Genomic DNA, 72089 nt, shown 5'->3' on the forward strand with positions numbered 1-72089 from the left:
AGAATCTTAAAGAGTCCCTGGCTGAGGAAAATGTTAGGGATGTCACTTACTATTGAAATCATCCATTAACCTTCTCTGTGCAAGAAAAGAATATGTCTGTGTTAAATATAGAAGGTAAATGACTTCTGATGTATTGTGCAAGATGGAAAGAGAACCTAAAAATTCATTTTGTCTATCTTTACCTAAGAAACTAATAGTGTTATACTTAAATTCATTATGAAGACAAAGAATGACATACTCTGGGCATTATGGTATATTATATCACTTCTCTATGAACAAAGTTTCATCCCCATTGCTTGTGTCCAAAACCTGTAATGCCTTTAGCAAGGCAAAATATTTCATTCAACTGACACTTCTGTAGGCAAACTGGAACATTTCCTTCGTAGTAATTCATTGATGTGGGCTTTCATATATACCCTGCAAACAAAAATGTTAAATTTCTTGTTCTCAATGAACAGATCAAATGTCAACAAGACAAACAGATGCTTAGAAAGGTTTACTAGGTACTGGCAAGAGAGGAAGTAATTAGGAAATGAATAGTTACTCATGCTCATGAATGTGCTTGAACAAAAATCAGTTATACTCACTATTCTTTCACGAGAGCATTTTTAGAACATTTATTCTTAGCAGATCAACAGTATTTAGAAAGAAATGCATTGTATTTGTTCGTTTTTCTCCCAGGCTTTCACTTAACAATGGTTGACATGAATGTTTTCCTGAGATCAACATTTGCTTTCCAGATTTGTGGGATTCAGATAGCTTGGAGCCATGATGTAATCTTAGCCATTTCCCCCTATTCTCCATCAAGCCGTTTCAGAGCTGGAGGAGTATTGTGCTGTATTGATAACTCCCTTGAGAAGGCTTCAGTGTAAGTCCAGGGGGTGTGGTGATCTGAAATGTGAAGAGATGCAGAGATCCCCTTCATGAGCACATCATTAAGGGGAACAGCACTGCGTGGGCCTGACACGGAAATGCTGCAAGATCTGATATCCTCGTAGACCATTGCAAGTACATCGATCTTGTTATCTCTATCAAGAAAAATAAATAATAATTTAAAAAAGATAAGGCAAATTCTCTTTTTATTAGATGGATGAAGAGTGTTTTATGTTTACCACATCCGCACACAAATTATTAAAAAAAATACATGCGGGTGATTCTAGGATTTGTGCTCATTTACCAACCTCAACCATTTGTCAGTAAAAGTTTGGCTGTGAAACAGCAGCATGAATGAGTTACCCTTCTTTGGGGTGCTGAAGGGTGGCCCAAGTCTGAGCTACATCTGCTTCAAGCTCTTGGCTTCTCCTCAGTTCCACTTTTATTCTGATATGGTTCAATTTTAGACTACTTTTCATTGGTCAGCCATTTTGGCAGGCCATTTCAGCAGCACTGTTCAATGCTCCATACTGAGATGGCACACAATTGTAGCTCAGTTTGCCTTTGTTCTTGGACATACCTAGTGGAATTAATTTGCAATGATGTTATTATCTTGATGGAAATTGTTAAGTATAATCTCTCTGCCTAATAGAGAAAAATAGACAGTATTAAAGGACTGCTGATCTCACTTGCAAATGTAAGGTTGATGGGATTCTTCTCTATTTCCTATAGAGGGAGCCTCAGGGACCTTGTTGGACTCACACTGAGGAAATTTCTGTACCTGCAGTTAGATTAAATACATTCCCACCTTTAATGATATTTTGAACCACCCTCCCAAATCCCAACTGGGGCATGAAGCTGCTTATTAAAGGCTCGTTAAAACAGCCTATCTTCTTTGCTGATGAAACAAAACAAGAAAGGTCATCTGATAGTTACTTTGGATAGGTCAAGGGTCACAAGATAGGATAAAGTATAATCAACTTATATCAGCATTCTCATGCCTAGCCTGCTATTTCCAAGTGTATTGCAAAAGACTGGAGTTTTCATAATCAGGTCATAGATGACTAAAATCAGCTACAAAGGTTAATGCTCACAGCAGCTCTTGTTCACAGTGCATACGGATTCACAGATTATTTTCTCTGCTGTTACTGTAACAAAATGTTATTGTGATGTACACCATGTTACCTTGGGTCATCTATCACTGCTAGATCTCTTATCTCACCTGTGATACTGATGGACTTAGGAACCCAGACTCTTTTTTTGTAATGAAGATATGATACTTCTAAGCTTACATCACTCTTCCTGCAATAAAACTTTGCCTGATTTTAACACTATTTTGTAAAGTAGCCGTGACATATAATTGTCATAATGATTGTTTTGTTTCAGAAGGCACCTCCTCTTGCTGTCAGCCTTTTGGAGACACATCCATCCACCCTTTGACTCATGTAGTGATGAAGAAACTTGTCTCAAGTGCAATTCTCTGAGGATTTGTTAGCTAATGGAGCAAAGGAAGAGGAGGAGAAGCACAACACAGCTGAAACTATTTTACAGAAGCCTTGTTTGTTGGCTTACAAGAGAAAGTTTCTCCTGGACAATAGTTACGTATCAAGGCTATAGCTACTCTGATTACATGCTCCCTATAACATTCATAATGATAGGCAAATTAACTTCTTTAATGGTTCTACCACAAACTGCATGCATGACAACTTGATAAGGAAAGTAAAAGTCTCATAATTGCATCTCCATTGAACTGAGATTTTGATTTACAACTAATTGCACCAAATTATCGTGCATGAGTGCTGCTACATACAGCACATACCTGTAACAACTTCACACCAGACAGCTGGTTACCTTCTGCTGTTCCATCAGGATTGATGGGACAATTTCCCATCCTGCTTCATACCCCTTAGCCACATAGACAGAACCAGACCTCAGCACTGCAGTCAGCATACCTGTGTGACAAATGTTATGTGGACATGGTAGATAAGGCTTTAGGAAAAATGAGCAAGGGAATATGTCAATATGAAGGAAGCTGTAGGGATGGCATGGGCAAATGGGAAGGGGCAGTACTATTTCAGAACTTTCTAGAAGTAAAATAGAATCTGGGATGAGAATAAGGTCCTTTCTCTTACTTTCCTAGGTCTTTCCAAGCTCTAGGGTCACCTCCTCCATCCTCTCTCCATGGGCACTTATGCCTCCTACCACTGACACATTTAATGTCCCAATCCATTAGCCATTAAACCCACCATCTCTCCATGGGAGAAATCTCTGTTCTCCCTGCTAACCCCAACATATCCTCCTCTGTTGATGCCACCAAGAGAAATGGAAACTGGGAGGAAGGCAGTCAGACCATGACCTGGGGTGCATCTTATTGCAAGACCAGGAAGTTGAAGTAACAACAAGGACAAAGGGGAACGGTAAGCAGGAATTTCTGCTTCTGCTCCCATCACAGGTAAGGATTAGGTTACTGCTTCCCTGTCCTGGAGTAGTTATCCCCTACCCACTTAACATAGGGTATTATTTTGCAACAGAAGCACAAGAGATATTTGAAATACTTCAGTACAAGAGGTAAGAAGTGGAGATAATAGAAAACACTGCAAAACACTGAAGGACTTGCAAAGTTACATAGCTTAGTGGGCTCTGCAGATGTCAGCCAAGCCTTTCACTCTTCAAAGACACACTTTTGTTTCTGGTAGACAATCACAGCAGCCTGTAATCTTCAGAATAATCCATATGAGCAGCCATGAAGCTCCAAGGGCCTGTTTTTATCTCCCAAGTCATTTAAAGGCACTTGGTGTCACAGTCTCCTGAAAGGGTCAAACATATTGGTCACTGAAGAGGAATCTCTAAAAGCAAAAGCAAAAATTACACACAACTAAATTTGTTTAACTTAATTCTTTTTAATTTAAAGTATTTTTAATTAAAAAAAATAATCATAGAACCGTGGAATGGCTCGGGTTGGAAGGGACCTCAAGGATCATCAAGCTCCAACCCCACTGCCGCATGCATGGCCACCAGCCTCCATATCTGATATTAGACCATACTTTCACTCTGAGTTGGATCCACATTGTGACATTGTTCTTTTCACCATAAAGATTTTCCTTTGTTCTTTTGTTACTTGTGACCACATCGTTTGTATATATTGAAAATATACATAACTATAGGAGACGACTGGAGTGGCAGGGCTGGCTTGTTAGCAGACAGAGGAAACAGTCTGCCACCCCCTGCTTTTTCTTTGCCTTGGTGCCATGCAGTTCTGGTCACAAGGCTGTAGAAGTGTTCCTTCCTGCAGGATGTTTGAAAGGATATCTCCATTTGAATTCACTGTAGCACTCCAAAGGCAAGCTCAGCAGCTAATAACATTATAGTAAATGTTCCCATATTCATTTCCATTCTTGAGACAAACACAAGTTTTTGTGTTTCTTTAGAAAAAAAGTAAATGGCAAATCTCCTCAGCTACAGTTCTTGCTTATAATTCTATTTCTCATTGTGAGTAAGATTATTTTAATTCCTAGTGACATTCTTTCTTCCTGAAATGGAGACAGTTTACACTCCTCCCTCTCCAAATGTTCCCTCAGGAACTCTTTGTACTTTCCCTTAACTGTTCACTACATTCACTGGAGTCTAGTTGCAAAAAAATGGCTCAATTTTGCATCTGGATTTCCAATCAGTCACAAATTCATGGCTGCTTTCCCAGACAGAGAGCAATTATATGAAACCTGTAAAACCCATTACCAAGATTTCTGGAAACATCAGTTTGATCAAACAAGATTCTGTTCTTAGAATTTCTCAGCTTTCAGAATTCAACTTGTATTTTGTTGGTATTTAAGGAGAAATCACTTCCAAGCTCACCTGCTACTTCTTTCCCTCTCCTCATTAATATTACAGTTCGTTTTATTTTATTGCTCTTTGCTTATGTCTCATTTCCACTTGATCTGTGAACACGCTGATCTGACTCAAGGTGTCAGGCAACCCAGCAGGGACAATCGTTAGCCTCCAGCCTTCACAGACCCATAAAACTCACAGAGCTGCTGCTTTGCATTAGCTGCTTCACTGGAAATGACAAAGTGCCTTTTGTCCCTTCATGCTTGTTAATGAGATCAGCACAAAACTGCATAGTTTGGTTAACACCATTCTGTAATGTGGGCAAAAATAATAGTTTTTAGACTTACATCTCCCTGTTAAGCTGACCTGTTCTTAAATAACTTTTAGAAAAAAACCCGAAACATTTCATGTTCTTCGTGTTGTTCATGTTAATCCACATTCTTTTCTGAATAGATTTGTGCTTCCCTGATTCACTTTCAAGTTTTTTTTACTTGGGATGCAGTATAGTTGAGACAAGAAAGTGTACTAAAGGATTTGGCACTCCTGTAAGTGCAGAGCTAAGATAACAGTTAAATTCTGAATAACCTAACTGCCTTCATTGTTTTTCGATGTGTTCTGTTCTGTTTTTAGAAGAATGCAATAATGCTTTCCCTTTCTATTCACAGGTCTACTTCTGTTAAATAATCTTCAGGGAAAGCTTCAGTCAAGTGACATTCTTCTGAGTGCATTATAGAAAACAGAAGAAACTGACTCCTCTTTAAATATATCCCAAATAGAAGGCGGTGGTGTCTGTGCAATGCCATATTCTGGTTCTCTCTATTAAACCATCTCCAGGGTCTATTGGTAAGGTTTGAAAATCCTAAGTAGCCTCAAAAGCCATGTCAATCAACCTGCTGTAAAACAAAATTGTTTACCAAGTGTTACCAAGACTTTCTTCTCTGTCTTGACAGTCTAAAGCATGGCATCATACTGTCTGTTTTTGCATTCATTTTTTTCCACCTTACAGACTAGCAGTTTGCCTAGATAAGTAGAAATAGGCATAGTGACATCTTCTTGAGCATCATCAGTTTTGTCAGAGGAGGCAATAATCGTCTTTTTCTCAAGTTCTCTCCAGACAATACTTTTTTGTAGGGCTTGCGATAGCAATTTTTAGCATGCCTAGATTTCCCAAGCTAAAATCTAGCTAATTTCTGATCTCACTTGCACAACACCTGTTACATATCAGCAATCCAGTATTTTCAACATCAGGCCTATAATTGTGTTGTAATTTCTGTGGTAGTACTTATCCGTAAAAAAATACAAAAATATGTTTTCTATTTGTAGCACTGCAACCAACTCTCTGGGAATGAGTCTAAGCAAACCACTTTAAATAATACTCTCAGTATTATTATTATTATCCCACTTCTGCCTATAAAAGAGTGACTGTGATGAAGATCTCTTGCCAAGTTAACACAAGCAAAGGAAGAAGTGCAAAGAGCAGTGAGGTATTTTTACAGTGATAAAGAAAACATGAAGAAAGATATCTAGGTTTCCAGCTGTGTAGTATGGCCTGAATTTTTTCTTTCATCCATGGAGTTATAAAAAATGGGAATATTTTTATTGGGATTGATTGTGATAAGGATCACAAAGGCAGCATAAGGATAGGGCTGAATATTTTGGTGCTAGTAATTTAACATAAACTCAAAAATATGCATCAGTTAAGCACAAGCATATCATGAAACATCTCTGCCTATAGTGTTTCTAAGACCATTTAGCCCCTAAATATGGCCTAAAGGTGATATAATACTAATTTACTTAGTAAAGAAGTGCCAAATCTCAAACCAACAAAGTAGATCTGGCTTGACAAACTGGCTAATCTGGTTCAGCTCTGCCTGCTTTCTTTGCCAAAGCTCCCACAGCAATAGGAGGGGACTGCACAGCAGTGCCAGACAATCTGGTATGGTAGATGCAGCCAGTTTTGGCCACCAGCCTCACTCCATCAAGATCACTGCTCTCTTCCCATCAAAGTATGACAGCTGGGAGTGGGGTCAGAGAAATCATAGCCTTCTCCTGGCTTTTTTCCTAGGAGCTTCTGGGAGGCAGTCAAAGGGCCAACAAAACCAAGAAATATTCAAATGTTTTCAGAGCTGCATTAATATAAATTCAAATCTCAAGGGCACTGCAATGCCAAGAGGAGATGAGGTGAATGACCGTGCTGTGTTTGTGCACTCTGCTCTATGAAGGCTAGGTACTAATGACTTAGTATATCTACTTTATTATCATGGTTTGCCTTACATTTCAGTCTTTAATTACATTACAGTTTAGACCTGAGAAGTAATAAGACAAAATTTCAGCATTCTGTGCAGAAATGCTACAAATTGTGCTGCAAAGATGCAAACTTACACCAGAAAATGTTCAAGTTTCTAAATGCAAAGAGGAGAGAAATGCATCAAAGTACATAAAAATGGGGTGAACGTAACCCTTGAAGCACGTCCTGATCATTCAAGCAGTTTAAAAAAAAAAAGTTATTGCTATAAGAATTTCTACTTTAAATGGTATTTGTTTGCCTTCCTATGTATTTTCCACTGATGTGGGAGAAATATGCAGAAAATGAACAGTTGCCGACTTTGTGGTTTTAAGAAATCATTTGAGGCTGTAATGTTCAGCGTGATGACATCTCCCTATGTAGGCAGTGTTGAGATATATATAGCTAGAGTCAGCTTTTGTGCTCATCCAGTCCTTGTTCAGCTTTTCTACTGGCTCACAAAGCATCTTTCATGCCACTATTAAACAGTGCACTCTGTAGGTTAGTGACATTGTGCCTGGACTCCTCCATTCACAGTCTGGCACTGTCATCACCCCATTTTGCTATCTCACATACTCAGGGGCTTCCAGTAAAACCAGCAAGAGGCTGAAAAAAAAAAAAGAGAGAGAAGTTTTCATTATTCATTATTTCATACATCTTTTCTTAAATGGCAGCGTTCAGAGTCCTTTGGTGCCTTTTGAAATGCTGAGATCCCCAGATGCAGTCTTCTTTCATAGATTACATTTCCCTTGGAGCAATGAGCATACAGCAGCTGTCCTCTTTCCATCAGCAAGTATTGTACCAGACTTGCTGGATGGAGACTTTTCTCACTGACGCAGTGCTGTGAGAAAATAAACCATGGCACTGTGGATACTCCCATCCTGGGTACTAAAGAGCAAGCAGCTGAGGATTACAGCTTTGTTCACACTACTGTAAGAACAGCTGGTTTTGATCCCTTGTGGTCTCATGAGTAAAAATTATGGTTGCTTCTCCCTTCCCTACTTATCCTATAATCCACCAAGCAGATGTGTTAAGCAACTCAGAGGAAACTGCTTTGTAAAATGTGAAATGTTGATCATGCAACAGTGCAATAGGAAAGTAGCATTAGTACAGTTTCCAGCACTTTAATTTCTAAGATCTTTAGTCTTTCTAGTACATAGATTTGTTACATTAGGTGCCATAATGCACCTGATATCCATTCTGATATCCACTGATATCCATTTTTCCCTTGTCTTCACAAATTCATTTTGCATGATCCCCACAAATCCTAGACAAAAACACATGCATATCATTCGAGGCAGAGTAGGGAGGGTTCCCCCAAAGGGAGACAGCTGCATCCTCTGAGGAGATATGGAAACAGAGGGAGTAGGTGTCAAGAGCAATTTCTCAGCCAAAATGCTTCTTAAGGCTCCTGTTGAGGCAGGGAAGCTGTGCACCACTTCCAGCACAGCAGGTACCACACCATGCTCTGCTGACTCAGGGCTGAGGATCATCTCCAGCAGCTTCTCACTTGGCTGATGCAATCACACTGTACTTCCAAATCAGATCGCCTTTCATTTTGGAGGTATTTGCAACTTGGTGTATGCTACAGGATCCTTTAGTAATTTTACTGCAGATTGTGAAATGATGTATATTGGGCAACAATAAATATACCTGAAACCTCACTGTCTTACTGTTTTCAGAACTGAAGTGTGTCTGCAAGCATATCTGAATCACACTTGAAAACAGGTTTTTCAACAAGCTGTTTTAGATAGGGTTAATTTACATCTCTGGAAAATCACCTCTTTAAGTATTTTCTTCTCTGCTGACTCATTCTTAAGTGTGCTTATAGTCCCATGTCATCTACATTTATACAAGCAAAGAGACTTTGGCAGCAGCTCCTTTATCATAACGTGATCGTCATAAATATGGCCATTTTCAGTCACTGTGTTCTCAAAAAACATCATTCTTTCAGAAAACTGATAGGAAAGGAATAGAATCATAGAATCACTCAGGTTGGAAAAGACACTAAGGATCATCAAGTCCAACCACGACTATCCATACTACCCCAACTCTAACAACCCTCCACTAAATCATGTCCCTGAGCACCACATCCAAATGTTTTTTTGGAAGTGGCATACAGATGCATCTGTGTCATCGAAATGTCTTGAGAAGTTACATTTGTTCTCCACCTGGGCCCTCTGATCTCATTTCCTTCTTTCTCTCTTCTATCTTCCCCTGCTTCTGGTTTCTTTTCCACTTACACAGATTAGTCAAAGAATACAGACAGGCCTTGAGTTTTTCTTTTAAGGAACACTTAAAGATACGGAAAACTACAGTGTTTAAACAGGAAGGTGGAAACTAAGTCACCCTCCTGGTTGAAGAGATGAAATGCTAGACGTGTGAAGTGAAGGATCAGGCTGTCTTTTAGGGTCCTACTCTGTTTTCTTTCATTGTAATACACTCTCCACTCATGGTGTCTGCTGGATTCCTGGCACCAGCATATGTTTATTCTGTGGGACAGCCTCTGAGTCCTTTTGTTCTACCTGAGAGCTTCAGTTGTGCTTGGCTCTTGGTGCTGTAATAACACTTCTCCAACGATATCCTTATTTTAGGTGTCATTTCAGTGTGTCACATTTCTAGATTCCAATCTCAGTTATTCTTCACATAGATAATTTAAAAGAATAGGAAAACTTTGTAAAGTAGACAGAGCCAGAATTATCGCCACCATATTGCCAGTACAGGCTACTAAGCAAACATGCATTCTGTACAGTCAGTCCGAAACATAATAAAGAAAAATTCTTGCCTCAAACTTACTATTGATCCAAACACACAACATTAGCCTTAATTATGTAACTACTGTAATTTCTATATAGGATATTTTCTAGATCTATAGGTTAGCTAGACATTCAGATGCCACACTTTGGTTACATCCTAAAATTGCTAAGTTTAATCCCATCAGAAGAAGCAGGGGGGGAAAAAAAATGGGAGAAGGCATCTGCCACAAAATGATAGGAGTAAGTTTAACAAGGGAAAAAATGAAGGGAGGCAACAGAGAGTGCTAGTGCTGATAGGTGTCAGTTCTTTATTCTAATCAGAGATTTGGCCTTTGGCCTTTGTAAGTTCAATTGGTCAATCTGAGAACACCTTCTTTAAAAAGGAAGTTTTTGGCACCAAATTTTGTTACCAACTACCTCTGCAGCGGGGGAGCATCACCAATGACCTGGTGATCCATGTACTGAGGGACTGGTACCACCCCTGCCCACTCATCTTGCACTTGGCTGCATACCTGTTTTCAGAAGGTCTATAGGTAATTTAATCAACACCAATTTTCCCTGTGTATCATAACATATTTCTCTTCAGTGAGGACTGTTTGTGTCTCACTCCATGCTTCTTGATTTTCTTGGTGCCAGATTTACTAAAAAAACTGTCAGTGAGCCCATCATGGGGAAGTTGTGTTAAAGCAAGGTAGATTTGTCTGTGCCCACATATAAAATAAAGCTGCTCGCTATAAATGAGTGTGAATTCATTTAAAAATCATTTTAGTGATAAATTCTATGGCAACCTCAGTAACATATTATTACCCAAGGAAAAAATGATTAGAGAATAAATAAATATACAGTAGATTTCTTTTTCATCTACAGCAAGCATGCTCCATGCTCATGCACAGGCACATGCCCTGTTTTCCTGCTTCCAAAAATTTGATGTTCTTGAGAAAAAAAGTTATTTTATCCACAAGATATCCACTGGCATGATACATGCTTGGTATGTTCGTTGATCTTCCTACTGGATGACACCCAGTTCTCCAAACTGTCTGTTCATACATCAGTTCTGACATTCTTTCCAAATATAATTTCTCCATATGCATGCAAGCCATCCACTGACAAGGCTAGTTTGGAAATAAGCTATCTCAGATAGCATGCCTCAGAGCTATGCCTCTAGTTCATTTGGATATGAATGAAGAGGCTGAGGAAAAGTGGAAAAATTTCTATCAGTGGAGGTAGAAATATACCATTTTTTCACATAAAATAAACATCTGAGTTGCCCTTAATAATGCATTTATAACCATTAAAATTAAAATTAAATTCATCCAATTCATTTGCTTAGAAAATAGAATAAACGAAAAATATTTACCCTTAATTTTGTCAAACAGCATCACTGCAATTTTTTTTCATGTGGAAATGACATTTTTACATTTAACTAAGACACCTGATTCTGTAATGGGCATCTACTCATGCTCTAGCTGATTAATTTCCTTCAAATTCAGGAGATGTCTAGTTAGTATTGTTGGTGGAGCTGGAGAGCTGTTGAGCTGACTGTAGGGTGAGCTGGACCACCAAGTTCCACCACATGAGATGACTTAGGTCTCAGTTCATCTGGCTAAATGTAGGCACCCAGTGCCAACACCTATGGTGGTGCAAAAAGCAAAATAATCTCATTAATGCCTGTATGGGAACTGCTGAGTCACGGCCTGAACCTCTGATTGATCACCTGAGGCGAGCCATGAGTCAGCCAGAGGAGCAGAGGTGAAGGCAATTCACTAGTTCCTAGTGAAATTCACAATTCCTAGACCTATTTAAGAGCTGGCTACCAGAGGGAAAGGATCTCTTCTGGAGGTCACCTCTCTTGGTGTTTTCTGGTGAGCTCAGCCAAAGGGTAAGCTCTTCCACTTATTCTCTTTTGTGATCGTTGTTTACTTTGCCTAATTCTCTTGATTATATTGTGATTATAACATCTTGATATCTATTGATTATACAATTATATTGTGATTATAACATCTTGATTATACAATGCCCCAGGTAATGTTTCCTTTGAGAACATCTAAATACTCCAACAGTATAAAAGCAACGTTAAGTGAGTCAAGCAATTTCCCTTAAAATCTGCCATAAGGTTTTGAATGCATTTGAAATGCATTTGTAAGATCTGTCTTAGCTTGCTAAAAGTTGGTACCTCCTCAGCCTTTCCTCAAAGCTACCACAAAGTAGACATTTTTAAGGATACTACCTATACTATCATGCTCCTGCTGTGATGAGATGCTGTCTTCATTTGGTAGCTTGAAATCCAGTAGTTTAGTACAGGTGTTTTTAGAACATCCCAAAAAGCACCTGGCTCAGTTCACAGTGAAATCCATTTAAAACTGTAAATTATTTTATAGGCACCAAACAGCTTTCAGTCTGGGAAAAAAAAAAGATAACTTTGTCAAATGAAAGTGTAATCAAAGCAAAATCGCAGTTGCTTCAAGCTCATAGAAGAAAGCACTGTCTTACTGGAGGAAAGAAGGCTATGTTGGCCTCCCCAGAACTCTGGACTGGTAAGGAAGACCGGATATGCAACAGTCCTGAAGCCAGGGGCTGATTTCTTTGCAGAAAGCAGCGTGTACACAAGCCTTGATTAAATGTAGGTGTCTGGAGCTAGTGCCTCAGGTGCTGCCAAGCCCCCTGCACCTGCAACCCATTGTGCCACATTTCCTCAGGCACAACAAGGCCTGAGCTGATTCAAAAATAGGTGCTGAGGCCTGTAATCTTTTCAAAACAAAGGCAAAAATAACAAAAGTATTTCCTAGGGTTGCCAGAGTAACAAAAAAACAGTTATCTAACAACCCCACATGAGGCCTCAATGGCCAGCACTCGAACTTGTACAGCAGCAAGACTTGCTGCAGGCCTGGAGGATTTCCAGCAGCAGGCAAAGGGCTCAGGACCAATCGGCTGCCGTTTCTTTCCAGATCAGCTCTCCATCACAAGAACAACAGACCCTGAAAATGCCTAAGCAGTATTTTTGGATGGTCTGTATCAATGCACTCTCTCTGAGCTGGCATTGGCCCAGGCTCTGCTGCTTTCCCACAGGCTCCTCACAGGCTGAAGTCCAATGGCCGCATCCATCCCTGCTTATATTTGCTTTAGGATCAGCTATCTCCATCTGCAGGACTGGCAGTTCCTCCTCACAGAGCAGCATCCCCAAGTGCAGGGGAAAAGCCAGTTTCCAAGTTAGTGTTTGTGTAGGCTTTGTGCCTTTCCTTCCCAGTCGTGTAATGGCTTTGCAGCAAGGAGAGAAGTAATGATGGAAGCTGAACCTCCATGTCTTCTGTCACACATGGGCTTTGGCATCAGTGTGTGACCCTGGGGCCAAATTATTTCACAGCAGCATCTCAGAGCTTGGTCCACACAAGGTCACATCTCCTAAATGTAGCACAGGGGCAAGAAGAAACTTGCTTTCCTCTGGCTGCCTCAGGTGGTAGGCCCACAAACACATAACTAGGCATGAAGCGCTTCAGTTCTTCATGTTTAAATTGAGTTTAGTTTGAATTGTGGGAGGACAACATTGAAATATCTGAGTAAATGAAAAAAAAGAAGAAAAAAACCCACCTTGTATAGCCAGGAAAGAAAGAACTAAGTTTAAACTTTTTCAAGGACAACTGTTAGTTTGAAAGGATATTGAAAAGTGTGTCTCCAGAGAGACAAAATGTTCCTTTCTAGACAGTAGTTGCTTTTCTTTTTAAATAAAGACTGAGGTTCTGGTATTACCATAAATTCTAACTTTTAAAAAGGGAACAGATAAGCCTGACTGGCTTGAGTTTTGTTTTGATTGCAGAGAATACTCCGTAAATATGCTGTAGAAAGTAAGTGCAAATTTAATGCTACTTGTATTGCTCGGTGGCAGAAATCTGTCTGGAATCACAGACTCACTGAAGTTTTAGCTGCCTGTGCTTCAAAATGCAGTATCAATGGAAAATGTAAGAGATTAATATGTGAGGTTTAAAATTATTTTTGTGAAGAAGGTAAACCTTATTTTCATGTCTTAAGGTTCCTCCTTTTTCTAATATTGACAGGCCAACTAAAAATGAATTGTTTCTTGGAATCAAGAGATTACATTCCAAGAAACTATTTATAACTGTGTGTATCATTGCAGATTAGGGTCCACTCTACTGGAAAGAAGCTCTGCAAAAAAAGACCTGGGTGTCCTGTAGACAACAGGTTGGCATGAGCCAGCAGTGTGCCCTTGTGGCCATGAAGGCCAATGGTATCCTGGGGTGCATTAAAAAAAAGCATGATCAGGCAATCATCCCCTTCTGCCCTGCCCTGCTGAGTCCTCACATGGAGTATTGTGTCCAGTTATGGGCTCTTCAGTTCAAGAAAGACAGGGAACTTCTAGAGAGCATCCAGTGGAGAGCCACAAAAATGATTAGGAACCTGGAACATCTCCTTTATGAGGAAAAGCTGAGATATGAGACCATTCAGCGAAGAGAAGACTGAGGAATGATCTTATCAGTGCTTATGAAATATGTAACAGGTAAGAGCCAAGTGGATGGAGCGTGGGAGTGCCCAGTGACAGAGCAAGGGGCAGTGGGCACCGACAGGAACACAGGAAGTTCCATCTGAATATGAGGAAAAAGTTTACTTTGAGGGAGATGGAGCACTGTAACAGGCTGCCCAGAGAGGTTGTAGAATTTCCTTCTCTGGAGATACTCAGAACCTGCCTGGATGCTTTCCTATGCAACCTACTCTGCTTTAGCTGGGGAGTTAGACTAGATTCGGAAGTTCCTTCCAACCTCTACGATTCTGTGAAATGAATAATAAACAGAGCAACTGGTTGTCAAGAGGAAAAAAAGTCAGTATTACAAGTTTTGCTAGTGCAGTGAGACCTGGGAACAGGTGAAGTCATTCTGAAAACTCAGTGAAAACTCAGAAATAACAGAGACCAGTTAAGTTAATTCACACACTAGAAACTGCTTATAGCCCTACAGCCTGGGTTTAGTGCTATGAATCAAGCACAGATCTGTTGTGGGGAAAGGTTACTGACATGTTATAGCAGCTCTTCTTTCATCCCTAAGCTGCCTGTCTTAGTTTTGCTCGCATTTTACACCAGAAATGAGATTACAAAAAATTACAACTGCATTTTGTACGGATTCAGAAAACCAGTGACAGCTGGAGGGCTTCATGTATGAAGAATGAGATTGAGAAGTTGCCTTTGTAGCTCTCAAACCACAGTGTCTGGAAAAGCAGTACAGACAGATTCACCTGCTCACTGCAAATGTTTTGGTTTTTTTCTTATGGCAGCACCTTAAAGATGTAATTTCTCCTTGACAGGTCATGCACTAAATAAAATGCAGCTTTCAGATTAGAAGAATCTGCCCTGCCCAACTTTTGTGGAATTTATGAGGGAAGATGAAAGCTATTAGGAACAAAAGAAATATTCAAAGAAGCAAAGATTGGACTTTGAAGAAACCTTCTGGAAGTTTCACACGTGACAAACCTACATTGTAAATGACATTTTTCTTTCACAGTGGAACACACAATTCAGTAATTCAGCCCCCTCCATCCTAGCGCATTAGAAGCTAGCACTGCTTGTTCCATTCATCCAAAAGTGCACACTGTCAGAAACTGGGAACAGTGAATTTCCTAGTGGGCCACATAGTAATCTGTTTCCTTCTGAGTCTACTTAAAAGCCATTAATGCACCTTCAGAGATGGTGATATTCATAAATTGATAGTGTTCTCTGATGGGAAAAGGAGTCTTTACCAGTATTTACCAGAAAGCAGTTGCTGGATTGTGCAGATCATCTGAGAAAAACTGTGCCTCTTGTGCAGACCCTGAGCAGGAAATGCTATTGAGTTTTGTAATGCCTAGGTAGCATTGAGCAAGTTGCACCTGATATAAGCTCTCATGACTTATCACTTACATTATGATTGTTCCTAGCTACAAAACCTCCACTCCCTCTGGGTAAATTATTCTGTATGAAGAAGAGTTAAAAGCAATTGCTTCTGGGTTTAGCCAGAGCCTAGCCAGCACTATGGAAGACAATTCTTACAGAGGGTCCTACCTGCTGCCAGAATAACAATACATCAAATCTAAATGTATGCAAATGGAGTCACCATCTTGGACTTTTCAAGACCCAGCCAGAAACAAAGCTGCAGCTGACCTGATGTAGTACTGGTGATAATCCTGCTTCGAGCAGTGGTTTTGACTACACGACCTCCTGAGGTACATTCCAGCCAACAGTTCTGTGAAGCTACGAAACATTTTTAAAAGCTTTGAATATTTAGAATGTAAGTTGGCTTGCATTTTAGTAGAATTGAGCTTTTAACTGATCCAAGAATGCTGTATTTGATGACGTTGGTGCTATTCCACCCTTGTGTGCAGGATTTGGACATTTGCACATTGTGCTTCTATAGCTCGCCTATCCATTCCATGGATTGCTGAGGGCTTTTGATTTCAAAATAGGAAAATGGAACATCAACAAGTCAATATGATCCCTCCCATGCAAAGAGCATGCAATTAGCTTTAGTTGCTCACATGACCTGAAAACAGAGGACTGTGGTATCACAGAAGCTGGTGACAGAGGTTAAATCCTGGAGGAGAAGCTTCCAGCATTCTGCAAACAGAACAAACCATTCAAAGGACAGCAAAATAATTACTTACTTCAGATTAAATAGCCTCCTTTGCTTCATTGGATGAAAAATATTTTAAAGTGGGAAAAATTGTAAAAACTTCATGTTTTGATTATTTTCAGATAAGAGTGTTTGATATGGGATCTTAACAGAGGCCACATCTATATCAGAACTGAAAGGAAAAAAATGTATTAAAAAAAGAAAGGGAATATTTTCATGTTTAGCACTTTCAGAGCAGTTTGAAGGTTCAAAGGGCCTCATCAGTGAGAGAGCTGGTGCAAGATGTCTCCTGAAAGACAATAGAGAGTCATGAAATCATAGAATCATCATAGAATCATAGAATGTTTTTAGTTTGAAGGGACAATTAAAGGTCATTTAGACTAGCTCCCCTTCAGTGAACAGGGACATCTGCACTGGACTACCTACAAGGACTACCTCTTTGTGCAACCTGTTCCAGTGCCTCACCAACCTTATTGTAAAACACTTCTTCCTTATTTCCAATATAAATCCCCTTTGTTTTAGTTTGAAGCCATTTCCCCTTGTCCTATCTATCTCATAGTGTAAAAGAATATCCCAACTTGGGAGGGACATTCAGGAATCATGGTGCCCAACTCCTGGCTCTGCACAAGACCACCCCAAATTCAAATCATATTTCTGAGCTCACTGTCCAAATGTTTCTTGAGCTATGGTATCTTCAGGCTGTTCCCACTGCCCTGGACGGCCTGTTCTGTGTCCACCACCCTCAGGTGAAGAACCTTTTCCTCGCACCCAACCTGACGCTCCTCTAATACAGTTCCATGCCATTCCCTCAGATTCTTTCTCTGCCACAGAGAGCAGAGCTCAGTGTTGCCCCTCCACTCTCCTCATGAGGAGATGTAGACCACCATGAGACCTCCTCTCAGCTTCCTCTTCTCAGGGCTGAACAAACCCAGGGGTCTCAGCCTACCTTCATACCTTCCTTCTAGATCCTTCACTTTCATGAACTGCTCATGGCAGTGTGCACTTGCAGCCCAGAAGGCCAACTGTGTTCTGGGCTGCATTAAAAAAGGGGTGGCCAGCAGGGAGAGGGAGGTGATTGTCCCCCTCTACTCAGCTCTTGTGAGGTCCCATCTGCAGTAATGAGTCTAGGTCTGGGGCCCCCAGTACCGGAAGGATGTGGAGCTCTTGGAGAGGGTCCAGAGGAGGGTCACTAAGATGATCAGAGGGCTGGAGCACCTCTACTATGAGGAAAGGTTGAGGGAACTGGGCTTGTTTAGCTTGGAGAAGAGAAGGCTCTGGGGAGACCTCATTGTGGACTTCCAGTACTTGAGTAGAGTGTATAGGCAGGAGGGGGAACAGCTCTTTACAAGGGTGGATAGTGATAGGACAAGGGGAAATTATCTTAAACTAAGACAGGGGAGATTTAGGTTAGATATTAGGAGGAAGTTTTTCACACAGAGTGTGTTGACGCACTGGAACAGGTTGCCCAAGAAGGTTGTGGATGCCCCATCCCTGAAGGCATTCAAGGCCAGGATGGATGTGGCTCTGGGCACCTGATCTGGTGGTTGGTGACTCTGCACACAGCAGGGGGTTGAAACTGGATGATCATTGTAGTCCTTTTCAACCCAGGCCATTCTGTGATTCTGTGATTCTGTGATTCTGTGATTCTATCTTTGTAGCCTTCCTTTGGATGCCCTTTCCTAGTTTTATGCCGTTATATTATCACACCCAGAACTGCAGACAGGGCTAGGCAGAGGCTAGACGACATAGAGTAGAGTGGGACAATCCCTTCCCTTGCCCAGCTAGCAGTGCTGGGCCTGATGCACCCCATGGTACATTTGGCCCTTTTGTCAGCTAGGGCACAGAGCTGATTCAAATTCAACTCACCATCAATCAGAACCTCCAGCTCTCTTTTCATAGAGCTGATCTTCAGCCATTCATCCCCAGTGTCTAAATATATTCAGAGTAGCCCTGTCCCAGGAACAGAATTTGACACTTGCTCTTGTTAAACTTCATGTGCTTGTTGATTGCCCAAACCTCTAATTTGTCAAGATCTCCCTGGAAGTTCTTTCTACCCCTGAGGGGATCAACAACTCCTCCCAGTTTAGTGTTCTCCACGAACTTACTTAGTAGTCCTTCAAGTCATTTATCTTAGTAATTGATGAAAACATTAAAGAGACCTAACTCTAAAATCGAGCGCTGCAGAACCCCACCTGGTCAGCAACTGGATGTAACTCCATTTACTATAATCCTTTAAGACCAATCCATCATCCTTTTGTTCATCCCTCACATTATATTTTTGTCTAGCGATATGCTGGGCATTTTGTCCAGAAGGAAGCTTTAAGAAATAGTATTAAAAACTTCATTGAAATCCAACAAGATTACATCATCTGGCTTCCTAGTTGGATAACCTTGTTATAAAAGTAGATCAAGTTTGTTAAACAGGACTTTCCCCTTGTGAACCCATGTTGTCTGTAACCAATAACTGCATTGTTTTTCAGGTGTTTTTCAATAACTCCTAGAATAATCATCTCTATAATTTTGCCAGGCACCAAAATGAGACTGATGGGCTTGTAATTACTGATATTTTCTTTCATATCCTTCTTAAAAATTGAGACAAGTGCTTGCCAGCCTCCAGTTAACTGGACTTCTCCAGATTCCCAAGACAACAGAAAAATAATTCAGAGGTCTTGTAATTATATCAGTCAGCTCTTCGAGTATACTGGGATGAATCCCATTGGGCCCTATATCCAGCTGGAGTAGCAAATCCCAGACAAGTTTAGGGTTGGCTGCGAGTTTATTGTTACTGCAGCTATAGTCCTCAAACACAAGGCTCCAAGGGACACAGAACCCATCACTAGTGTTGAAGACAGAGGCAAGGAAGGCATTAAACAACCAGTAAAGCTGAAGGGAAAAGCTAAAAAGATGAAAACTCACTTGGTTTTTAGGATTTGGATCTCAGGGACAAACAAGCAGAGTATGTTCGTTACCGTTAAAGTTTTAGTAAGCTTACGGACAGTAAATGTCATTTAAGGCAGGAATGAAGAAGGTATGAGTTTATTTAATTTTAATCCAGATTAGTGGGAGGAAGAGATGAGCATAGTTTTTAAAACACATTATAAAACACATGACTTTCTTCCCTTCTCACAGCCTCTTTCCTCCTCCTATGATCCCATCCATTTAGTATGTTAAGTATTCCAATCATCACCTGTGAGGAAGAGAAATATTATCATGGCATCTTTCAGCTGACAAGGAAAAGCACCGAGTTTACAACCAAATGTTAAAAGACACATTAGCACATGGCTTTAAGGATCTATGCATAACTAAATGTATTTGCTCAAAGCAATACAGAACATGGATGCCTGTCTTGTCTTGCTCACTCTCATATCATTTTTCTCTATTATTTATTGCTCAGCAGATGGATGGAATTAAGTCTCACTCAGTAATTGAAAGCATTTGCTCATTTGTCTGTTAAGATATTAATAATAATAATTTAGCCCTGTCACAGCCATGTACTGTAGTCCTCTTTGATTTATTTGGAGATTAATATTGTAATGAATATAATATTACAGGAATACTTTCTTCATGAATGTTTCCCATATTTATAGACTAAACTTGTATCAAGTTTTATGAAAATATCATTTCAGTTTTCCATCAGTACAACCAAACATAAATCTATCTGAAATACAACTGACTTCTAAATGAAAGAGGGAGAAGAATGAACCTGAAGAATAAATATAGCATTATCATGTGTTGTTCATATTGATTTTTTTTTCTATTATCCAGTAGAGAGAGAAAATGTGTTGAGAGAAATGTGTTGCTTAATAGGAAAGTAACTTCCTCTTTACAGTACTTAGTTGAAAACATAAGAATCACTGGCAGTGGAATGTAGAATTGTTATTGCACACTGGATTGTTCTATTTGAGGTCATTTTTTATTTTTGTGCAATTTATTTGCTGTAGGAAATATGCTAGCAATGCGTTGAGAAATCCGTATCTGACGTTATATTGGCTCTTTTTCAGTGCATGCTTCTTCTCTAAAAGCAAATCAGAAACCTATGCACAAACTTTACGCTGTATCATTCCCCAAGGCAAGAGGGTTCCGTCAAGAGGGTTCAAAACTGAAACTCCCTTCTGGGCACAGACTAAATATTTTTCTTCTTATTGCACAGAATTTCAGTGACTTATCAATTAAATTTTTTACATACCAGTATACATCACCTATTTACAACAAGCTCAAGGATTTCTCTATCTGACAGTACACTGACTGCCCTTTGTTACTCAAATCTCCTTTAGTTTTCTACTAAATCACAATTTGATTTTCATTCTACAAGATAGATATAGATTGACTTTTTTTCCCAAATCAAGTGCTTTCAAAGAAAAAAATAATCTCATGCAACAATTATCATAAGAGCAAGTGTGAAATTTTGAAGCTAAGAAAATGCACTCTGTCTTTTCAATCCTTCTATTCATCAGGCAGCCAATCTTTCTAAGCCTCCTTTATGTGTATCTCCTTGTACTTTTCCACACCATCTTTTTTCCTGTGCTTCTTTCTTTTTTTCACTTTCATTCATTTTCTGAAATGCATGTTACTTGTTATTTTTTTTTTTTAATTTACTATTATATATTATTATTATTTTCAGGGCACCAAAGCAAAAGACACCTTGTGTGACAAGTTCTTAAAAAAGCAGACATGCCTCTGGAAAACTCTATTACTGGAGATGCCAGCTAAACCCAAATTTGACCCCTGATGCCTTATTAACATCTGGTGCCATCCTCAGTGTCAAACCTTTTCTGGTTCCTGCAGTAATGTCTAGATCAACACTGCTTTCACTCAATGTTGTTAATGTGTGGCTATGACATAGAATAATAGAATCATAGGACATCCCATGTGTGATAGGCATCCCACGTGTGTTATCTCAGCATGAAAAATAATATGAAATAACAGGTTATTTAGACCTGGAGAGACTTAGGGAAGCTGCAGCCCAACCCTGGACTCAAAGCAGAAGCAGATCTCTGTTGAGACCAGGCAACTTAAAGCTTCACCCAGCCAAGCCAACAAAAATCTTGAGGTTTGGAGACCTCATGGTTCTCTGTGCAATCTCTTACATCTTGTGGCTATCCTCAGAGAAAATATTTTTCCAATAAGGCACCCTCTTGTTTCAGTTTATGACCACTGAGCCTCATCCCACTCTGCAGATCACTATGGCGTCTGGTTCCCTTTTTTCCAATAATCTGTTGGGTATCGTAAGGCTGCACCTGAAGCTTCCTTTCTCCCATTTGAACAGGGTTGAGTGTGTTGGGAAGTGCACTAGGTGTTGGATTCAGCTCACTTAAATGTCGTCTTCGAAAACTTGAGTATCTCAGAAGCGTGTTGCCCAAGGCAACCTCATCAGTGGAGGTAAAGAGAGGCATGTTCTTAGCAAAATTTCTCTTATAAATTAGGTGCTCAAGGGAGGTAGAATAACCAGCCTGTGCAAATGTCAAAAATTTCCTACTAACAAAAGAAGGAACGCATATACTCAGCTTAAAGAAGGCTAGCTTTGAAATGGCAGACTTCAGGCACAGTGAGCCTTGCTAGTAGAGACATAGACTGTCCCCTTTTGTCTTTGGCTGCTATGTTTGTGTGACACTGTCCAAGAAACAGCATCTCTTCATTCTACTTTTTCTATCTTTTAGAAGAGAGAGCAATGACTGATCAGAGCATTTTGCCAAGGGTTTTGATTCTCATGTGTGAAAAGTACCATATGAACAGAAAGGCATTGCTCATGCCATAGGAGAATGAATTGCTGGGCAGAAATCATAATCCTTTTAAGTGGCACACCCCAGTGGTAACAGAATGCAACATTATTTTTTTCCTTTCTTGCCTGGGAAATGTGTGTTCTGTCTGTTCTGCACAGACTACAAAAATCTTTCTGTGTTGCAAAGACACTCTGAAAACATATATAAAGGCAGAAGAAAGCTGGCACCTCCTTAATCTTATCTCTCTAATTGCATCTATTATGGTTTAGGACACACCTTCATCTAAATACAGGTGAAGTTTGAAATCTTTCTGAATCAATCTGATTTTTTATTTAAATGTTGTTGTTAGAAAATGATTCAATGCTGTAATTACCTCTAGCCATAATTGATTGTTTCTGTTTACACAGCAGGTTATTAAAAAAACATTATTTGAAATTGGACTCTACCTTTAAACGCAGTTTAGATTATTGCAACAATACACAAAATATAATGTTGTAAATGTGAAACAGGTGGCTACTTAATAGCAGTTAGGAACATTCAGCATCCATGCTGAACAGTCCATTGGGAACCAAGTTATCAGTCTTACAAGAATGATTAATTTGACTGGTGGTGCAGCGTGCAGTATGATTAATGAGCATTATGCTGTTTTATTAAGCAATAACGCTCGGTGGTGACGTCCATCTTTATCTTTGAAACACTGTTTTACAAAAGGAGTGAGTGGTCTTTATTTCCTCCAGCATTATGTACCCTGTGACGGGAGGGGAGGCCTGATGGCGGCTGCAGCTCCGCACAGGGAGCAGGAGGGGCAGCGCTGAGCTCTGCTCTGTGTGACAGCGACAGGGCCCGAGGAAAGATAAACCATGGTCATTATTCAGCACAGCGTATGGCGGTGCAGCAAAAGAGCAGACAGTACATGTGTGTGTGGATGCACTGTGTGGTGGTGGAGTGCTGGGATGGATTTTTTCAGGAGGAAAGAATATTTAGAAGTGGAAAGGTGCACCTGGAATTAAAAAAAAAAAAAAAAAAAAAAGATTTCACAGAGTGAAGGACAAGAAAGCATTTTGTAACATTTGAAAATGTGAAATTTAGTTTTCAAGAGAGGTCAGTGTCTCAGGCTCCCAGAGTCAGCCAGGCGTGTGTTCTGTCTCACTGGGAAGCTGATTACATCCTCTCAGCTGGTGTAGAGCTCATACTGCTAGACAGGAATGACTGATTAGTTTATAGACAGACAGATGGGAATGAGGGTGCAGAAAAGAGGAAGAGGAAGATATGTCTCATCAGTGACACAGATCACTCCATTTGAGTTTGTACTTTGTTGATCCTTCATATCACATCCAATGTATTAGTTTTCAATTTTTAGCTGAATTAAGGCATTTCAGTGAGAGACATAATTTCCTTGTACACCAAAAGTTTCGACATGAAGCTCTATGGAGCTGTTCAAGAAGTATCAGCATGATACAGCCAATTTTTTTTTATTATCATCGTTAGATACAGGAGCACCCATGTCTGTGTCCCACTTCTTGCCCCTCTCCATAAGAATAAGGAAAATATCAAGATCTCCAGGATGATATTTGAGAGTATTTTACAGTTTAGATGTGAGTACTTGTGACACCTAGTGGTCCTGGAAAAAAATGCAAATATTTTAGAGGAAAAGGAAATGGTGGGTGGATAGGGCAGAGGAAGGAGGGATCCAGTATCACCTGCTGGAAGATAGTTAATATGATATCCGGGCAAAAGATGCTGGTGAGCAAATTTCTTCCCTGGGGATGTTGCACATTTGTCTGAGGCAGAAGCTCTTTGTACCAAATAACATAAGCAATGGAAAAGTTCAGCTCTATGAAAACTTCTGAGAGGGGTAAGACTGGATGGTTGTGGGTGGTTGGGTAAGACGCTTAGGCCCAAATCCTGTTTGTGACAAAGGAGGTGAGCACAGAAGCTGTGGGTGATGGCATCAACTTCACATTACAGGGACAACTTAAGGACACACCTGGTATAGATCAATTCCAATGATTCATGCAATCTCACGTCATGGAAGGAGGATGTTGGGGGTGCTGGGAGGAATATAGTTTAATGTGGGCTCTATACAAAATCATCCATTAAATGAAACACTTCAGCAATGTACCACCACCCAAGATTTTCCCTATATTCAACCAAAAAACGTGGATGATTCCCAGGCTATAGATTCAGACCTTAGGTGCTCTAAACTGCTGTGTGAAGAAGCCTGTTTTAACATCCTTAACAAGATCCCTTGTATTATGTGAACTTTGTAAGAAGAAGATCAAGACAAGACACCTGTCTGATGCACATCAAGTCATGAAAAGATGCCATAACTAGGCAGCATAAAATGTGCTAGCTGATTACTTGAGAGCCTGAACCTAGAAACCCACAGCCTGCTTACTTCTGCAAAGCATGGCTTTTCACCATTCACTCAGACTAGTGACTCAAGCATGCAAAATGTCTTGTTCCTCCTGTATTGAAGGTTCCTGGAAGAAAAGTGATTTTGATGATGGAGATAACCACGTGATATCTTTGGGCAATTTCTAGCAGAAATCAAAACAGTCGAATGCATAATTTGCAAAACTTTCTCAGAGACAAGTAAAATAATAATAGTAGCCTGATAATTCCTATGCAGTTGTCTCTTAACTCAAAATAGCCATCTGAAGGTGTTTAAATAGGGATAACATAAAACAAAGCCAGTTTATTTCATAGCTAAGCAAGTTTGCACAGCTAGATAACAGAGCTATTAAAACACCGCTTGTACATATTCATTTATATATGCATGGCTTGTATACACTTAGTGTGATTCATGAGTTGGAGTACGTGGTGTGATTCACACAGCTTCTGTGAGATTTGTCGGGTAATGAGTATGTGTGCACCTCCTACTGAAGCATGGCTTCAAGCGTTGCACTGCATGAATGTATGTCTCTGGAAGACAACAAAATACATTTGCAGTAGGCTTTGCAGCTGACTGCTTACTGCACAAACTCTGCCATCTGGTATTTCCAGGTCATGTCTGCCCCTCGTCCCTGCCTCTGTAGGAGCAGAGCAACTCAGCTGAGTGCTTCAGGTTAGCTTAGGTGAGATGTATCTGACCCCAGTGTAACACAGATGTTGTAACTCCCATCAGATGCTATGGCTACATTTCCCAATTAAAGGATAAAGCTTAAATACAAGTAACTGCAAGATTTAAGTCTCCAGAAAAAGTATTAGAGCAAGACATCCTATGCCACTCCCAAAGCTACTCTCAGACTTTGCAAACAGTAATTTTCCTTGGACTGCTTAGCTTCAGTTTCTTGTCTGAGGAAGCATTGTTAGGTGTTCTTTGTAGAAAGCTGTAAGAGAAATAATAGAGAGAAATGTATTTTGTGAGACTGCTGCTACAACAATGGCAGGAAGAAAACAAATCTCCCATGGTAACCAAGGTGTAGGCTGTATGCCATCAGTTATAGAAGTAAATACTCGTCATATGGGAAAGTAATACATCTGGTGGTGGGAGTAAAACTATTCAGGATTCAGTTAAAAATGGGAAATGGATTGATTCTGTTCACTCAGTACCAAACTCTCATTTTCCCATGTGAATGAACCCTCAGGCTTGCAGGGAAGCCAAGAAATTATGACCTGTTGGCTCAGCAGAGAATCACAGACACTTTGCAGAGAGGGCACAGCACCAGCAGTGACAAGGGCAGCCTTATCATGTGCTGTTGTGATATAACTCAAGTCCAACTACACTCTGCCTTACATAAGTGTAGACTAAACAGAACCTGCAGAAGTAATCAGTTTGATAGTAAGATCTTAACAGTCCATGATTCTTGTCTGCAATGCAGATAGCAAATGACCAGATGGAGTTGTCTTGTATGCAAAGGCATAGCCTGTAGGGAAGGGGAAATATAAAATGTGGAATGAGAAACTCAAGAGGTGGATTTGCCACCAAATGTTCACTTGTTAATAACAGTAAGGAAATCTTAATGTGAATGTCAGCACCCATTTCAACTTATATGATGGAGAGCAGGGCTTGCTGAACATTTATCTCAATAAAGACCAAGCAGTGGATGTTAGCACAGTGAGGCAGTGGCTGGTGAGTTTCAGCAGTGGTAGCAGAGATGTGAAAGAAAAGCCACATTCCAGACAGCGATGCAGATTTTTATGGGTGCAGCATGGAGCTGAGAATTTGCTCTGTTAAACAGTGTTATTGTGCTCTTTGTATTTGTTGTAGTTTCTATGGAAATAAATAGGAGGTATTATTTTCAGACCAACCAATGTACTTGGTACAAATACATTGACTGCTTTCACTGTATAGGGTAGTCAAACATTAATTACAGCTTTCTATTCATCAATATGAAGTAACTATATAGGCATGATCAATAATATTGCATAATGCTTTATTGGTGTTTTCTTCAGAAAATGCTCCAATAAACATTAAACTAAAAAAAAGAGAGGCGTTAGATCTTAAATTATTTTTCTAAATTTATATGTAATCATAACATTACTCAGTGAAATGTTATTGTAAGATGCAACTGAATATCCTCCCCAGTAATGTCTGTTGACACTACTCAAGGCCAATAAACAAAGTAAGGGAAATATTTTCTCCATGATACTGTGATTGAATAACACTCAGACATTAACATATATTTTGGTCTCTAGTGCATTTCCACACATTAGTTATAGGTTTTATTTCAAGAATAATACAATGACAGTGTAATAAAAACATACAGGTAATGGTGATTCTCATTTTTGATGTAAATATTAGCCCAATTGACCTAACAGAATAAATGAGTAAATATACAAAACTAGCAACATTTTCTTTCTGATCAAATTGTATTCCCAGTGAGCTCTATTGTTAACATAAGTATTACAAAAAGTCAAGAAGGACGTTATAAAGAGTCAATAACATGTCTTAAAATTAATCATTTATTCTTGATCTCTCATTTTAGCTTTCAGTTACTAAAGCCCAATCTAAACTTACTGAAGCAGTACAAAGACTTCTGTTGGCATATAAGGCAGTCACTTCATAAGATAGCATCAGTGCCTCATTGATAAACATTCTTAGCCCTTGATCTTAGCAGGAATCCAGCTCAGAAATCCATCTCAGTATGTGTCAGCCTGAAAGCAACGATTTACTCCTTGGTAAAATCTGTAGAATACATTATGAGACAGTGCTAATGTTCTCTTGAAATGTAAAGCAAATTGGAACAGGAGCAGAGAAATCTCTCTGCAAAATCTTGGTTTATGAAGATCATGGAAGTGGAACAAAAACTCAAGTGACAAATAAAGTTATAAGCTAGGACAAAGGGAAATTCCAGTAGACTTCTAGACAACCTCTCACACAAAGTGTGCTTTTAATCACAACAGAGAATGTCCAACTAATCCAAAGAAGTCAGTTATCTACAAGAATGGAAGCAAAGGCTGAGAGCTTTAGTATACAGAGCTTTATCTGAGACTTTTTTAAACATTCCAAAGGGCTTTGTACACTTTCTTTTCCAAGGATAGGTTTATGGTTCAGATTTGTGTTTGAGAAACACAAACAAGAGAAAAACCTCCAGGGAAATCTTTCTTCCCAGACTTACTATTTTACACTTGATATATCAAAACATCTTTAACTTGTTTGTTTTTTTTTTCCATGTGTTCTTCTCCTCCACAAAGCGAGTGAGGACAAATGAGTTTAAAAATCTCTATGGAATATGTCTTGAACACTGACCACAGGAGAAGGACATCACTCAATCAAACTTAATGAGGATCACACATGTCCGCCACTGAAACCCACCAAAGTCCCTGTGTATGGCATCCCTTCTTTCCAATGTGTTGACTGCACCACACAGCTTGGTGTCATCAGCAAACCTGATCAGGGCACACTCAACCCAACTGTCTGTGTCACTGGCAAAGATTATGTATAGTTCTGGTCTCAGTACCAACCGCTTGTCACTAGCCTCCACCTAGACATTGGCCCATTGACTGCAACTCAACAATTCCTTTATCCACAAAGTCTGCCATCTTTCAAATCTATATCTCTTAAATTTTTAGATTGTTTACTTCATTTGGTTATCATAAACCTCTATCAAATCATAGCATCACTGTGACTATTAAAAATTAGTTCAGTAGAGAATCACTTTTTGGGAAAGCACATTTACCTTCTTTCTTGGGTCAGAGCTAAATATTGGAGAAAACTGTGCTTAATAAAATTTCAGCACAAGAGTTAGAGCAAACTACATGTGGTCTATCTGCTGTGGCAGCACATAATTACCTTTCCATATGTAGGTCTGCATATTTCTCCCAGGATTCAGCTGAGAACAGCAGAAGAGTTAAACCTTTTAGTTATCTAAATCTGAGGTTGATGTTGCTCAACCATATAGTGCTTGAAAATCCAACTATCAGAATGACTACCACTGGATACCATTGCTGTACACTCAGTGTTCTTCATTCTCTCAGTGGTGAAAAACAGAAAGAGAAAGCCCATCAACACCATGGGAAAAAAAATAAGGGGGAATAGAGAGAGAGAAAGAGAGGCTAGACAAGATGCAGCTGTATTTATTACTGTCTTTCTTAATTCCTATTCTAACATCATGCCATCTGGACATTCAGAATCAAAATCAAAAGAGACTTGATAATCCTAATAGGAAAAAAGAAGAATCTTCATGAAGAAAGCAAACATCCAGAGGGATAATGTGTAGGCTCAGATAAACATGAACTGTGCTATGGAAATACGTGACAAAGGGAAAGGACTGAGGCATCTGTGGTTTCTGTTTATAATCAATTAGCTTCCTCTCTCCTGCCACAGTTTCAGAAAAGCAGCCGTTGGTTTAGCTGCTTAAACAGGGGGACTGTATGCCATGAATTATGCAAAAAGAAAATGACTATTCAAATAATGCCACCACTAAAAATATGAAGTTTGTATTTTTATCCTGAATCTCACCAAGAGAAAAAAAATAAATGTAAGAGAATAGAAACACCCCATTTTCTGAACATTATTAGTCACAATTAAACGTTGGTTGATGAAAAATTCAACATGAGCTGGCAGTGTGTCCTTGCAGCCCAGAAGGCCAACTGTATCCTGGGTTGCATCAAGAGAAGTGTGACCAGCAGGGCGAGGGAGGTGATTGTGCCCCTCTACTCTGCTCTTATGAGACCTAGCGTGGAGTATTGTGTTCAGTTCTGGAGCCCCCAAGAAGGACATGAAGTTATTGGAGCAAGTCTATTTATTATGATTTCAAATCTGCTGTTCACCATGTATGATCATATAGCATGTCCTCAGAAGGCACCAAACCACAGCATGACATGCCCATGAGCTGTGCTGCAGCAAGCTCTCTCCCCACATCACCGTGCACCGTGAGCCCAGACTGAAATCTGTGCTTAGTCCCTTAATTTTCTGTTTGGCACTTCACTGCACAACAAAATGAACTGCACCCTTAGAGACACAAGCACTTTTTTGAAGGTAGACTAATTAATTTTGAACAAGAACTGCCAAGAGGATCAAGTTCTGTGCATGTGGGAGCAAATGACCAGTTCTAGATACATAGTAAACATGATCCTCAGAGTAGAACATTTATCTTCTGGTGATTAATTTGAGAATGTACATCTGTGATTAATGATTAACATTTTATTTTTAACTCGTAATCATAATATTTGGGAATCAGTCAATTTTTGCAGGACATTATTTAGCTTGCACGTATTACAGTTATTACTGAAGCTTTATGTTTATTCTGAAACTACAATGGACTTCACCTGCAAATATGTCAGAGTGTAACTAAGAACATCTGATAGAGATAATTATTTTTGAAATAGTTTCACTGGAAAGGAAATTAAATTCACTCTTGGGAGTGTGGTCTCTAATAGTGTTTCCTTTTCCTCTGAAATAATAGCATAAAATAAAACCATTCTGGGAAGTGTCAACAAAATCTTAATTTGATGTATAAGGGCTGAAAAGCCAAAGCCAGAGAAGGAGAATCATGGGACAAAAATTGTTTACACAGATGCTGGACTGTCTCCAAAACAGTTCTAAATCCTACCAGGGCTGAACAATGGGACTGAAACAAGGCATCAAAGAAGAAATAATATATGTTAACTTGCTCCCATCTGCTATCACACCATGTGGGATTTTTTCCCCTACAAGTACAAGTAGCCAATATTGTGTAGAGTTTTTCTGCTAATTGTGTAATCATGTAATCAGGGAAAGAGTCAAAAACAAAGTTTTTATCAGAGTTCGCCTGCGTTCCTGCTTTTATTTTTGTACAACAGTTTCAGGTAGAATACAAGCAGTTGCTTCATAAAAGAGTAAAGATGATTTTTTTTAATGTAAAATCTGCAGGTATTTCAGCTGGAGACTAACTCCTCCACAGTCAGCACCAGCACCAGGCTGACACCCTGAGCTAACCTGAAATGGAGAACTTTACTTTCATCTTCTGACTTGAAGAAGACCTGCTTTGAATGAATCATAGAATCACAGAATCACAGAATGGCCTGAGTTGAAAAGGACCGCAATGATCATCTAGTTTGCTAGACCTGCTGTGTGCAGGGTCGCCAACCACCAGACCAGGCTGCCCAGAGCCACATCCAGCCTGGCCTTGAATGCCTCCAGGGATGGGGCATCCACAACCTCCTTAGGCAACCTGTTCCAGTGTGTCACCACCCTCTGTGTGAAAAACTTCCTCCTAATATCCAGTGTAAACCTCCCCTGTCTCAGTTTAAGGCCCCTTGTCCTATCACTAGCCACCCTCACAAACAGTCATTCCCTCTCCTGCTTATACGCTCCCTTCAAGTACTGGAAGGCCACAATGAGATCTCCCCAGAGCTTTCTCTTCTCCAGGCAATGAACAACTTTATGATCAGTAAAATATATTGAACATAATACTATAAAGAAACAAGTAAGAGTTTATTGTTTATACTCACTAGAATATGCTAGACTTTTGGTTATAACCTGAAAGAAATTGAGTACCTATTCAATGACTAATTTTCTTTTTGGATGTTTGTTTCACAGATAATACTGTTGAAGTAGTCACTGGCAAAGCAAAACTGTCTTCCTACACTTGACCTCCACACTTGAAAAAATAATCATTGCCTTTTTTTAGGAGATCTGACAGCTAACAGTGGGACCATAACCTCAGAAAACTTAGATTTCCCATCCCTTACTTTGTTTTGTTAAAAAAACTTTGATCTGGAGTACATACATATGGTAGGGAAGGGAGAGGAAAAGGGAAAGGCTAGTATTAATCATAGACAGTGCAGGCAGAGTAGGATGCCATTTTGAAATAAATCTCATAAACAAGCCGTAACAGGGAAATCTTTAATTGTCTGAGAATCGTATAGAGCCAGTACCCTCAACTCAAAGCACTGGACTGCTCATTACTTTAAGTGTTCTCTTTGAGCCATTTTACTTGCAGCTTCAGTTTGCAGATTTTTTTTTTTTGTACCTCCAAAATATTTTCAAAATCACTCACTAATATGTCGTGCCAAAACTCATCTCATTTCATAACTCTGTAGCATTATAATGCAGTTCTGGATGTATAATGCACAATTTATTGTTTGTTTCTTCTCAGAAGTCTTCTTTTTAGCTATCTTATGTGATGTAGTGAACTACATAGAGTTGTGCACATCTCAGGACAACTGGTTATTTTACATTCATGAGAATATCGTATTTACAAACTTTATAAAGAGTACAACTACTGGGTTGTACTATAACAAATAGAATTTGGAAATAAATCATATTTTTAAGTCTTGAGAAGCATAAATCTGGGATGGTAGTATGATAAAATTGTTGTAACTACGTAATCTAGTCTAATGCAGATGGGTTGAATATATATATGGTAGTTCCGGGTCATTGTATGTTTACGTTGAAGTCACCAGCAATAGAGGCTGAAGCTAACTTCAGAATAAAGCAAACAAATATTTGAGCTTAAGTAGGGAAATTAGTTCTGAAGAATTCTAGTTTCCTGTTGATCTATGTCTTCCAGCTGCTCAGCTTTCATATCTGAAGTAACTTATGCGTGCTGAAAGAGTTTATAAATGTTTTTCTTCCATTTAATGTTAAACTGCGACTTCCGTGTGAAGACTTTCCATCATCGAGGCACTTTGATGGCCTATCCCCTTTATCAGGCCTCTTATTTTCATGACATTTGTAGATTTATTATTCTTGGGACCTCTAGCCTCTACTTCACATGTGGCCGAAATCAGAGGCAGGGAAACTCACACACATACACATACACAAGCCCTGTTTCCATAGGAAATCACTCTAAAAAGATAGTCTTCTGCCTTTTGTTTTACAAGAAATGATCTCACTGTAGTCAGAACGGATGTCCTATAAAAGACATTGCATGCTTTTCCCATTCAAATGAAAGATAAACAGTTAACAGCACTGAGTATGAGAAGAGTAAACAAGGAGCAGTAAGCGACAGACCAGTGACCACTGGGAAGTTTAATGGCCCACTCAAAGCAGCAGTATTCTGCTTCGTTTGGAAGGGAGGAATGGTTTTCAGATAGACTCGTAGAATCAAAGAATATCCCAAGTTGGAAGAGATCCATAACGATCATCAAGTCCAACTCCTGACTCCACACAGGACCACCCAAAAATCAGACCATATGTCTGAGAGCAATGTCCAGATGCTTCTCGAAGCAAGCTCAGAGTTCATGGCCACTTCCCTGAGGTCATATCATACCACACCACAGTATGACAGAATCAGAGGGATGGAAGGGACGTCTGGAGACCAAGTCCAACCCCCCTGCCAAAGCAGGTTCCCTACAGTAGTTGGCACAGCAAGGAGCCCACGAGTCCTGAACATCTCCAAGGAAAAAGACTCCACCACCTCCCGGGCAGCCTATTCCAATGCCCTGTCATATCATGCCATGGATTGTTGCATCTGTTTTCCTATCCCTATTTAGTCTATTTCTGATCATAAACTTAGTAAGTTTCTCTTCATTTTTTTTTTCTGTTTCTATGGCAAAATTTCCTTCCCTAGTAACAAATAGCCTTATTATATATAACAAATAAATTCTTATTGAAAATAATAAATATTCCAATGCTATGTTAAGAGTCATCTTCCCTCTTTGATAGGATGAACATAGAGATTAGAACTTTCTTTTGTTAGGGTGAATTCAGTAATACAGTAGATACAGTGAGCAGCTAAAATGCTTAATAGACTTGAAGTTGGATTCTGCAATGGATTCTACAGTGACTGATGCTGCAAACTGGAAGCATACAATTACAGGATCCTCCAGACTTGAGAATTTGATAGAAATTTCCTCATTACTTGTCACTAAACAGTTTCAGACTTACAATATGCTTGTCTGGTATGACCAAACGTTATCTAAACCTTATAATTTAGTTCAATCTGACAACTCCTTGGAAGAAATGTAGTATGTAGTCTCCATTTCCCAAGCAGAATAAAATTAATATTCAAGACATTGATATTTTTGAGTATTTATTGTAGTACTTTAAAGCATATGAACTCCACTTATAGATGTTTCAAGTCAGTTCAAAAAATAAAATGAGGCTTTAAGTTTTAGGCAGTATTTCAGCAGGTTTTGGTTAAGAGTTTTTAGAAAGTTACTGGACAGGAAATACGAATTTTGCTAGGAAAACAAAGAGCACACTCAAATTAAGGCCTCCTTGAAGCAAAGTACTTATGTGTTTACTTATGTTATCATGTCTATTAGCTCACTAGTGTATATATTTTTTCAGATAAGAAATCTGTGGGTTTCAAACATGAAAAAAAAAAAAACAATCCCTGAAAATACATTCCTCTATCTAAAGGCCAACAAGGTTTATCTCTTATTTATACCAGTGCATTCAATTTACTTTGTAACGCGTAAGATAGAAACAACTGCAGTGCCTGAACTTTGAACGTTTTTTTTCTATTTCGGATTTTATTACCTTAGCCATTAAAGATGAAAAGGCTGGTTAAAATTTAGTCTGCTATTAACTGTTCATTACCATTATTTGCATTATCTTGAAGGGAAGGCAATTTGCAGTAGAGCCTAAAACCAAACTGAGTTTTTATAAAACCTCACTTTAAAATTTTACTACAGCAACAACATTTGCACTTAATATATTTGAAAATTTTATTTAATAGCCTCATATGTTCAGAATAGTTACATAATAGTTACATCACGGCTTTTAAAAAGGATTGCACTCAGCTACTCAGTCCATTGAAATACTAGAAAACAGGGAAAAGGAAATCATGGAGTGTAGAGGAGCTCCGTCCACTGGACTGAGTTGTTTGTAGCAAGTTCCTACTGAATCTGAAGATGTTCTCATGCCTTCTGGTAGACTCTAACGCACTTGACACCATTCATGTCACATTCCTAGAAGATAAAGAAATGAATTCATTCATTTGCCTTGCCTCAGTACAGAACGTAAGAAAAAAAAGGCTGCAGCTCAGGATTTTTTGGGTTTTGTTTCAGGCTACTGACTGGCAGCACTCAAACCAGGCAGCAGGGCTCAACTCACCACCACCAACTGTCCATCCACAAGTTTCCGTGTGATTATGGTCTTCTTGCCATCCCATTCCTGCTCCTGGATCAATGACCCATCATCTTTTAAGCTGACAAGTGTCTGAAAAACAGAATCTAAGTGTTAATATTTTACCAACAGCATTTATTGAAGGCTGATGCTGCCCAACCTACTTTCTTCCAAAGGAAAAAATCCCACTCCATCTCACTCAGTAATAATTTTGCCATTGAAATCTACAAAGCCAGGATATTCTCTTAATTTTTTATTGATCCTCTTCTTACATTAGCTGACTGTTCACTTCCTGCCCTGACACATTCCTGCATACAACAAACCTTTGACAGCATGCACAACTTCAATAACAAGAGCGGATGACATTCTCTGTTCATGTCTTTGTGAAAGGGCTTTGAGCTTTTGTGTAGCATTTATTCGATCTTGCAAAAATAGATGAATTGCCAGCGTGTGATTGAAGAGATGGGGAACAGTACATAGAGAGCACTCACACCAGCAGATAAAAGAGACATATTTGAGGGTTTCTTTGTGTTTAACTTCCTTTTGGGTTAATATTCTCCCTACTCAGTGCAAAGAGATGCTTTTGTTGCCTTATGAAACTGGAGTCTAGGGACTGACGTTCACTTTTATGCCTGGTGTATAGTCCCTGCACACTGAGCTAATCTCTTGTTATGCAAATAGGAGAGGTTGAACAGTCAGGTCAGCTGCAGGGCTGCACTGCCACTGATTAAACATCAATGGGATTTTTTCCATAGGCTTCCAATAAAATGGCATTTGGTTTTAAAATGGATTTAAAGGTCTGTTAGTTTTACTAACACAATGCTTGTTTAACAAATTGAAGGCAACAGTACACAAGACAAGATTAGTTTCAGCATTTTCCCTCTTTGGAAATTGCTTGATCCAGAAAAAATCAATTGATTTCAATGATACTTATAGTGACAGCTGTTCATCAAATAAAAGCACTGTTAGCAAGGATGCCAAAGCTGACTTCTAAATACTGCCTTCATCCACAAAACACCCAAAGAACTGTGTTTATTCATCAGAAAGTCCAGAATACTGACCTGAGTTTTTCTGCCATCTAATGTGTTTTCCTCAAACTTCTCGCCGATCTTGAAACTGAACTGTGAAGTTTTGAAGGTGCTTTCTGTTTTCACAGTGATTGTATCCCCCTCCTTAATGATGTAAACATCTGGTTTCGCCATGCTTCCCATTTTTCTCATGGCCATACCCACACCTGCAAGGCAAGAGGCACAGTGTCACAAAGTCAGTTAAACCCTAAGGCTTATGGCCACACAGGAATTCAAATACTTAATTCCCATTTAATTAGGAGCTCAAGTATGCTTGAGAATCAAAGCTCAAGAGTCCCAAAGAAATAGGATGTTTTAAATTATCCATTGATGGGGAAGGAAAAAAGCTTGTTTGCAAGGTTATCCCTTTGCTTCCTCAAAGAGCTACAGCTAAATCTGTGTTGAGCTTTAGAGGACTCACAAATGTCCTGAAACTCTGCACTGATTTTTTTCCAAAAAGAAATAAGTATTAAACGGGAAAAGAAACACAGAAGCATCAACAAATATATAAAAAAGGTAATGTTCTGAATGCTTGGAACATTCTAAAGCATGAGTGTCCAACCTTTTGGCGTGCCTAGATTACACTGAGTGAAAAGAAATCGTCTTGGACAGCATATAAAACATATAGTTAATGTATATAAGTAACAAAACATTTTTTCTATTTTTTATTAAAACATAAAAAGGAGGGAAACAAGACCATAAAACAAGCGGATTGAGCATGTATGGTCCATAGAATTAATTGACAGGTGAATCCACTTGCACATCTATTTCAACGTAAAAGGCAGTCTTCAATCATGCTGTGCACAATTGCAAATGTGCAGTTTTTAATAAAATGTCAGCTCTTATTTCCTGTCTCCAAAATACTGGCTTCTGAATGAGAATGCTCCTGTTACATGAAATACTGCTCACAGGCAACTTGCAGGCAAGACTTTTGGAAATGACTGGAAATTCAACACATTATGGGTATCAACTGGAGACTTGTAGTCCTCAAAGTGCTCCAGCACCTAAAAGATTCCCCGTCTCAGCCTGTGTGTGTGCTTTGCTTGAGTCTTTTTGATCTGAAGGATGAAGATAGAAATAAGAGGATATTCAAGCAACAAACTGGACTCCATTGAATGGGAAAGTACACATCTGCACCAAGTGCTGATAAGCAACCTAATGGATCAAGAAGTGCCACCAAGTGGGTGCGTAGTTAAAACTGCTGTTGTGTCCAGCTCAGCCCCATGCTGCAGTGCACAGGATGCTTGGGTCAGGGCTGAGTCCATGAAACAAAGATTACGGTTTCCTTAGGAGGTGCAAATTTAAGAAAGAAACTTCCAGCCATTGCTTCTCCAAAATCAGACAAGATTCCAGCAGTGAGCCATGAGCACGAGCCTGCAGAGCACAAGCTGGTCCTCTTGCGTTCAGGTGTTCTGGTGAAACTGCAAGGTACTGTCAAGATGACCCCCCCCATCCCTTTGCTGTTGTCCAGTCCATGGTGAGTTACTGATCAGCTACATCTTGAAATCCAGCTACAGAGGTGGGCAGAGTTATTCTTTCCATGCAGCAAGCAGTGAAATGCAAACGTTCTTATCCTTATAGAATTGTCTTCTACACTGACTGAGCAGAATCTGCAGAATCACAGCGCATCTCAGCTGGATCACGGGCAGAGCTTGCTAAGCAGTCAGCAATCTGCCCGAATTGCAGTTGTAACAAAGAAAAGCGACCGGCTTAAGATTGCGATCTAGAAGCAAGCTGACTGCTCGCTGCCTACACACAGGAGCTCTGTGAGTCACCCCACTTCATTTCTACTGTGAAGCTGCAGCTCCTGCTTAGCACCCCGGCATCCTTAAACACAGCTGAGTGGATCCCAGCTCAAATGTCTGAATCTCCTCCATCACAGTCTTCCGAGAGGCTCAGCCCAAAAGGTTTTCTCAGCTCACACCTACCACACACCGACAGGCATCACAAATGTGATCACAGCCGCCATCTCTTGCACACCGTAACTGTAGCGCTGCCTTTTGTATTTTACAAGAAGAACGCCTGACCTAAATTCCTTCCTCTCCTCCTCCAAAGAGGCTCAAAGCAAAACTTCCCCCTTCTTGAAAAAGCATCCCAGCCTTCAGCACTGAATAAACGCAGAGAACAACAGCTTCTAAGTACACAGCCACTGCAACGTGTATCACCTGTCAGCTGGGATGCTCACAGGGATGCAAGAAACTGCTCTCGATTCAGCACCGGCGTGCTGCAGAACGTACAGCAGCCCGGGGTTGCGGACAGCGCGCCGTGCACTGTGCGCGTAGAGGAGCCCCGCGGAGCGCAGCCAGCCCCGGGCACCACGTGCAGCTGATCCGCTTTGGGTCGCACCCGCCCGGCTAGAGGCGGCCCGGTTCCGCGCTCTGCCCGGCTCCGGGCGGCGCCACCTCGGCCCGCGGCCCCGCATCCCCCGCGCCGAGCCGGCCCCGCTCCGTCCGCGGCACCGCGCCAGGCGGTAATCCGGGCTCGGCAGCCGGCGGGAGGGGGAGCGGCGGGGATGTGCCTGCGGGCACCGGCACCTGCCAGCGGTGCGAAAGAAATAAGGAAAAGAATAATTTTAAGACGAGATTTCCCACACTGTCCGACGAGGAGGAGGTGGCCGTGCCGGGATCGGAACGCGGCGCCCGCGATGCCGCACCCCGGAGCCGCCGCGGATTCCCCCCGCGGACCTTGGACAGAGCCTCGGCGGCGGCTCCAGGCCGAACCGCGGGGTGCCTGGCTCCCTGCCCGAGGCGGACAGCCCCCGTCTCCTTACCCAGCTCCTTCATGTACTCCTCAAAGCCCTCGCTGGAGACCAGGCACCATTTGCCTAAAAACGCGTCGATGGCCATGGCGATGGCGGCGGCTGTAGCGGCGTACCCGGGGACGCTGGGAGGCAGAAGGACGGACAGCAGTGGGGCCGCAGCCTCCTTTATAGCGGGGCCGGGGACATGTGCCGCCGGGGAGAGCCAATGGGGCTCCCGCCGCGCCCCGGCCCCTTCCCCGCCGAGCCCCCGCCCGCTGAGTCCCGCCCGCGGCGGCGGCGGCAAGAGCGGGCACGTAGTGCTGCCCTTCTTCCTCCTCCTCCTGCAGCCACGCGCACGCACATACACACACACACGCACACACACACACGCACACGCACACACGCACACGCACGCACCTCCCTGCCCTCACACCCGCAGTCCCACAGCCCGGGTACCAGCAACCCCCGGGCACGGGGGAGGGTGGGCACTGCTGGGGATGTCTCAGCCTTCACGCTTCTTCGGATGAAGAAGAAAAATCCACCCGGCGCCTCCTGCTGCAAATGGATCCAAAAGTGGCTGCTGGGATTTGGGCTGCAAGGAGGCTTTGGAATTCTGGAGCGCTGGATCCTAAACTGCACCATTTGTTACAAATCATAGTAATGGTGGTGCTATTTTTATGGATATTTCAGGTAGGACAGAACATGGGGCACGGAGACAGAGCAATAAATCATAGACTCAGGATGTCCCAAGTTGGAAGAGCTCCATTACAGACATCAAATCCAATTCCTGGCTCCAAACAAGGCCACCCAAAAATCAGACCATAAATACTCAGCATTCCAAAACTGCTTATTGGCCCTTCCCATCAAGCCCCCATATCACTTGCCACGTCACATCATACCACACTGCAGCAGTGTGGGGCTCACTGCAGATCCAGCATACCTGTTACCCACACACATCAATGGGCAGCAAACACAATTTACCTAAGCACAGAATTTACACATATGCTTAGCACAGAATCGTAGAATCGCAGAATACCCTGAGTTGGAAGGGACCTGTAAAGACCATTGAGTTCAACTCCTGGCTCCACACAGGACCACCCAAAATTCAAACCATGATTGCTGTAGATAGGAAGAAAACAAAGCATTCGTGCAACCTCATGCTTTAGCGCAGGGAAAATGTGGATTTGATCTTAATGCATCTGCTGTACCCTAATTCCTACTTCTGACAGGAAAGCACTGCAGTTGCCATTGCTGCAAACTGGCACCATCATGTAACATCCATGAAGTTACTTGCTCTGTGAGGCCAATCTTCTGTCAGATTCTGTCAGTGCACTGGGAGACCTACTGTCGTATTTTGTGAGAACGCTGCTATTTCTGAGTCACAACAGAAATCCTGACTCCAATGTATCCCAAAGTGAGATTTCCAGCAGCAGGACTATGCCAGTCATTGTCCCTTTAACCTTGCACCCAAATGGATGAAACTCAGAACCACCACCTCTTGACCAGCAAACTAAAATCTGAATCTGTGCCTGGTACCCATGAGGGTTTGGTGGACTAGTGGTGGCTCCATGTTAGTACCTTTGTGGAAGAGTTAGAGTCTGAGGTGTCAAAAGTGGGTAAGACAGTGAAGTCTCTGTGCTGGTTCCAGAGACGGTGCTGTGAATTCGGGTGTTTGGTGCTTCCATTTGCACATAGCAGTGATGCAGTGCAGCAGAGCTAAACGAATCAGTTTAAAGGTTTAATACATTCTAGAAAAGGTCAGATTTATCACACACTACACCATCAGCCTCCTTTTTCAGCTGGGAAATTTTAAGCCCTTCTATTTAACTAACCTTCCCTAGTGAGCTGCCTTTAATTACCTTCAGCCTCTCTGGCAAGATGTTTTCTTTTAATATGCAAACAATGCTGTAGCGTCTGTCATAAGGCAGCATCCCACATTGCTTTTTCATCATTAAGCAGCTACACTGAAACACAAGACTTTCAGCTTCCTTCCACTTTTGTCTTTGTGGGGTTTTTTGGTTGGTTGGCTGTGTGGTTGGTTGCTTTCTGTCTTGTGCAAGAGTCATCAGAGTAAATTTTAAATTAGGCTGATGTTCACTAATTCATGTTAGCAGAAGCAAAATTCTGTCTGTTGTGCAGTTCCTTTCAGAAAGGATGAATTAATCATCTTTCACTTAGGTCTTAGGAAATATTTAGTCTTGTAAAACAGGGATGATTTCTAGAAATAGAAATCTTGGCTTTCGTTCACCTCTGCTAGCAAAGAATTTCTGATCCACATTTCTGCAGCGCTGCCTGCAGATGGTTTATGATATGCAAACACACAGGTGTAAGTGCTGCTAATGCAACAGAAGATGTAAAATCCACTATTTCCATCTAGTGGTGAGACAGTATTCCTGGATCTGAAGTATATGGAGATCACTCATCTACCTGTATGGAAGGCACCTGTATTTTTAATCCTCCCACAAGTCATTTGTTTTGATTTACTCTCCTTAGAAAATGCTCAGGTCTAGGCATGTAAGTTCATATGCAGCATCAACAAGATGAGAGAGTCTTATCTCTCTTTTCTGAAAAGTAGACTGCTAGGATTCAGTGGCAACTCTTTCAGTTCTTACCAAAATCGAGTGTTCTGCAAGTTAATCCAGTGATTTAGATTACTGACTGTGATACTGTCAGTGCCACATCTCAAAAATTCTTTGAAACAGGAGAGTGCTGAAATTTGTGGTATCTCAAGTAGATAAATTAACTAGAAGGACCAGATATGTGTCCTTTTGGGTGGGGTACAAGTGGACCAGACTACCAAGTATACTTTATTATTTTTTTTACTATTTACAATATTTACAATATTATATGTATGTTGACCAAACATTTCAAAGGTGATGGAAAGCAGCTCCTTATTTTGAGAGCCAAAATGAAATGGTTGAATATTCAGAGATACTTGGGTCTCGGCCATCTGTCTCTGTAAATCCCAAAGCTCTATAAATCCTGCCTGATTTAATGCTAAGATCAAGATCAGGTGCGTTTTGATGTAATATTCTCTTCTCTCTGCATATACTCAAACAGAAGCAGCAAATGTATACATTCACAACCAAAAGTGTTCAATTCCTATGCCAGATATTACTATTTCAGTGCTTGCAGCTTTCTCTGAAAGCAGTTGTGCTCTTCTTCTATGTTAGATTATATACATCATCCGAGAGAATCAAATTAACACTGAGAAGTGTAAAATTTTCCATGAATACTAGTGGCACGGAAGGCACGTAGCCAGAGTCAGAAGCAACCACAGTTTGGGCAGTTTGGGCCTGCCAGAGAGGATGTTTTTCCAAGGTAGTCAAGCCCTTACATCTTATAGGAGGGGAGGATATTACAGTTCTTATTACCAATTGTGAAGGAAAGGGCCAAGGGAAGAGTGCAGAGACCTTCGTCCTACTCCTTTGGGCATCACGCAGCAATGCTTCATCTGACATGAAGGCAGGAAGCTGTGGCTGGCACGGCCTGAGGTTTCTCTTCACGTAGCCATTACTTTGGCTATTGCATATATGCCAAGCCATAGTATGACTCTGAAAGTCATAATACCTGCTGCTTGGGCAGGGCAGAGCACCACCTCTCTCATCTGCAACACATCACTGGTGAGCTTGCATAGGAGGTGCAACTTTTTCCTTAGACTTTTCTTCATTAAAATGCCCTTATGTTTAACCTGGAAGGAACCCAATCTGATCACACTGAGCTTTGCCAAACTGTTTAGAAGGGATCTTGCTTCCCTTCCAGTGTACAGACATTTCACATATATAAGCACCTTCCTATAGGCATCTTCTTCTAGACAAGTCTACCCCTTAAGAAAGTCTTAAAAAGATTGCCAGCACAGTCCAAATTTTACTCTTCATCCTACAGCTAGCCGTGAAAAAAAAAAATTAAACCACTGCATGAATAATAGTTACTCACCCCCAAGGCATGGATGAGAGAAATTGCATAGGTGGCACAGCTTTATTTCTGCTTCCTTGTTGTACAAGCGTGGTTTTCCCTTCCCAGCCATGTCATCAGGGGTAGACATGATGAAACGCATGCTGCAGTTGCATAGCTGGCATAGGTGAGCTTTACTCCAGCTCAGAAGCTTGGGCAACACTCGGCCAGGGATTATGAAGCAACGCATGAACCTACATGTTTTCATCTATATGTCAATACAATCAAGATCTTCTAGTATAGGGGCATTGCATCACCTTTAAGCTAAATGAGCCGGACATAGCCTGTGTTTTATCAATGGGCTTTGTGCAATCCATCCACCTCCACGTCAAAACAAAACAAAGCCATTTACTTGCCAACACAGCTTCATCCAAGGGGTGCGGGCCTGCAGATTCCTTGCCTTGGATGTGGCCGTGCATCTCAGTGGCCACTGTTGGGGGTGGGCTGTCTCACACATATTCTGTCTTCTGTGCCAAGCCAATGGGAGCTCCGATGGCTGCTGATGCTGCAAGGTATTACTGTAATGCAATTAGCACGCTGTCAGCATCTGTGGTCTGCAGATCGTCATCAGCATGCTCAAAGCAAACTTAAAGAGAAATGCTTACAACAGTGGTAAAGTTCGGTGCTCTGACGGCTCATCACTGGTACCCTGCTTAAGTGACAAAAGAGAGAGCACCAGGACCTGAAGTGACCAAAAAGATCAACTTCTGGTTTCGTTCTCCTCATTTCAGATAAAAATGACCTGATGCAGTTCCAGTTCATCTCATGGTGACTTCAGAATCAGAGCCTGCATCTGACTGGGAAAGCTTTGAAAAATCCTCTTTGTTCAGTAGCAGGATGTACCCTGAAGGGCATCCGCACATTCATATAAATAGTTCTCTTCAGAATTTCATAATTAGCGTAGTCATTACAATACTGAAAAAGATTAGGATGGTTACAAATGGCTGTCCATTGTCCATAGTTTGAGCACTGGAAGAAGCATGGGTGTGAGATGCCCAGGGCACCAATTGTGAGGGCTTATATTTGCCAGAAGCAAGTCTCCTCATAGCTGTGTCCAGGATGGGCTCCTGGGGGGTAATTCCAGCATCAGGTTCAGGAAGGATTTTCTCTTTCACTGACTGCAGAAGGAACTTAGGAAAAACACTTGGAAGCAAACACTATTTTTTACTACTATCCTGCTCCAACTGCCAACACGCTAAGTTTGCCAAGTGTGTTAACTACGTGCCTTGTATCTAACAGATGTAAGAAAATCCTTCCCTCTCAAGCAACTGTGCAGAATAGGCAGGTGTTTTCCAGTTTGCTCTTCTAGGCCTGAAAAGCCTCATTGTATTTGAGTTTACATCCTCAATTCCTTCTCAAGACATAATCTTACATATCTAGACCAGAGAAAAATCTGTAAGGAGGTGAGAAATGTAATTGCCTCTTCCTGATTTTCTTTCCTATGCTTCTGCCATTAGATAGCTTCTGGTACTGTTTCTATACTTTTTCTTGTATGCACATACGGAGAAGTCTCACTTGGGGCTGAGCTGTATGAAGGAAGAAGTAACCATACAATTCATAAATCTGCCATTTCCAGAAGGTACCTTGGGATACATTCAAGAAGAGGATTTTGAAGAGAAGTTCTCTTAAGTCCCATATACAAAAATAGACTTTAAAAGAAACAACCCCACAGATGTACTGGTAATGAGAAGGCAGTTTAAGGAAGAATTGTGTCTGAGATGACAAATAATTCGCTGGCTTTGCATGCTGACCACACTATTTTTACGGACAAGCTGTTTCACTCCCTGCTGGAAAGGAGCATAGGGGTCAGAAGAAACAGAGAAGTAGTAACGGGATGAGGAAGGAACACGCTGCTTTGCCTCCTGCCTGCCCTCTGATCGTTCTGTAGGGATTGTCAGTCTGAGGCATGAAAGCATCTCCACCAAGGACTCGGCCTTTCCCAGGCTTTGCTCCTACTGACCGAGCATTCCCTTCACGAACAAGACTGCCTGCCCGCTTTTCTAGCTGTTTTGCTTTAAAAGAAAACTCTTTTCATATGTAAGTATGTCCAGCTTCCCTCTCCCAGGGAAGCCCAATGCAGCCACTTTCACTGAAATGCCAGCTTGCAAGGCTGCCAGTAAATAACAGTGTTTAAAGCTGCACAGAGTCTCTGAGTTCATGTTAACTCTGTTTTCAAATACCACTGAAACTTAAAACAAGAAAACATGATCAAAACACATAACATGGGAACCCTTTTGTCTTCACATTCCCTACTCTGAACACAGCCTTAATTTTGTAAATTCTTAGATTATCAGCTCAGTGTGACACTCTTAGACAGAGAACAGAGAATAAAATGGCCTAGTCAAGTCTCCACGTCTCAGCATACTCAGCATCTCTGAGAGTGAAGCCGAGGGAGAAAAAAGAGAACAAGCAGCAGTCTACCAGGAGCAAAGCTTCTCTGAGAGAGTGGTCAGGTGCTGGAATGGGCTGCCCAGGGAGACGGTGGAGTCACCATTCCTGGAGGTGTGCAAGGAATGCTCAGATGTTGTACTGAGGGACGTGGTTTAGTGGGAAATACTGCTGATAGGTGGACGGTTGGACTTAAGAGGTCTTTTCCAACTTTGGTGATTCTATGAAGCTACTGCAGGTTCCTAGCAGACAGTAAGGAAGGCTCAGAGACGACTGACTCAGGCCTCCCAGAGGGAAAAGACAAGAGCAGATGAAATCAAATAGTACAGGAAGGAGACTCTTAAGTCAGAAGGAGAAGCTGTTGTTATCTAAACAGCACATTCATGTGTTTTAGTACTATTTTCTCTATACGCTGACAAGAAGGTATTTGTATGACAAACAGGTCTGAGATTATTCTAATAATTGTTTTAAATCTCCAGGTATTAAAGGTCTAGACATTTTGATGTCATCTCCTGCTACCAGACACCCTGCTCATCCTACACGGTGTGGTGTTTCTATTTAGTTAATCCGAGCATCTTAAGGACCTGCTCAAATTCTTTTTATGTTTAGGCAAGTGGCTACATTTTTGCTGAGGAATTACGATCAAGATTCGTGGGTCAGGGAATAACAACCTGCTAAGTTGCTCATCCAACCCTTCTTTGTTTGATATGATCAATCTTAATACCCTCTGTATCCACAACGCCTAGAGCACACCTGCCAATGAAACATCAGAACAGCAGGCCACTGGATCAGGATTCAGCTGCACAGGAGCAGAATCTGATACTGTATGAAGAGCTTATGGTAAAATTATCTAAATGCTTAAAGAATAAATTCATTACAGATTATCTTTAAGATACCTGAAAATTCCATTTGCACCCTTATCTACATGGTACAGGGAAAGGAATTTTCTACATATTAACATAATCATCATCAGAGGAGTACTCCCTTGCCCAGAGTGCTCATTTTTATCACGTCAGTATCTTGCAGTCTTGAGAATGTACATTTTTAGCTTTGTTTTTCTATCCTGTACATTTTTACGTTGCATATTTCAATTATAGAGAATTATATTTTTAAGCATAAAATATACCATACTTGGTAATCATCATTTACAGGGATGGGGCCACAGTGATAGGACAAGAGGCGACAGGCACAAGCTGACACCAAGAAGTATGTTTTTCTGGTAACAAAGCACTGGCACACGTTGCCCAAAGGCTGTGGAGTCTCCTCCTTGGAGATCTCAAAAGCCACCTGGACATAGCCATGAGTACCATGCTCCAATTTCAACAATGTGAGGAAGAAGCTGTGAAGACAGACCTTGACAGCACCTTCAGAAAGGACAGTGTCCGTTCATGAATCTTGGCAAAAGTAAAGTAACATCAGTTTTAGATACAGATTTTTGCCTTAAGTCTGTTGACAAATTCCTGTTGGAAATACATGTACTAGAATTTTATAAAAATTCAAGCACTTGATTAACAATGTGTAGAATACCTCCCAATAGAACTGCACCTGCAATCTTTCAGAACTGACACGTAATGACTCTTTCATTAAGAACTAGAACAGATGCACGTGAAATACATGTGCAGTTGACACTTTCACCAGCACAGCCTGAGGACAGATCAGCCCTCCCAAACCCAAAGCTCTCTGCAATACAGATGAGACACCTAAGCAAATAACAGGGTAGGACACAGGACTATAAACACCAAATAAAGCTCTCCTTTGATCTTTATGAAACATTTAATGAAATCTCCCAAATGTGAGTGACAAAAATATTTCAGAACTGAACTTCAAAGATAGCTCTTTTCTCCAATTACCAAAAACACTAGCTTATGTTTCCCTTTGAGCTAAATTTTGCTACTTTTATGCCCAATGAGTACCTCTACTGTGTATTCACAATCCCATTACCTTGTTACTTTAATTGCTGAGCTAAATTTACATTTGGCAAATATCACACTTTCTTGAATAACAGAGGAAGAAAATGGCAGGGACTTAGCAACAGACAGAGTATAAATTGAGTATCTGAAAATCTACTCTGTATTTGCAGGCTGTTGTTTCTCAGCTACATCAGTGATGAGTACTTTAAAATTCATTGGAAATAATGTGTAGAGACACCTGTCTTCTCTTTAGCACTAATTAATTTAATAACCAATGTGCAGTATTCATATTTATATGCAAAAATGTGATATTAGTCCAACATGCAGATAAGAGGCTGCTGCATTCACGTATCTTAAGCCATTTCAATCCTCTGCTGCCATACAATTTGTTGATCCACTATGTTTTCTTTTCAGGGAAGACGGTGAAGAACTTCAATAGTTGATTCTGCTCCACATTAAACTGGTCAGTTTTTGGCCACCTCTCAGAATTTGTTGCATTGGAGAAAATCTCTCTTTGCAGCCTCTTATTATAACAGATGCAAATGCAACACAGTTGTTCTGTTCCTCAGGGATTCTTCTTGCTTTTCTGTTCTGCAGCAAGCTCTTTTGCATTACATCTGGACCCCAATGCTGTTAACATTTCAATTGTTGTCAGGTTGGCTCCTTTCATTATCAGTCGCTCTCCATCAGCTGGAAAGGAAAGAAATTTTAAGAACTTACAAATGTTTTAAGTCACAATTACTTTTGTATGCAGTTCTGCCTTGCATTTATATATCCAAATACCCTGCTCATCTTGTCTGATTAGAAAGTAGTCCACTTAGCAAGAAATCCTATTATGGAACAAACAAATATATTAAACTGTAACTATTAACATCTAATCTTAATTTCTGTACTGCATTATCCAAAAATAAGAAACAGCTCTCAAGATGTATGAATGGTGAGAGCATATCGTTGATAAGAATAGCTCACAGTATGCCATCAAAGTCATTTAACAGAAGGCACAGAAGGCACTGGTAGGCATAATTTCCACACATGGCTCAGAGTTTTAGCAACATGTCATATACAGTCCATTTAACTCACTTCTTTAGCCAAAACAGTGAAATGGTTTACACAATCTTGTGGTTATAACATTAAAAAGTAGACAATACTTGGATTTGTAAATTCTTGGGGATAATAAAGCACTTTAAAACAGAGAGGGAGCATTAGAAATTAAGGATGGTACCTAAGTTACTTTTTGATTTTTGCAAGACTTGCAAATATAAAAGATGTACTCAAACCCATTTAATGCAGTACTATGCATGGCATCCATGTTCCAATCACACTTGCCAACTGGAAGGGCTGCAAATTCTTCCCTTGGAAATTAATCAGCTCTTAGAAAGTGGAGTTCAGAGCTGTGGCTCTTGGCATTAGTGAAATAAATTGTACTGCTTTACTGTGAAAAACACTAAGCTTTACTGCTTAAGTCTTAATACATCACAGATACAGTCAAGGATGGGAAAAGAAGAGGCATGAGAGAGGGAGAAACCTCTGTCAACACTGAAATAATTTGGCTTTCCTCGGCAAAACAAGTACATTCAGCACTCTCAACATTTCTACTGATTCATTAAACATAGAAAAGCTTAAAGAAAAGTGGTTAACAGGAAAAAATATAATGAAAACTTTAATGGGCTACGTGCCATACTGGGCCATTACAGCACAGCAGGAAAGAAGATACAGCCCGAGAAAAGGACAAAATCAGATTACAGCCATCTGTTCACAGCCTTGAATCTGGGCTGCTTCCACAACTGATGAAACTTCCACTATCAATTCCCTGCATACTTGCTGGGTCTCCAAAGGAAAATAATAAATTTGCTGTACGTCAGTTGACCTCATTCTGTAAGTCTGCCTGCACATGTATGGTCTCACATGAGCAGTTCCTTCCAGCTACATAGCAAGTTATTCAGTTGCATAAAGAACTACAAGTATTAAACTTGTCTAATCTCAAGACAGATGTCTCTACCATAGAAAACAAACAAACAAAAATACAGAACGTGAACAGATTCTTACATCAAAGCAGAGCTACACTTATTTTCCTGGAACTGACCTTGACTGCAAGGTTATACAAGTATCCCATTGCTAAAGTGGACTCGACTCTATACAACAGTTAGGTCTAGTGAAGACTTGTATATGTACGTGTTAGTGTTAGTGACTTCCTTTTTCTCTCCGAGCTGGGCAACATCCAGGTGTGGAAAAGAATTAAAAATAATTAAAAAAAAAATTAATCACAGCAGAAAATATCAGAGGAAACACTGCAAAACCACAAACCTAGAAGGACTTCTTATGAAGATTAAAAATGAACTCTTACCAAACATAACATCTACAAGCGGTTCAGATCCGTCGTGTCTCACATCTGCAGACACTTCACAGTTCCTGTTAGTGGCTTGGATTCTCTTATGGTTTATACATTGGAGAAATGTTCTGAAAATATATTTTAAAATACACTGAGTATTTTACAGTATTACAGTAAATTACAGTAAATATATGACAGATGCATGAAAAACATTTGAATAGTTTGACATTGCTGGGTGACAAAAGTATAAATAGAATAGGATTTCTATTCAGTAACGTCAGACATGCACTTCTTATCAGGCAGCAATCCAGATGATTACTTACATGCTAGTGGACTTCTTATATGCTAACATGTAAAAAGTATACCAAAGAATTTCAGCAAGCGCATACACTTTTTGAATTTCTCTGATGAGTTAATAATAAGAGTCAGCAAGGCAACTTACATTTTTCTTTATACACTGCTTGCTTACCACTGTTTTGTTGTTTGAGTTTGAGGCAGCATTTATTTATACATCTTTAGTACATCTTCTGTGGATATGTGAAAAACATACCATTCGGCTCACATTCTGGCAGTTCAAAGACATTCCAAGCTAAGCTGTGATAATAGTGCATTTCAAAAGTAGACATGTCTGAAAATCTATTGCAAAATGGCACTTTACAATCCTCTGGTGCAGAGCTTACATCCCTCAAGAAGCATAATCACTTAGATTTCCTCAATAGACAATTACCAGGAATACTGCCTCCCACTATCACCACTTGGATGAGGAACTGCAGCTTCTCATCTGTGGGCTCAGCAGCTCTAAGAGGTACATCTCCAGGGACTGCTGGTAAAGCCAGATGCTCATACTTATACAGAATACTTCAAGCCAGAAGGGCACCACTGAGTCTAACTCCTGGTTCTACACACAAAAGTTTACATGGAGACCCTGAGGTCCTCTACAGAACGACACAAAACAAACACATCCTCCCCGCTATAAAAAAGACAGGGATCTCCTGGAAAGAGTCCAGTGGAGGGCCATGAAGATGGTAAAAGGGCCTGGAGCACCTCTCTTATCAAGGTGAGCGACCTGGGTCTGGTCAGCCTTGAGAAAAGAAGACTGAGAGGAGATCTGATCTCAGAGGAGATCTGAGTGTCCGTAAATATCTTAAGTCTGGGAGTCAAAGGAACATGGCCAACCTCTTTTCAGTGGTCTGTGGGGACAAGACAAGGAGAAATGGCCACAAACTGAAGCACAGAAAGTTCCACATCAATATGTGAAAAACATCTTCACAGTACGGGAGGTTGTGGACTCTCCTTCTCTGGAGATATTCAAGAACTGCTTGGATGCCTACCTGTGCAGCATGCTGTAGGAAACCTGCTCTGCAGGAGGGTTGGACTCGATGATTTCTGAAGGTCACTTCCAGGCCCTATAACTCTGATTCTGTGATCCTGGTGACAGTTACCAGGAAAACCCTTTAGATAAATGCACTGTCTTCTCCATCACCCCAGAATGTTACGGTTCTGTCTGGACAAGAGTTAAGACGAAGCCTGATAAATGCGAGCCTCCAAAGATTTAAGATCACAGCAGCTGTGGAAGTCTAAGAAGGGCAGACTCCTCAAAGAGCGAGCAGAAGGCGCTGCCACCTGCCCGACTGCGGGCCTCACTACTTTTTCCTCAGGCAGCAGCAGCGCTGCGTTGGCTGTCAGGGCGGCAGCCAGCGCTGCTCGGCGGCCTTCGTAGAACCACATCATAGAACCACAGCGGGGTTGGGTCGGAAGGGACCCTAAAGGTCATGTGGCTCCAAGCCCCTCGTGCCGGCGGTAACACGCAGCACCGAGTCGCGCTCCAGGCCGAGCACCGCTCGGCTCGCAGCCCCGCGGCTGGGCCGATGCCCCTCACCTGGTGCTCTCCACGTTGGACTCGAAGGGACAGAAGCGGACTACGATACTCTTCACGGGCCGCAGCACCACATGGATCCGGGACGCCATCTTCTTTCCGCCCCGGCACTACGAGTCCCGGCAGCCCCTCGCAGCGGCGGGCCGCGTGCCTCGGAGCCGCCTGGGAAATGGAGTCCGCGGGGGACGGCGGCCATGCTGTCGGCGCCGGGCTGCGGTGCCAGCGTTTGTAACGAGCTGCTGCTAAACAGCGTTTGGTTTTACGTGTTCCACATAGCAGCCGGCTGCTCTGCCTCTGTGCAAGTATGCTTTAGTTGTGGTTGCGTTTGTTCTGGTAATATTCCTTGTTTGGAGCTTCTCGGTTGGAGTTGGTGTCTTGGTCATCGCTATCATAGCTGTGATCCTCTGAGGATACTGAAAAGAGAAAAATGGGGAAAAAAAATAAAAAAAAAATTAAAAAAGGAAAAAAGGTACGCAGAAAGAGGTAATGTTTTTTGTTTGAATAGTAGCTGCAGTTAGGGGAAAAAAAAAAAAAAAAAAATCTTTGGACATAAAATGCCCAGAAAAGATCTCTGGCCCTTGTGCCGCTGTGTCACGGGGTATGGAATGAAGCTGTCGGGAAGCAGTGGTATCTCACCCCTAACGTGAGGAGCTGGGTTGCTGAGCAAGTCCACGTTTGGCTGTCTTCATGTTAATTCTGTCCCCATGCGAGGTTGGACGGGGCTCTGGGCAGCCTGGTCTAGTATTAGATATGGAGGGTGGTGGCCATGGATGCGGCAGGGAGGTTGGAGCATCTTGATTCTTGAGGCCCCTTCCAGCCCGAGCCTTTCTGTGATTCTTCGATGACTGAAAAAATGAGGATATGAACGAGAGTAAGTATACGGGGTAGTAAGGATATGAATAAGGATAAGTATAAGGGGCAGCCAGTATGACCAAGGATCATTTAGAGGCAGTATTTTTCAATGTATCAACCCAAACAGAAGCTTGCTGTAAAAGGCAATGCTACTGGAAGGGAGCACATTTGATAAAACGGGTTGGGTTCAGCAGTTGCATACCCAATCCTTGAACAAAGGTTTTCAGATTGTCGTGTGGCTGCTGCAAGCAATATATTTTCCGCTAGATGGCAGAAACCTCCTTGATAAATGGTTACAGCGGTCTGTCACTTTGTTCAGCTCAGCACTATGGAGAGTTTACTAAGGATTAGGGATAGGATGGAAGGAGCACAGTAGTAATGGCATTTGAGCACGTTGAGAATTTGTGTTTAGTATTCACTACAGACTTATGTTTCCAATGTGCGTTAAACATCTGGCATCCTTTGTAAAGGGTAACCTATTCATACAGCTTATCTTTGTTTTTTGAACATCCTCCGTTAAATATTTTTTAATCATACAGTTACTAAGAAAAACCGTTCTCTTCACTGATATTTATTCAATAGAAATTAAATAGCAAAACTAAACTTAGAAGTGTTGATACGGTTTTAATGTTTTTTTTCTCTTTCACACACACCCTTCCCTCCCCCCAAATACATTATTCTTTCCACTGTGAAAAACAATACATTTCTGTGAGATGTCTTTTGAAAGAATCCTCTGTAACTGTTAAGTGGCTGATGTAAATAGAATTTTTCCTGAGTAAGGTATCAGATTTAGGACCAGGTAAATTGAATAGTTTATACTTAGGAGGCAAAAGTAAATTACAAAATCTCAATATATGTTTGTTTATCCTAACACAAAGAGCTTGATTTATTCAATTTAAAAATCTGTAGCAAAATTTCCATCAGCTTCTGTGACAGCACTGAAAAAATAAAAACAGCAAAGGAATGAGGGTGAGAAAATGATCACTGTTTTTTCTAAGGATCCCACTCTACTCATTGGTTCTACTGTGACACTTAATGCCTTCAAAATAGACATGAAAAAATATTTTATATTTCTTCCTGGGTTGAAAAGGACCACAGTGATCATCTAGTTTCAACCCCCTGCTATGTGCAGAGTTGCTAACCACCAGACCAGGCTGCCCAGAGCCACATCCATCCTGGCCTTGAATGCCTTCAGGGATGGGGCATCCACAACCTCCTTGGGCAACCTGTTCCAGTGTGTCACTACTCTCTGTGTGAAAAACTTCCTCCTAATATCTAACCTAAATCTCCCCTGTCTCAGTTTAAAACCATTCTGCCTTGTCCTATCACTATCCACCTCATAAACAGTCATTCCCCCTCCTGTTTATATGCTCCCTTCAAGTACTGGAAGTCCACAATGAGGTCTCCCTGGAGCCTTCTCTTCTCCAAGCTAAACAAGCCCATTTCCCTCAACCTTTCCTCATAGTAGAGGTGCTCCAGCCCTCTGATCATCTTAGTGACCCTCCTCTGGACCCTCTCCAAGAGCTCCACATCCTTCCTGTACTGGGGCCCCAGACCTAGACTCATTACTGCAGATGGGACCTCACAAAAGCCGAGTAGAGGGGGACAATCACCTCCCTCTCCCTGCTGGCCACCCCTTTTTTAATGCAGCCCAGAACACAGTTGGCCTTCCGGGCTGCAAGCACACACTGCTGGCTCATGTCCAGCTTCTCATCCACCAGGACCCCGAAATCCTTCTCTGCAGGTCTGCTCTCAAGGAGATCTCCCCCCAGTTTTTATAAATGCCTGGGATTGCCCTGACCCAAGTGCAGCACCTTGCATTTGGCCTTATTGAACCGCATTAGCAGGGGACTGAAATTTAATGATCTGTAAGGTTTGTTCCAACCCAAGCCATTCTATGATTCTATGATTTTTAGACTAGTTTTTAATTTTTTTAAGACTGAGAGATTGGCTTAATCATGAAAGAACAGGTACTTGGGAACTGAAAGGCTTTGTATTGTTTTCTTCAGAGAATAAAATGTGTCTGTGCATAGAAACCAAGGGGCTATGGATCCTTCCTTAGATGTTGACAAGCATGATTTCTCCATACAGTCCAGAAGCAGTAATTTTCGCTTATAGTAATTCTGCTGAAGGAGTGCTAAATTAGATAGATAGCTTGCAAGGTGACACAACTATTAAAAAGAACACAATTTCTTCATCTGCCTTTAAGCCCAGGTGGTACTAAACACAGGTATGTCTGACTACCCTCAATTTACAGCTCTGTAATTTGAGCTGATCTCTGCAGCAAAACATCTTTATGCCTTTTCAGAAAAACTGATGATTTGTCCCTGAAAGACCTTGGATTAGTATATCCAACTCAAGCAAGTAATCTGGGAATTCTCAAATGCCCACATTTGAGACTGGTCTCCAGGGATGTGCTTTGGAAACTGATTGATTCATGATTCCGATACCCAGCGATAATCATACACATTCCCAAAGCAGAGTAACATGAAGAGGAATAAAATATATTATCACTAATTTAGTATTCCTTTCACTAGGTTGATCTTTTTTATTAAAAATGCTGCCACATCCCAAGTCTACAGACTTTCATGTGGTTGGTTTCACAGAAGTGTAGTCATGAGTCCGTAGATGATTTACACATAGGCACAATATATAGCAAGGAAAAAATGCAGCTACCTTTTACATTTTAATTACGAAGATGTTCAAGAAAAGGCCATCATATTAATTACAGTTGGTCAGTTTTCATGTTTTCTCATTAATCTTCGCAGCTCCTTTAGATCCAGGGAGGATTCTTTACTTACCACTTCCCTTTTCTGTAATGTTTTCTGACTATAGAAAGGTTAACATTTCAGATGTCCTGGAGTCTAATGTCTAATGTCTCTATAGTTCAGGCACGTCTGCTTTTTAGTATCTTGACGAGGGCTTTTGATTGCTCTTCAGTTTATTTCTTCCCTTAAAATCTGGTAGTCTTTCAGATTCTCATCCAAAACATTGCATGACGGGGGGTTGTCAAGACATCATTGCAGGTATGGCATTATACCACCATGCGCTTATTGGTTCTGGAGTCCATTATCTATGCTTACTCTCAGCTGATTCCTTCCTTTGCAACTTTATCCTTTTTTCTTTTCACTGAGTCTTGTCACAAATACTGATAGATGTGGTACTTGGCAATCAACAGTTCATGTCCACACATCTAACTATAACATTGTATAGTCTAGGAGTAAAATGTAATCCTGCCTTTAGAGCAGTAGCCACTGCTAAGGAGAGGTGAGCCAACACGTATCTGGCAACGTGCCTTTTCTGTACGGAGGTGATGCTTCCGCATGGCCAACCAGCAGAGGCCCTTTGAGGAGGACAATGTACTGGGACTGACAGTAAAAATGAGCTCTCTCTGGAAGCAGAAAAACACTCTGGCATCATGAAGTATATCCTTGCAAGAGCTACAGGCAGAGAAGGTCAAGATCACAGAGGGTTTGCAGGAAGTCATTATAAAATAGTAGTGCCGTGCTGAAGGACATTGGGATAAATCCCCTGCTATACTGGAGCAGCACTGCTTATTGTATTGAGTCATAAAAATATAAACCAGACCGTGTTTTCTGTCTTAGTTTGTTTCTTCCTTCAAACCAAATATTCTTATTTGCCATTTACTCTTATTTTTCCCCAAAGAAAAGAACTCACAGAGGTACTTTATACCTCTGAAAACTGTGGAAGTTAAGCATAGTTCTGTACTAATAATACTACTGAATTTATATACCATTTATAAAGCAACTAACAGTTGAATGCTGTTAATGTCGTTTTCAGAAATAAACTCAACTTGCAAAAATGCTGCTTATGATGAGCTTGGTTTATAGTTCATTCTGAAATAGTAACTCTGCGTATCAGTTTAGGAAAGCTTTTACGGGAATGAATAAACAGATTCCCTAGTTGCTCTTTACTCCTCTGCAAACATGCATTTCTATTGCCTGAGGCTACCAATTGCCAGCAGAAATGTTTGCTGAAATAATATGCAGTATTTATCAGGCCAAGAACATACTGTGCTGGTTCCTGGCTTTTGTAACTTAATTTCTTGATAATAGCTACATCTTCATATGAGACAGAACAAAAGCTTTACTTCATCTGTTTTTCTTCTCTGTCTAATAAATACTACATTGACTTCATGCACTATCATTTGGATTTTTATGCTGATTTAAAATATGCAGTTGCTTCCTGCAAATAAAACTCATTATCATAATAGTGCAAGGCACAGAGATGAGCTGAGATGAGCGGCAAACACCCAAGGTTAGCACTCGAGTCCTTGAGGTCTGGAACTGCATGGAACTCCAGGTGGATGACATGTGCATATTTTGACTGTAAAGGTCCATACACAGAAGTGACCCACAGACACATTCTCATTCGAGAGACATTCTTTTAGCAGAAACCTTGTTGTAATTTAAGAGAGAAAAGCTTACAGAAGGGTCCTCACTGCAAAATTTGGAGAAGCAGTTACGTGAATTTTGACCTATGTTTTCAAGTGCTTCCTGGAAGTTTGCCTGTTCTTTGGATGACATTACAAACTGTGTGGAGCTCAGCAGTATTGACGTTTGGACCTCTCTTCTAAGGGTATGCTGCACTGTTCTGAATACTGTAAGCGAAGCAGTTTGTTTTCCCTGTGTTCTGCTAAGAATAGCTGTGCCTGTAGATTGAAGTCTAAGGCTATTAGTATTGTCAGCAAACTCTACCAATACTGCTCAATTGAACCTGGTGTCTAGCCAAAAGACTCTTTCTATATACTTCAATTCTTTCCATGGCAGGAACTTCCATCTGATATTCTTGAGATTATTTATGCATCGGTTTTTACCTCTATTTCTATAGACTTCAGGAAGATAACTAGACATTACCCACAGGAACTACAGATTACAGTATAGAATACTCTCTTAACACAGATAGAATTTCAAGCATTAAGTGCTTAGTTAGTAGACATAAGGGAAGTAGATAAAAAAAATAGAGCATTTTTATCTAACAATTTTCTGTAACCAGTTTCATTTTATTTTATCTAGTAATTGCTGTGAGATCTCTCAAGGAGTCACTCCAGAGAATTCTTTCCACCTATGTGATTAGAAGACCATATTACTTATTACTTATTACATATCAACTGCGCAATAAGCTACTAAATTCAATAATGTAATTCCATGTAGTGGAATTTCCATAATGTAGTTTCCCATAATAAACATATGCTGTATGTTAAATCTAAATATAGCTATTTTCTGAATTAAATCCTTCACGTGAAGCTCATTCTGTCTTAGCAGTTTTGTGTTTGCTTATGAAGAAACTGAAACAAACCCCCTAGCAACTGGATCATGAATATATTGTCTGATATTGGATTAGAATAATAGACATGTATGTGCGGCTAAAAACCAGCACAGCACAGGAAAAGTATGATTCTGTTGGTTTCACACAAGAATTTGAGATGCAGTGCAGTCAGTGATAAGCACAGACAGTGCAGCAATTAGTAGGATACAGATCTGAGCCATTTCAGTGTATTTGTCAGGTGATTATAATAATAGTATGATAATCACATTATTCTGTACTAAATGAAGTAAGCACATCAGGAGATAGAAGAGAACAAATAACGCAGGAGTTGTTACAGTTAGAGAAAGTATACTGTATAAACAGTAGGCAGCAGGTGACAATTTAGATAGGTATTCCCCAGGGAAATAATACTAAACAGATGAAATTAGTAATATGGAATGCCACATTAATAGTAAAACTGGCAAATTTTGTTTAAGTGTATTTTGCCAGTTAATAAATAAATAAAGCAAACATCGTTTGTTAAAGTGGTGGTTTTCCACCTTTGCACCCTTAGTGATCTGTGCAGGATTTGTAGTGAGCTCATGAAGGTTTTGTGCAGGTTCTCTGCTGTCCAAACTGATCGGAATGGTGCTGTTGCCTTGCTTAATCTGAAATGAGCACACCATGGGAGAACAGTGGTAGTGCACAGCAGAAAGGAAACTGCCCGTGGGGTCTCCCAAGATACATTTATGGCAGCAGACAGCTCCTGTGGAATGCTTGCGGTGAGCCAGGTCTCCATCACACTGCCTGTGACTCCTTTTGTTTGGCTTTTATGTATTTGTAATTAAGCAGAGAAGTTCAGCTCCGAGGTAGAATTTAATCTCCCAGTCTCATACAAATGTGTATAGACTACTTCAGTTATTGATTTGGGCTGTTTGGTAGTGATATATGTAAGTTCTAAATCCTCCGTGCTGCTCATTTTCTTAATAAGCTTCTTCTGCCTCACCCTCTCCTGGGGCTTTCAGGACATCATCAATACAGATAAACTTTACAGTTGTGACAGGAAGTTTCACCTCATTAAAGTACTTCACGGGTGGAGATTTCTTTATTCCCTTTTATGATTTGCGTCCACCATTTCTGACCTTTAATATCAGTGTTGACTCACCGATGTGTTGGGAGCCCCTGGGGAGCGTAATCACATCTGTCACATGACATACATGGCATTTTTGCTTTATGTTATGTACCTTCCTTATCCCAGTCAGTGTTCTCCACTGTTTATATTCTCACTGCAATAGTGCAATGAATCATAAAGTCTTTCTTCTCAAAGATGCTTGATAGTCTTTATATTGCTTTCAGACATACACATTTTTTTCACCATGCTTATATCAATAATGCATTTTTATTTCGCTCTAATTATATGGTCCTTCACAAACTCAGGTTATGACTCATCCTCTTTCTCCCTCTTAGATCACCTGCAGAAGGTCTAAAGGAGTCACGAAATAAAAATGCATGTGAAGGAACAGTTACCCAGCTGCTGCCCTCTCTAGAAACGTAGGGAGGGCAAGCTGAAAGGAGCTTCACAAAAGCAGATGGGTCCTGAAAGAAGTTGTTGTCAGGGAAATGCTAATCTAAACCATTCTCCTTTCTCCTTGTTGCTAAAATTTCATTTTACAAAGAGAGATGGTTGATCAGGATTCTGATCCTCATCAGAAACTTGCTGAAGCCACCAACAAATTTACTGAAACTGCTGATTTTTGAGTGATACCACACACCCTTGCAGGCCATAAAATAGCTCTTTCTGTCAACCTGAGATTTAAATCTATGTGTAACTGGCTTCCCATCCCCTAGAATGATCAATTTATAGGAGAAAAATGAGGAAGCCATCTGAAGAGAAGTTCTATGGCAATGACAAGGTCGTTCATGTATTTACAAAAATCTTCCATTAGGAAAAGTAGTCAAATTTGAAGCAGTTTTAGCCTGCTTTCATAGGTTCAGTTTTCCATAGGACTCACCCAGCACAAAAGTATGCATGAATACAAGCTGTTTAGATGTGATGTGCTATCAACTCCTTTCTCACTGTCAGTGCATCAGAGATTGCTCTGCCCCTTTGGGAGCCTGATGTGGTCCATGCAGCACTGCTTGGCCTCTCCTTGAAAACCCATCTGAAAAGGCTGATGGTCACTTTGCCTTGATCTACTTTCACACAGAGGAAGTACCAGATGTATTGAGCTGGGGGAAAAAAAAAACAGCACATTTTTTTAAGATGACATTCAGTGAAGAGATGTCTCAATTAAATATTCTTTAAAGCCTTTAAGTACTGCATCAGTTGCACTATCAAAAGGTAGAAGTAAGTTGCTTGGAAACTGCTGGTTAATGGTAAAGGTAATATTAGCATAGGAAAGGATGGCACTGTTGGGGTACAAGGCTTGTGCTCATTTGGAGTCAATAATTATCTGGCATTACATTTATCCAGGTGACACTGCTTCCAAAGTTTTGTTACAACTTCTGAATATAACTAAATAAAAGCTCTTTAAAGCAAGGGTAGCAATCTAACTAATACCAAATTAGCATGAATTCCTCAAAAAATGTCAAAGAAATAATGGCAGTGCCTAACTGTGCCAACATTATGTGGAGCTCACTCACACTTTCAGATAGACAAGTCAGATGAGATTTTCTTTAATGGATTTTCCCAGAAAGCATTTTCTCAAACTACAGCTGAACAACCAGAGATTGTGTAATTTTTTTCTTGGATATTTCACAATGGCATTTTTCTGCCCCCTAAAAATGTGAGATTCCAATTGAAGTAGCAGAGCATGTAATGCTGGCAATAAAAGCAGGTAATGTGAAATTCATACCTCACACCTGCTTTTCTTTGCCGCTTGAGCTGTGCCAAAATGCTACTCTCTTGTTGGAAGCTAAGCAAATATCAGATGCCTTTCATTTCCCTGACATGTGTGCCACATGGCACGATGTACTCCAAATCTTATTTGCATTTGAAGAAGAAAGAATCAGTCTTTTGTGTGCTTTTCTTGCAGTGATTACTGTGGCAAAGCTACGTCTTTCCCGGCAGGTAAAGATCCTCTAATTGGCCCTGTCCATCCAAGTTTGTTTTTTCTATATTATCATCCTGCCTGCAAGACTTGTGTTACCCTGATTTCTTTTCTCATTGTCGTAAACATGTCTGATGAATTTAAGCAAATGTAAGGTAAAAGACACCCCACTACATTTTTGATGCCTTTCTGCTGTTTTTCCTGGATGTGGGTTGTTTTTTGTTTTTTTTTTTCTTTTGGAGAACATTGTCCTCCACAGAGTCTTTGGTGACTTATAAGTGTGGCATGCTCATTATGGCCAGTTCTATGTACTTAAGAGAGCCTAGGACTTCCCTGCTGCCTCCTACCTTCCCTGTGCTTTGCAGCTCTGGGTGGTCTGGAAGCATTATTGGCTGTTCTGCTGACCTAAAGTTTCTTTGGTGGAAGACGAGGAATGATCATGGGAGAAAACTTGTTGGCCACAGCAACATCCACCACTCTGCTTTTGTTTTTAAAGAAATCGTTGTCTCTTTCTGCTTAATTTGAGCAAATTCAAAAGGACCCAATAGAAGAAAAAAAGAAGTGTCAAAGAGCTCCACTCCTGTCCAGGATTCAGCTGTCTGTACATGGGAGCTTAGTGTTATTTTAGACACAGTTCATCCTGCCTGGTCTAGAACCATCTACCTCATAGGAAGGTGTGGATCTTCCCATAGGTACCCTGTTGCGCCTGCCAGCCCATGTAGATGACCTGGATATCCCAAACTGCCTCCAAAGGATATCTAAAGTGCACTTACATTACTGGACTCTGAAAGAATAGCAAATATTATAATTTAATGGGAGGTGAGAATAAATTTTGACTGATCTCGCAAGAATTGCATCTCTCTTCTGTAAGGTTTGTACAACATAAGATTCTGGTCTGAGGAAGCCAATCAGAATTCAGTCTCCTTTCTGTCTGCCAAGAGCTACAAAAGAGGAAAAGAGATAATATTTCTAATTTTCTATGTAATTTTTCCATCTTTTTTTTTTGAGCATACAATTGTTTCATGAGTAAAGATCAGCACACACAATGATAAAAAAAAGGGGAGGAGAACATGTATTAGTGTTGTCATGACAAGTCAGGAAAGAACTGATAGTTTGCTTGTGACATATTCTCCTTGATAGGAGAAAGAAAGGTCAGTGATAAAAAATTTCAATTGAAGAATGCAGCTAGATTTGGAGGATTTTCGGGCAATGCAATTTTCTTCTTCCTGCCCCAAGCTATCAAGGAGAATGAAAGTAAACAAATGGCAGCAGCCTGTGAGATGTCAGTGAAAATAGTCACTGACAAGTCAACCTCACTGCTAATTTCCTTCATCTTAGCTGTGAGATGAGTTCAGGATAGCTGAACACAGTGTCAGCCATGACAGCAAATGACCTTAGTTTCCCATGTAGCTCACCTGCCATGCCTTCCCTATTGAACAGATAATCTGTTAGTTCTTTCTTGCCTAACTGGATGAATTCTGTGTGTTTTTTCTTAGGAACACAACAGATCTGATGTTGCCTACTGCAGTAATAGTAGCAGACAGGCTTGTGGAGCATAGGGAGAAGAATCCCATCTTTCCAGCTTGGGCTGCTCCCAGAAAAAAATTTGGTATTGCTGGTTGTCCAAAAAGAAAAGCCAAAATTTTGGATCAAAGGTGCTGAAATGCTCTCACGTGTCTGGGAAGTGCAGCCCTGCCCTGGGGTGGCAGCTTTAAACCAGAGTGGAAAAACTCCAGTGCTAAAGCATGTGGCCATATTTGCAGCTTATGCAGTTTACACAGCCTCCTTCATTCAGCAATTATCTAGCGGGTTTTTGTGGTTATAACAAAGGGGCTTTTGTGCTCTTTGGATTGAGCTGAACTATCAGATAATTCTATAAAGCACTCGAAGCAGAAAAGTTATGTTTTTCCCACTGTACAGTGCACTGTAAGAAAAATAATTTTTTGCCAGGGGATTTTTAACATTAATATGCTCAAATGAATGTTCCTTAGATAATTACAGGCATCACTCTCAGGGTACTTAAATTTGGATCATTTCAATGACTACTCCAGCTGTTTGGAAGCGTTGTGCAATGGCCTCACAAAGACAGGAAAAATAACATCAGGTTTGCTTTCCTCCAAAAAAAAATATATTCTACACTTGAAACTATTGTTGATTACCATTTCTTGCACTTGCAGACTGGCTGGTAAGGTTCAGCATAAAAGTAAGGGTTAAACACTGAAACAAATTTGGAGGACCTTATATGAAATAAAAAGCCGTGTTGCAAGGGACACACAGAAGAGAAAGTTTTCACTGGTTCTTCATCAGTCTCTAGAATTAGAGTGGCTGTGATGGTGTATCAGTACTGCCAGGGGCGAAGAAAAGAGAATTTCCTCTAGACAGAGGTAAAATACATGATTTTAATCTTTCCAGGTCCCATAATAAAAACATTAACAGATTGATCTGTTCAGGTGGAAGCCATCTGAAGGAGCCCAAGTGTCTTGAGCTGGATGTAATTGTCTATTTTCTGTTCACAGAATGTACATAATTCCTTAAATTTATGTGACAAGGATTTTAATACTGAACAGTTGAAATTTAAGTGGTAAGATTTTGTTGTAACTGATCAGATTTGTCCTAAGGCGTTCCCTGGCCGAATGACTATGTATAACTGCAAAATTTTTTTTACATCTACGCTTTTCCCAACAGCTTTGAAATGCACCCTCTGAACCTCACTGTCAGCCTGACAGATGTTGTTGGGGCTTTGTTGAAAGTCTCACAGGAAGAAAACATAAAAGCAGGCTTAAAGGTATAAATGGTTTAAAAACAGGATTAGAAAAAATCACAAAGAACAGTTTTATCATGTGCCGTTAAGTACAGCAGCTCTGCTGCATTTTAGTTCCCTCAGCCTTTGACTACAAGAACATAGTTCAGGGAAGCAGTCCCTCAGTACTGGTTGTTTCCTTCTACTACTCCCTTATATCCAAAAGCAATGCCCCCTATTTTATTCTGTTGGCCCACACCATTAGAGGCAGATGTTGGTGGTGTAGCAGTAGGGGTTGAACCTTCCCACTGATATTCCATTCCATGAATGGCAGCAGAGGGGCACTCTGACAATGAGGTCTGACATGGAAGTGCGAATGAAGCAAATGAGTGTCACTGAGTTCATCTGTGTGGAAAAAAATTGCACCCATTGGTATTCACTGATGCTTGCTGAATGCTTATGCAGCCCAAACAGTGGATGTGAGAACTGTGAAGTGATGGGTGGTGTTTCAGCAGTGGTGACAGTGACGTGAAAGACAAGGGGTGAGTCTTCTGGATTTCCTGGAACCTGGACAAACCATCAACTCTGACCACTGCATCACGATGCTGGTTGAGCCAAAGGCCCAAACTTCCAGAGTCAGGCCAGAGAAGAAGACAACCTTGCTCGTGCAGCATGGTAACACCAGGCCTCATGCCAGTTTGAAGACTGTGGAGCACATTGCCAATCTTGGCTGTACTGTCCTACCGCACTCATTGTACAGTTCAGATTTGGCACCTTCTGACTTCCATCTGTTTGGGCTGATGAAAGAAGGACTGTATGGGCAACGTTTTCCTAGCAACAATGCTGTCATAGCAGCTGTGAAACAACTCTGATGGTGCAAATTTTTATGAGCGCAGAATGCAGGCTTTTGTTCATCGCTGGTGAAAATGCATAGCTAATGATGGTGACTGTGTTGAAAAATAGTGTTTAGTTGCTGAGAATTTGCTCTATCAAACAGTGTTATTGTGCTCTTTATATCTGTTGTAGTTTCGTGGAAATAAATAAGCAGTATTACTTTCAGAGTAACATATGTATTGTCTTCTGGACAGACAAAAACAAGATGCAGGGAGATTCAAACAACAGGAGATAAAAACAACTCAAAAGCACAATTAGGAGGGCTTGCACTACTTCTGTGCCAGGCTTTAAGCACATACCCAGTATCTTCTTTTGCAGGAGCTTTTTAGTGGGGCTGAATTAGGGCCCTGCTGGGACCATGGGGGCTGCGAAGGGCAGAATCCACATGTGATCTGGACAATAGCACAACACTAATTGGCAGATGTTAGCATTAGAGCAACAGTAATAAAGTAAAGATGATTTTGTTATTCCTCTGTACAGACACAGCCTTTCTACTGTGCAATTATCTGGAGAAAATGCCCAAAACTAAATAAATCCCTGTGTCAGGGCAGTTCAGAACTCCATGGCTCTATTCTTTTGGCCACTCTCCTGTAAATCTACCTTAATCCTGTATGTATTAAAGGAATTCCTCCTGATTTACAGTAGTATGGATTACAGCAAAACCTACTCTATCTTTTCCCTCTGGTTATCTGATGCATTTTGGACTTGATTTGAGGTTTTGAGCAAGTGACTTAGTACTGAAGAAAGCTATCCATTTGTGAGATGTTAACAATATTGTTCGCAGTCTGAATAGTGACAATCAGGCCCCATCATGGCACCTGAAGGTCTTGGCTTTAGATCTTTGCCTGGTATTTTATTGCCATCAGCATGAGAACCAAGCAACGCAGATTTGCCTCGGTTTTTGACAGATTAGATAGGTGTTTTTTTTGTTAGTAGTCCTTCAAGGAGCAAGGCTAATGGTATTGATTTCCAGGGATTCCCCTACGCTCAAGAAGATATAAAAATATCTACCCGAGTATGTTGTACACTGTGACAGGGACATGATTTAGATTTAGGGTAGTATGGTTAGGTCATGGTTGGACTCGATGATCTTTAAGGCCTTTTCCAACTTGGGCAATTCTATGGTTCTATGATTCTTTGCATGGTCTCTCTGATGTAGCATTAGTTATACTCTTCATGTTTCTGTCATTCCTGTAGGAAGGTTAAGAGCTGCCCATTTCTTTCCATGAAACTTACTCAGATTTAAACCACTAGCTTTCCCTCATCTGCACATTGGGCACAGGAGAGATTTAGATCAAGTGTCAGAGAGAACTTCTTCACAGACGGGGTGAGTAGGCACTGCAACAGACTGCCCGGGGAGATGGTAGTTTTGCCATCTCTGGGGCTATTTAAGAGACGTATGGATTAGGGATAAGGGTTAGTGGTGTACTTGGTAGTATTAGGTGATGATTGAACTTAATGATCTCAGTAGTATTCTCAAACCTAAATGATTCCATGATTCTTTAGGAGGAAGTTTTTCACCCAGAGGGTGGTGACGCACTGGAACAGGTTGCCCAAGGAGGTTGTGGATGCTCTATCCCTGGAGGCATTCAAGGCCAGGCTGGATGTGGCTCTGGGCAGCCTGGTCTGGTGGTTGGTGACCCTGCATGTAGCTAAAGATCTTTGAGGTCTTTTTCAACCCAGGCCATTCTGTGATTCTATAATTCTAAGTATTCAAAATGAAAAGATGGGGAATTACTGTCTGACAGACTCCAAATGAAGACAACAGGAGCAACAGAACCCTGCTTCCAAATGATGGCAAGTTGAAAATGTCACCAAATAAGAACTTCAGTTGGCTATTGTATGTAAGCACAAGAGCTACCACAAAAATTTCAAGATGTGACCACAGGCCAGACACTTCCTATGTTGATGTTAATGAGAGATGCCATAAAACTTCATGTCTGCAGAATCTCCCCCTTCCTTATCTGCTTTAAAAACAATGATTTAGTGCACAGTAATTTGTATCTGAATGAAGGGGAAAAGCTTTTACTGGCATTGCTTAAGCTGTGTGGAAGCTGGCATGCATTACAGCTTTGACATGTGCTGGAGGTACAATCAGAAAAAAAAATATCTTTGAATGAAATTTGGATTCTTGAGTATTGGATGTCAACCAGGATATGAAAATACAGATTGCTGAGCCGTTACAGGCCTGCTAATGAGACTTCTGGTTTCTCCAGAGCAGCCTAAAGAACGATTTGACAGCATAATATGAGTAAAATAAAACTATTTCTAGAACAACAGAGCAGTGAAACAAGATTTATTGATACACAAAACACATATTTTTGGTACAATTTTGACATAAACTGTTTATTTATAATATACATTTAGAATGAGAAAATTGGTTTACATAGTCATTTGTTGTACAGAGTATTGTGTGACACGGATCTATTCATTAGCAAAAAGATTGCGATAGAGATCGAGGCGCTCTTCTGCTTTTTCCTAAATTGCCTTTACAGTGTCTGAATAGCCACTCTTACAGTAATAAAAACATTCAGTATCACAAGTATTTTCAAACATCAGCAGTAAGAAGAGCCCCTTCTCCTATAAGCTCTATATTTCATACACAAAAAGGAGAAATCCCATTCAAGTCACTGGGACTTCTGTAACTCAGCACTCTGCTTTACCGCACCAGCTGTCTTAACGCACATCCTCCCCAACTGCCTGAATAAATGATGCCACGGTATAGCAAAAACCCACTCACAAGAAAAAATCACTGGGATAGTACAATGGGCCCTTCATAAGGACTCCTTCTGCACTTTTCGAAGTCAGTCATAACCCAGCTGTTACCGTCTGCTGGAAAGAGCTCTTGGCAGGAGACGCGTTACAAAAGTCTGCCAAGCACCAGCCCCTTGACAAAGCGGCACATTTGACTCCTCGCAGCTGAGTCGCCTTCAGAGACGTGGAGTTCAGAGACCTGGGGACAGCTGCAGCACTATTTGCTGACCTCAAATCTCCAGGTAGCTGTTTGAAGGAAGAAGACTTCTGTGGGTTGAATCCATAAAAGTGAAATAGTAATTTTTCATGGGTAATTAGGAAAAGCTGATTTGAATTTTAAGCACAGATATTGTCGTTATTGTAAGAGCAACACCTTTTGGGGGCATTTAATTTCCTCTAAGCAATCTTCAATAATTGTTATGTCGTTATTAAATTTCTAGCCCTAGGACTAACTATTAGCATTGGTTTAAAGAATAAATTACTGATATGAAAAGTTTTTTCATCACAATTTCACCCTGGTCTCGTTTAGATACTGAAAACTGTCAAGCTACCATCATGAAAAATAGTTAATCTCGGTCTAAAATTAAGCAGTTAAATTTATCTGCAGAAGGATGAATTGACATCTTTAATCCCATGGAGAAAATTCCATGTTTCCAATACCAGATCCTGTCATTTAAGATTTTGTTGGTGTAGAAGTCCAGATATCCTCTTAACATATGATTTATTTTTAATGCTTTCACTGGAATTATAAAGCGATCGCATTTCCCTTCAGTGGAGTTCAGCTTTTTCATTTCCAGCTACACTTGAGCACTGCACAAAGGTTTGAAACCATTGATTGCATCACCTCTGGAACAGTCTTCAGAAGAATAAATGATTCCTCAATCAGCTTTGTAGGAACTTGCCTTGGAAACACTCATACAGACTAATGTACAATGTGAGAGGGAAGGACAACTGTAGTAGGAAGCTAGTGACGTAGTCCAGAATGAAAGGTCCATCATATATTAAAATACAGATTGATTGTTCCTGCCTCCATAAATTATGTTGGTTTGGACTTGTTTGTGGCAAATAACATAATTTAAGATACCAAGTTCTGAACCTTTAATAGCAGTATGTCTGTTGTGGCCTCTGTAACAAAAGTCTTGATTTAAAGAGCTTGTCATCTATATACATGTAGAAACTCTTTGAATGACGAGTGTACACACTGCTTTAATACCTGCAGCTGTTACAGCTCATTAAGCCCAGCTGTTCTTTATTTTTCCTCTCTTCTCCTTACTGTTCAATGGCAACCATTCCTACCAGGCCACAAGTTAAAATCAGAGAAGGCATTAGCTACAAACAGGCAGAGAAAGACTAGCATTACCACCTTTCTTGGCTTTCCATGCTTAGGTGTAAATCAATCCACAAAGTACAGTAATTTCATATCAACAAAGCCAATTTTACTCTGAAATGGTAAGTCACACCGAGCCACGCTGATGTTCTTACAGCCTTGTAATGGCACATGCTGGTTGCAATGGAAATGTTGAAGTTCTATTAGGCAAACTGAGAAATCCTAGTTTGAAGAAGCTTGCTCACCTATACACAAGAAACATATCTGTCCTCATGCTTGAAATGCTAATATGGTCTCTGCTTATGTACCAGCTCACAACCATCACACATATACCAATGTACTAGCAACCACAACCAGCTTGGCATGAAGTCAAGTGATTCTTCAGCTCTCACACCTACCAGTGCAATCCTGCTTCAGCTAGGGAGAGGAGAACCAGACCCACAAGTTACACATATTAATAGTTAATTTCTCCCCTTGTATTGGACTTATGCAGCAAAGTTTTGGGTAGTATGGGGGCTGTAGGGATGGCCTGTGTGAGAAGAGCTCCCAAGCAGAAGAAGCTGCCCTGTTAGATCAGAGACAGCTCCAGCTTCTCCAAAAGGGACCTGCCACTGACACAGCAGAGCCATGAGTGATGATTTAGGAAAGGGATTGTGAGGAAGGTATTTTTAGTTTTTAGTTTTTAGGTTTTTTTAGTTGCTTTTACTTTTCTCACTGCTCTATTCATTCGTAATAGTTAATAAATTGTATTGATCTTCCTACTCTGAGTCTGTTTTGCCCATGATGGTAATTGGTGAGAAATCTTTCTGTCCTTATCTTGAACCTCGAGCACTTTTTTTTTTCACATTTTCTTCCTCTCTTCCTTTGAGGATGTGCAGTGAGGGAGCATTGTGTTCATTTGGGTAAAACCATCACAACCTTATTTTAATGAAAACCCTTAAGAATGAGTGGCGTTACTATGATGTTACACTGCTGACCTTGCCCTGATAGGCATGTAAGGACAAAACACGCTGCTTGATGCTCATGTATGCTACCACATGGCATACCAGGTTCTTAAAACTAGGATTCACTGCTGTGGAGCACTCCTGATGTTGCATTGAGAAAGAGGCCCCATGATTTCTTGATATTCTTATGGAAGTCTAAGTAAGACCTTTCTCTCCTCTCTTCATGGCAGAAACAGCCTGCTGGGAAGTGAGAATTGTGCACATAGATGATGTAAGGAGCTTTGCAGATGTCTTCTATTCCACATAGCACAAGGTTTCCTCATAGCCCTGCAACTTACTGCACAGGTGTAGCAGGGCTAGAAGGGCTGCAATGCATAAGGATTCTATATGGGAAAGGAGACCTAAAATCCTTACGAAAGAGTTTTGACTTCTGTATCCACATTGCATTATTGGTTGTATTAACACAGGCTTTTGTTTGGCTTTTAGCTACACTGCACTACAGCAAGTGTCCTTAAACACAACCTTTGTTTGAGAGTGGTGTTTTGGACCCTAGTTGCAGGTTAAGACATTAATGATAGTTATTGGAATACAAGTTTGGCAAGGAATTCACCCAGGATGAGCCTACAGCTGTATTTGATGGCTATTATGGTTTATCAAATGCATTTTTTAAATCAGGATGAGACTGGCAGCAGTCATGGAGAAAGTTCTGAGAGCAGAAGAGGCAGGACTGAAATCCAACCCTGATGAAGACTCTGGAAGCACATGTACAAGCAAGCATTTGTAGGACCATTTGGGTAAAGCTCAAGAACAAACTAGAGAAGGAGCATCATCAGCACTAGAGTCAGCTTCACTCAAGCTGATGCTGCCTGGAGAAATATTCCATGTAATATCATGACCAGGTGATTGCAATTATTTTGGTAGATATTATTTGCTATGGGATTACTTTTATATCAGTCTAGAGAAGAAGCAACGTGTCTTTCTGCCATCACTATCGTGTGCAATCCCAGATGAAGGAGAGCTGTGATCAAAGCCTGCAGCTAGGGACTTTTCTGCTAGCCTTTAGCTGAATACTGCATTGAAAGTGTTTAAAATGGCAGACAATAGAAGTGACTGTATATATGTATATTCCATCTATCTATACATAGTATACTGATTTTAAAAAACATACTGTTTTTTAAATGAAGACATGTGTCCTAGGAGGTCTCTGCTATGAATTCAGCTGGCTGTGTTGAGTGGAAAAGCAGCTGGAGACGCAACTGGGTCTCTGTGTGTGCTCACTGAGCAGGGGTGAAATGATGAGATGGTTAGCTGTGAAGAGGCTTCTGTATCAGAACTCAGCATCCTGTTTTTTTGCCTACATCTTATCAGTCTTGGTTGATGAGGCCTTGAGATTTTGAACTCAAAGGAGTCACTGCAATTCTTACTCCCTCCTGTGACTCACAGTTCTTCACCCATTGATTTGCTGCTCCACTACCAAGTGACAAAAAGCTTTTTAGCACAGAAACAGTTTTATGTAAGAGCTAAGAAAATACTGCCTTTTCCAGTTCTGCTCCTGCAATAAATTAACATGGAAGGACTGCGATATAAAGAACAGAAGTGGTAAGAAAGGTCATGTTTGAAGTTTGCCTTGATCATCTGCCAAGATAAAAATTATTTTCTTGATTTTTACAAAAGAAACTGAAATCACTGCTTTTGTTTCTGCAAGCTAATAACGTAGGAGGCAAAGACTCCTTGTAGCCATACACTGACAGAAGAAACAAAGGCTTAGAGAATTGTCAGAGGCATCCAGCTGTGACCTTGCTATGGTAAAGAATATGAAAAGGTATTTTCTTCCATTACATTCCTTGGACATAGAAAATACTGTGATTCACTCATTGTTACGTGCCAAGACTTGAACTTTTTGTAGACTGCAGTGGGTGGGAAGGGCTTTGGAGAAGGGAATTTTAGTCACGAGGTGAGAGGAGGAAGAGAAAGGAACTGCAAAGATGCACAGGCTGAATCTCAGCTTGGATGCCACCATAAGCAAGGAGCTAAGGGAGTCAGGGACAGGTTGGTGATGGCCAGAGACGGTAAGGAGATACTAGAGTGCCACAGGTGCAGCTGAACAATGAGAAAAGGGTACGGAGCAAATGGGACTGGGCAGTAGATCTCTGCATATCCCCAGCTCCAGCACTGTTTTGGTCTTGTAGCACTCAGGAAATGATGCCATGGGCATGAGTCAGTCAGGACATCAGCACTGCACAGGTTGGGGCTCCCCCCTCCCTCCTCTGCCCCACCACAATGCTGGGGAGAGAAGCAAAGATACCAGTGACTTGCAACTCCATCACTGGAGAACTGACATAGTGTGGGGTTGGGATCCTCCCTACACAGAGAGTGGAAGGGATTTTGCTGCCATTTGGAAACTTCATGTACTCCCCACTTGGCTCTTAGCAAAGCTATTTTTATTATTTTTTAATATCCATTACTTGCTCTAATAAATACTTCAGATTCACAACTCGCTGGTGGAAAAGTACTTAACAAAACTCAAGGAACAGAAAGACTCATCAAAACTTGTAATGGTTTTCAAAATTGCATGAGGCAGTCACCAGTTGGCACAGACATGACAAAGTAATGACTCTGCATTTCCAAACCCTGTTTCCCTGTGCGTTCCACACAAAGATGCAGGCACACAAAGCCCTTTCCATGCCTTCCTCTTTTGGACTGCTCCCAGTGATGACAGATGAGCTTTTCAGTTGCCTTTGCCAGACCTGCAAACCGGTGGTGTCCTGAGCCCACGCCGGCAAAGGCACTTTGCATTACCTGTGTAATTGTTGTGCCGTTTACCTCCCACCCCATGACTTTGAAGAACACCAGGCTGTCTGGCATCTCAGCTGGCTTACAGACAGTGCCATTTTGCTTTCAGTTTGCCTGAAACTGGTCTTACTTCCATTAAGCAGCAGCTCAGTGCACAACTGAGCCATCTCCTGCCAGGTGCTTTCATAGCAGGAGATTGCCTCATCAGCCAGGCATCAGAGGATATACTGAACTCTCCTGAAATAACAGCATGTACTCATGCTTTTTAAAGGAGAAAAGATGCTTTCATATTCAAATTGATTTGGGCCACATAGCACCATGCACATTGCCAAGGTTTCCCACAGTGGTGTTCACAAAGGCTGTGTCTACAATAATAAATTAGATGTGCCTAGGAACATTCCCTGGTGCTAGGGCCAACTGGCACTGAATAGCTTGCATCTATGATAATAAATTGTCTCATCCTCCAAAACAGGGCTGCTGCATGCAAACCACCTACACATCTCTAACTATGCCCAGGAATTACTCAGGAAGCATGCTAGCTGTGATGGGCCAGGCATGGTCTCACAGAATAATCTAACATTTTACTAGAATAGATACTTGTAAACATGCTGGGCACACTTGAATCTGCTAGCATGGGAGCAGCCAAGTTTGCCCTCCTTGAAAACTAAACCATCTTTGATAGTTCTGTATTA

General features: G+C 40.8%; 2 protein-coding genes across 2 annotated transcripts; both read right to left on the reverse strand.

The window, feature by feature from the left end:
• Positions 1–34164: 34164 nt before the first annotated feature.
• LOC306944929 (fatty acid-binding protein 5) lies at positions 34165–38424 on the reverse strand (the record flags this gene model as incomplete). Its single annotated transcript, XM_079533601.1, has 4 exons — positions 34165–34354; positions 34500–34604; positions 35573–35745; positions 38349–38424. The coding sequence occupies 4 exons, from the start codon at positions 38422–38424 to the stop codon at positions 34304–34306; spliced, it is 405 nt and encodes a 134-aa protein (XP_079389727.1). The 3' UTR covers positions 34165–34303.
• An 8711-nt stretch (positions 38425–47135) lies between these two features.
• On the reverse strand, positions 47136–50867 carry MRPL53 (mitochondrial ribosomal protein L53; the record flags this gene model as incomplete). Its single annotated transcript, XM_079533991.1, has 3 exons — positions 47136–47260; positions 48915–49027; positions 50779–50867. 3 exons carry the CDS (start codon positions 50865–50867, stop codon positions 47136–47138), a joined length of 327 nt encoding a protein of 108 aa, XP_079390117.1.
• Between the last annotated feature and the right edge of the window lie 21222 nt (positions 50868–72089).

Source organism: Tetrao urogallus, assembly GCF_951394365.1.
Source record: "Tetrao urogallus genome assembly, chromosome: 3".
In the NCBI taxonomy this organism is placed as follows: Eukaryota; Metazoa; Chordata; class Aves; order Galliformes; family Phasianidae; genus Tetrao; species Tetrao urogallus.